We start from the raw sequence: 72,089 nt of genomic DNA on the forward strand, positions 1-72,089 counted from the left end.
CATCGTAAGATCTTTCATATTGGTTCCATCATTCTAATATATCTCCACTTGCACTAAAATCAGGAATCCCCATTAAAAATAGGGTTTTAAGGAAATATATTTCAATAGAACATGCTCTATCCATATTGTTGACACAAATTTGAGTCAATCATTTCATAAATTTTTCACCCTCAAATCCAAAAATATAAACTAGTGATAAATTTTTACAACCTTTCGAAAAATATAAAAATATAAGAAAATTATGTGCTAACTGACTGAGAAGAAAATTTATGAAAACCCCTAAAATTGTAATGAGTTACTCAAAATGAATTCAAATCTAGACTTTTGGTGGATCAATGTGCCCTTGTTTAACCACCTAGAATAAATAAAAACAACAATCACTGTTTTGCAACACTGAGAGTGAATTTGTGGAACCCCTAAGTTCACAATAGCTACCTCAAATATGCTAAAAATCAATATTGTAATAGACTGGACAAGTTCTTGATTGAAAGCCTCTATGAATTGTAATTTTCTTTTGTCAAATCGAGAGAGATATGAGCTTCACATGTTGACCTTCTTAATTGATATACAAAAATAGAATAATGCCTTGAGGTCCGATAACAGTTTATAATATTCCTTATGGAAGAATTCGCTACATACTATATCTCCAAGAGACTCCAAATGCAATGTCGTATTCAACACATGTCTTTGCAATGACAATCGTGTCCTATATCTAGAACTCCTAGCAATATAACTGAGGTGTAAACCACTAAATTCATCTAGGCCTCCTAATTATCTAATATAGCTTATGACCAATTATAACTAATTTAAGGTATGTGTACCACATGTTGGCATATGCATTGAATAATATACATTATAATATCATATCCTTGGCTACATAATATATTTCGTATACTCCAAACAATATGACTTGACAAGCACTTTATAATAGTAGAGGAAATGAGGATAAACAAGGATAATGAATGAAAACATATAAAGTTGCTATTATTAAGACCAATATTCTAAATCTTCATCATGCTTGACTAGTTCGCCTACATATGAACTTGATCTACAGAAGATGGGGATGTGTAAATAATTTTCTCTACAACTAGATGAGCCCCATACAAGACAAAAAGATGAACAGTCTGGAGAGATCTTAGATTGATATTACTTTAGTTATTGTGTGTTAGATGTGTTTTAATTCCTCTAGATGCAACTTAATCACGTACTTGTAATTATACATATACCTGTTCAGGTCATGTCCAAATAAATAATTTCATTGAAACATCTATTCTCATATTGGTGACATGTAGAAGATGATTGTTGCAATAGTCAAGCATGTGGATTAAGCGAGTCTTCCTTATAATGCAAGCTAGTGAATTGTGAGCGTTCTAGAAAAGGTCCAAAATGTATTTGAAAGGTCATTAAGCATTTGGCTTGTAAAACTTCTGAGATGATAATGGACTAAGCACCTCACCTTTTCAGCATTTTTTTGTTAGGATAAAACAAGTTTTGAAGGGGCCCCAAACCCCTTTACAAACAAAGGGTTTGCATTGAGAAATGGACCAGACTACCTGACAGTGGACAATAGGTTTTAAAAAGGACCTGAAACCTTCTGGACTTACGGGTATGCACCAATCAAAATATGAACATCACAAAACAGGATGGCACAACCATAAGCTCGAAAACAACAAACAAAAAATCTCAAAAAACAGAGAACGAGGGTTTTTTTGGCACCCTCGGCCAACTAGAAGCGTTTTCCTAGGCTCCCTCAACTTGTAATAGATTCGTAGGACCACATAAAGCCAAAAAGACCAATGCTAACCAAAAACCAACATTGGCCAAACTTGGCCCTTGAAAACTGCTAGCATCCAACCTGTCCCTACAAGAAATAAAAAACATGGGGTTTTTCTGAGCTCCCTCAACCACCGTGCGTTTTATCATGGCTCAAAAAACCATATGCTTTAAAATATGCCATACTGAGAGAAAATTGCCCAACAACCAACTCTCCACCTCTATAGGAGACACACAAGAGTCAGCAAGAAAATCGGCATCAACATCCTTACAGCCAAGAAGAGGGGCCCCATCAACACCCCAATGACACTTCCAGGAAACACCAGAAACATCATACTCCACCTCAAAAGGAGACAAGTCAACTCCAACGACATCCATCTCCCCCTCAATAGAAGGGAACCTTCCATAGAGAATCCTACGGACCCGAAAAAAACAGCACTCCAAAACAGCCCAACTCGCAAGAAACCAAACAAGCAGACCAAAAACATCATGTGTTTCAAGACCGATACACAGAGGGAACTGCCCGAAGCCCATTCGGAAGGTAAATAACACCTCAAGGACCACAAAATAGTTACATGAGCCACAAGAATCATTATACTCTTTGTGGCACTATTGGTCTTGTGGATTTAGAGGAATCACATTATTGTATGGATGCATGAATTAAAATTGGCATTGATGCATGAATTAATATCTGTTCATTTTGAGAATCTTTGTTACCAATTTACATAATCAAATAAAAGGAGTATAGCCATAATTTCCTTGTTTTGGCAAATGAGGCTCACACATTCATTTTCCTAATTGTTTGCAGCTCACAAGTATGCAAGCATCTCCCATGCTAGACTTATCAAATTCCTAAGACTTGGCTCAATTTTTGCAAAGCCAACTGAGAAAATTCAGATGAAAGTAGATATGAGAAGCATTATTTCAGTACAACCACTTCAACCTTTCTAATGTGACAAGATTTTGGAGTCCTATTTTTAGAGGACTTGCGAATTGCAACGAATGTTGATCTACCAGGTATGTCACTTTCAATAAGATATGTAAAGTAGGAGAGGATAAAGGAGATGGCTTTGGGATGGGAAACAACGTGCTAATAGTTACTAATAGTTAAAATTCCCATGTTTTCTCTAGGGTTCAAGTCAATTGGTTGGATTGATTCACAACAACAAGAACCTATGGGGCACACAAATGGAGCTAAAAAAATTTGGGGCTCTGTTAGAGGTAAACAAGCCTAGTTTCACACTTGTTGTACAATTGTATCATGTAGATTACAAAATTGGAATTCGCAAGGCTGATCTAGAGGCCTCGCATGACATATTTGTGTGGTGCATAATTGATATAGATAGCATTGAACAACTTGATTTTAAGGGAAAAATACTTATAGGTAAGAGGTAATTTGAAAGATTCATAGGAGAAAAAGAGAAATTTCTATAAGATCCATCATTGCTTGTATTTATTTTAAAAGAAATGGTGAAGCATGCTATAGAAACTAGGTTTTGTCTATTGTTAATAATAATTTGTATATGTATGCTTTATTGAAATCAAAAGGGGGAAAATTGTTTTTTTGTTAAAACTTATTTTTAATTATTGAATTATTTGATGTTAAGGAATAATTAAATTTTTAGGCTGTAATGTCGTAAATCACATACATTCGCAACTTCACCTACGTTTTGTGTGTACTTTGGTGTCCATTCACTTAATATTTTTTTAGGCTCATTTTAGTACTTACATAAGCCTTCTTCTTTACCAAGGTGCTCAGGCCGCATTTCTCATGGACATTGGTTTATGTCACCTTTGCATTAGTCCTATATTTTCTTTTCTCCCAAAATTTTTGAACGTATATTATCTAGATACGAGTTTTTCACACGGACATTTGCACATCATGATAGCATCCTACAAAAAAAAATATGCAAGCATTTCTAAACAAAATTCAACTTTTTAGCTTTATAGGGCAGTTGCAATGTTTCGAGATGAATCTAAATGACTCATCAGTATTTTTTCATTCCCCACTCTCTTTATGAACCTTTCTTTTATTTGGCCCGCTCTCTCTTGGCTCTCTCTTTCTCTCTCAATATCTCACACGCTACTCTTAATCTTTTCACGCTACTCTCACGATATTTAAAAAAAGTTGGATTGTGATGTCTCTAAGTAACTCCATTTAGTTTGATTGATTCGCATTAATCAAAATTTAAAGACCTCCCACCGAGGGAGCTAGAGGATGATGGCTCTTTTGGAGGTAGAAAAAAGTAGTTTCATAACTATCACAATCGCCTAATGCAGATTCTAAAATTGGGGAATTCAAATGGTGATTTAGAGGATTCACATGAGATAGTTGTGAGGTACATAATTTATTTGGATAGAGTTGAACAACCGAATTTTAGGGAAAAATAACTCATAGAGAAAAGGTAATTTGAGAGATTTCTTGGAGAAAAATAGAACTTTTTATAAGATGCATGTTTTTACCTTTTTCCAAAAGGAATGGAGAGGTAGTCTATATAAATTCGGTCTTGCCTATTGTCAAATAAGAATGAGTAGTTTCATCCTTTAAAAATTAATAAAACATATATTAAAATTTAGTTTTTTAGTTTGCTGATTAAACTTTCTTTAATTATTAAGTTATCTGATATTTACAAATATCAAAAAAAATATTTGAATTACATGAATTTAAGTAGTCGGCTATGACTAAATTCGGATCAAGAATCGAAACTACTAGTTGTGAGGCCCACCCTTTGGTGGCTTCGATATTGGCATTATTGGACCATGATTGAATTCTAGGGCTGTATAAGTTTTTGAAGTTATTAGTATTAACACATGATGTTATTAGAATATGTCAAATGTGGAGTGCATCTGTAGAGCAGTTTGATTTTAATATATGCATATGATGAGGACAAAATTTTTGATAGTTAATTAGGTATTTTGATTTCCATGTGATTATAGTGGGTTAATTGATGCTTTGACTTTATAAACATGAAATTCAACTATATCATGAATTATTAAATTATCAAATTTATTAGAAGTAGCACCCTATCGGGTTTATGCTTCTAGAAAGGAGCACTTGGTTTGGATTTTGATAGCAACCTTTGTTCATTTGAAATAAGATTAGAACTATTGTAAAATGAAGAATGATTAAAGTTGAATGTAAATCTTGACTGTGGATTCGCATGGTCATTGAAATATCCCAAATGTCTAGTTGGCATAAAAGTGCATGTAGCATATTTGAAGTTTTAAAATCTCTAATCATGGATGCTATCACTTTTTAATTCACAAAAAGGAATGGACTAAAGGGATGAGATTATTAAAGTTGTAAGATTGAAAATATTTATTACCTTATTGGGCTTAGTTTTCCTCCAATGATTATAATCCTACTAAAGATGGCAAAGCTCGAAATATGTTAATAGTAATCTAATCGTGTCGCTTCTTCCTTTTTTGAAAAAGTCCAACTTTTCCAAAAGATTTGTGGGTATAAAAAATTATGGAAATCGATATGAGAAAAGATTAGAGTTGATCAACCTATGAGCTTCTGAAGAAGAACAACATGCGAAGGATTTGTGAAGTTGGAGGGGTTTCAAATTAATTCATGGCCATGTAGAACGGCCACAATCTACTTCTTTCAAAGAAGTTCACATTCTCTAAGAACCTGAGGGAAGTGAAAATGGATGGGATGAGTTCTATTGTAACTTACAAGATGATAGAAAAGGATACTGTAATCAGTTGCTAGGGGTGAAAGGTTAAGAGAAACCATAAATATCAGGACATCCCTAGCCTACATCAAGGATTAATATACTACCTTCACCAAATCTATTTGCATACAACCTCTCCTATGCTCTAATCTGGCCTAATTTTGGTATCAAAGAGATCAAAGTGAAAGATGGCTTCAAGAGCCCTCAAAATTACCAAGAAACCCCTTAGAATTTCTAGTGGTTTTGGAATTGCTTCCACATAAGCATTCAATCTCCCTAAAAATTCCCAAAAGGGCAATTCCCATATCGAGAAAGATAAAAAAGGGAATGCCCTAGAGATAAAGAGCTAAAAATTGTGTCAAAAGAAGATAATGTTAACAGTAGACTGCATGTAGAATTACAATCTCTCTTGGGATACCAATTTGAAACTGAGGAAAGAAGTAAAGATAAAAATGAAAAACACGTTAAAAATCGAAAAAATAGAAAAGGCAAATCTAAAAAATGAAAGGGTAATGAAGGAGAGTAAGAAGAGGAGATTGACATTAATTGTGGTAATTAATATCCAAGACAAAGAAATTTGAAACTAAAACGATGACACATATATGATAACTAACACTTTGAAAGTGATATTGTACTCAGTTGAGGAAAGAAAAGGTCAAGTATTTTACCTACCTACAAAATATTTCACTTTTGACCTATCCCTTAAAGACGTCTCCAAATCATAGTATCTTATCATCGTGGAGGAGGAGGACTTGGAAATCAGCTTGGCTTCCATAGCACTAGATCCCACCCCGCTTATTTAAACTTCACAAAGAAACAAGAGTGTTAAGCATGGTGAAGAGGAGGATAACGATGACTATGAGATGGAGGTAAAACAAGGTAGACTGAAAGAGAAAACAAATTTATTGGGCAATAGAGATTCTCAATTTGGGGACTCAATTTTCCATTTTCTTGCTATCATTAAGGACCTAATGGATTTATTCTATGACTTCTCGACCTATTTGGCTGAGTATCACAATAGGCATAAGTCTAGGATGGAACAAAAAAGGCACAAAGAAAAAAGAAATTGAACCAAATCTGGAAGGTGAAAAGAGGCAAAGAGGGTGCTACTTGAGAGAACTAGAATTCAAGACTAAAATTGGTCATGAAACAGTTTGATGCTCTTATGAGCCTCCATAATATGAAGTCTACATAGTTTTTCGTGGTTTGTTATTTTGGTAGTGTTGGGGTTGTGTTGGTGCAATAACTTGTTTGTTATTGAGCTTCTCTGTTTTAATATTCTAACTTTGGGCATGGGACCCTCTTCCCACCTTATCTAATCAAAAACAAATTTTGTGTACACTTTTAATATTACAAATCAATGTTAGATGTGGTTAAAAAACATTAAAATATAGTCAGGTCATAGTATGATGTTGCATTGGACTATGTTGGTAGTGAAGAATTAAATTGTTTACGAGTTTATTTTTATCAAATGAATTATGGAAATCTCATATCTTTAATTAAATTGTTATCAAATGTATGATTATGTGTGTATCTTATTTCAATTTATATTGGAAATAATTTTTTTTTTTATTTGAGCGTGTAGGAAATTTTCATAGCTAATATAAATTGGAGCTCCCTAAGAGAATCCTAGTCATTTTCAATTCCTAGTGAAGCCTTGACCTTAGTTAATGATAGGGACTAAGGTCTTTGATTTTAGTAATTGTTGTAATGTGATGTATTTTGTGTTTTAAATATAGTTTTATTTTATTTTGATATTTGAGTAAGTTAGCATTTGCGTCCAGCGGCATCCTTATGGAAAGATAGATTTCACACTGAGTAGGTTTTTGAATGACTTTCAAGTGTTTGTTTCATCTATTTATAAGTGTACATAGACCCATACTGAAACACTTAGGAGATGGAGGTAAAACAAGGTAGACTGAAAGAGAAAATAAATTTATTAGGCGATAGAGTTTCTCAATTTGGGGACTCATTTTTTTCATTTTCTTACTATCATTAAGGACCTAATGGATTTTTTCTATGACTTCTCGATCTTTTTGACTGACTATCGCAATAGGCATAAGTCAAGGATGGAACAAAAAAGGCAAAAAGAAAAAAGAAATCAAACTAAATATGGAAGGTGAAAAGAAGCAACGAGGGTACTGCTTGAGAGAGCTATAATTAAAGACAAAAATTGGTCATGAAAGAGTCAAATGCTCTTATGAGCCTCCATAATATGAAGTCTAAATATTTTTTCGTGGTTTGTTATTTTGGTAGTTTTGCGGTTGTGTCGGCGCAGTAACTTGTTTGTTATTGAACTTCTTTATTCTAGTATTCTAACTTTGGTTGTGGGACCCTCTTCCCACCTTATCCAATCAAAAACAAATTTTATCTACACTTTTTATATTACAAATCAATGTCAGATTTCGTTAATAAACATTAAAATATAATCAAGTTATAGTACGATGTTGTATTGGACTATGTTGGTAGTGAAGAATTATTTTTTTATCAAATGTATGATTATGTGTGCATTTTATTTCAACCTATATTGGAAATTTATTTATTTTCTTTGAGTGTGTAGGAAATTTTCATAGCTAATAGAAATTGGAGTTTCCTAAGAAAATCCTATTCATTTTAAATTCTTAGTGAAGCCTTGACCTTAGTTAATGATAGGGACTAAGGTCTTTGATTTTAGCAATTGTTGTAATGTGATGTATTTTTTTTTTAAAATATATTTTTATTTTGTTTTTATATATGAGTAAGTTAGTATCTGCGCCCAGTGGCATCCTTATAGAAAAAATAGGTGTTATGTTGAGCATTTTTTTGAATGATTTTAATGTGTCAGTTTCATCTATTTTTGAGTGTATTTAGGCCCATAAAGAAACACTTATGAGTTGGGTACCTTTTTGGGAATTAGTCCATGGGATTTTGCCATCATTTGATCTTGTCCAAGTCTCTTAGAAAAAAGGTGTCGAAAGTCTAACTTGCGGGTGACAGTAAGTAAATTACCACTTTCAAATCCACTCCAACAATTTTATGAATGGTGCTTCCGCATGCCTCACACATATGAGTGGATCCAAAGGATCCTATTGGGGAAGAGTATAAAATATTATTCCTCTCATCCCAATGCTCTCACACGTAGGAGCATTTGTGATATCCACATACCCTTAGGTTTTGGTGAGAAGGGGTTAGAGGAGGTGAATGAGATCAATGTGGTACCTCCTGACCAGGGGAGGGGAGGTCATATGACACATATTGTATATACCATTCTAAGAGTCTTTGTATGGCTTATTATTTTATTTTTTGCATCTTTCTTTTTGGGATTGTTTGGGAGGCTTTGTGGAAGGACTCAAAAGAGTCTTTGAGAAATTTCTATCAAACCCTCCTCATCTATTAAGGAAATATTTTGATATGATTCAATCTTTAGAATGCTATATTCCATTTTGTTGTAAATATGTTAGTGGAGGCTTTTGATTTGATTTTTAAATTTCATCTTTCTATGTCTTTTCTTATGTATATGACACGTGTGTGAGGGTTTAGGCTCTCCCAAGTTGATCAGAGAAACTCATGTGTAGGGTGAGGGATATGTGGAACCTCCAAGGGAACGATTTTTTCTCGTTGAGAAGGAGATTTCGTGGGTATGAGTATCCTTGATTCTTTTGGAAAATCTGTGGAAAAATGGTTCGATATAATTTAGAAGGGATGTGAATTATATGGTGTTGGACTCCCTTAATGGATTTTACATCTGCGTGGAGTATTTATATTGGGAAATCAAGTTTCTCATGGGCCTCTTAGCTTGGGGGTTGGTTGTGAGAAAGCCCAAATGTTGGAAGGTGAGCTCTCCATTTGCTTGTTTAAAAATTGTGTTTTGTAAGATTTTTTGTGGAATCAAATGGGGTGCTACCTTGACATTGGAATGAAAATATTCATTCTCACGTTTGGGTTAGAATTTTTATTACATTTTTTAAATGGGTTGGAGTAAGTTGTTAAAAATTTTATCAAATGGGCCCCTTGTAATGTTGTGTATATCAAGTTGATAAATGATGATGTTGTTGTGTTTAGAAGCGATTATATTTTACTTTTCTAAAAAATATACATATTGTTTAAGGGCTGAGTTTGTTTAAGAAATAACTTAGCGCTTGTGATAATTTGCATTTCATACATTTAAAAGTTATTGATACTTAATGAACAAATTAAAGTTATTAGTAATAGTGGATTAAATTAGCTTTAAGAGTGTGAAATTTTCATGCACTTTTCTTAATATTTTTAGTTAATAAAGTGAAGGGGATGTTTATCACGCAAATATTGTTCTCTTTGTTATCCTACAAAATAAAAAAACTTGCTCTACTTAAACTTTGGTTTAAAATTAAAAATAGTTATTTGTAATTAGATGTGTATGTTCACCTATTTAAAAATATATATTTTATACAAAGTATATTTACCTTTGTAAACACACACACACAACAAACTTGAGTTTGGGTTTCTAGTGTTACCATAACGGTTAAGGCCCATTAAGCGGATTTAGCATGATAATTAATTCTTTTAAGAGAATTTAATTTAATATAACTTTAGGAAATGAAAACCCTTAGGTGGAGTTGGTGTGCTAGGTTTTAGGATTTAACATGTCTTGTAATCGTTTAAATGTGATGTGGCCTCTCAAATTAATTAGTCAAGTGAAATAATTTAATTTATCTAATTGATAGTGAATGGTAATTAATTAAATTAAATCTGAAATCAAAGTGTAGTATACTTTTATTTCAAAAATTTGGTTTTAAAAGAAAGTAAAATATTAGCTTAAGATTGAGAAAATTCACTCTTTATTTCATTTTAATTTAGTTGAGTTGGACTCTTCAGAAGAATAAACTATCGTTGTGGCTAATATTTAGTTAAAACAAACAGTATATTTACTTATTAAAAATATTTAATAGAAAATTATCATTTATTCGTTTGCCGCATTTAATCTCTTTATATATCATTGGTAATTAGTTAAAATTTGTTAAATTTATATATAATTTAGCTTAGTTAGGGTTTACTTAGCTATAGGTGTTAGGTCACGCCATAGAGGCCCGACCGGTTCACTACCAATTAGGAATTAGAGGGAATGTTGCCTTCAGGAGTTCCTCCCTTGAGACATGTTGCATAAGGGTTCCAAATCTCGATCACCTTATCATTCTTGTTTTACGTTGTGCGAAATGAGTGTCATAACACCCACTCGTCTTATTCCTTTTCTCACCTCATCTAGCATGAGTCCTATGACGTTGAGTATGTAACATATACATGCACATGCCACGATGAATTTGCCTTGTACACCAAGTTCATCCTTTCAATCACAAAACAACCCATTCTCTTATTTATTTATTTAAATTCTCGCAACCAAACTCTATAATTAACATGAATCCTTAATATTATAAACCAAAAATATTAATGATAATTTAGAACTATTCTTTGTTTCAAAGGCTCACGAATATAACACATATATTTTTATAATAAAACTGAGATTATCCTACCCGAGCGTAAAAAGGTTTTCAAGAAAGACGCAATATAAAGCATGCATGGACGGTGTTTGTGTCAACATCCAAGAAAATTTCCTCTTTTACCAATTCTGAGACGGCTGAGAAAAATGTATATATTAGTTCCTTTGAAGAAGGCCATCGCTCCAATAAAGTCTAATCGTTTCCACATTACTAAATTAATGGCGGTGGCGAGAATATGAGGAAGAATACGTCTAAGGCAGGAGGTAAGCTGATCTTCAGATAAGCATATGAAGCAGAAGATAGAAAATTTCAACGATAATGAAAGAATGGTGAGAATACATCTGCGGTAGCAGGTGAGATAGCCATATGCTGCAGCAAGACTTACTCTGACGTATCGAAAAGAGCAACAACTCTGGAAGTATATTATTATAATATTACAAGGATTGGTGATTTAATATACGGAGTGAAGATGAATTAGTCATAAGGTTTGGGCTATATAAAGCTTGTAATGGGCTTGTAACACACATTCATATCCTTCTGAGCTCTTGTACTATCTGCGTTTCTATTATAATGGCTAACCGAATGATTTACTTCACACTGGGACTTTTTCTGTTGATATGTTGTTACAGCGACAGGGTCATGGCAGGGGATTCCGATCCCTTGCAAGATTTCTGCGTTGCAGATGAGGAAAGCAAAGGTGAGTAAAAAACTTTATACATAAACAATGGTAATGATTTGCTTATTAGACGAGTCGAGTTAGTAATAGATTGATTTGATTTTGCTTTAAACAGTTTTGGTGAACGGGTTCGTTTGCAAAGACCCAATGCAAGTTTCAGCAGACGACTTCTTCTTCCGGGGACTTGGGCAGGCAGGGAACACCGACAATGATGTGGGCTCCAACGTAACGATGGCGAACGTTAAACAGATACCAGGCCTCAATACGTTGGGAATATCGTTGGTCCGCATCGACTACGCAGTGGGTGGAATAAATCCTCCTCACACACACCCAAGAGCCACCGAAGTTCTTGTTTTACTGGAAGGCCAGCTTCTTGTGGGTTTCATTGACACCAACAACAAGTTTTTCAGCAAAACGTTGGAGAAGGGAGATGTGTTTGTGTTTCCAAAGGCACTTGTGCATTTCCAGCAGAATGTGGGGCATGAAAACGCGGTGGCCATATCTGCATTGAGCAGCCAGCTTCCGGGAGTTCAGACAATCGCCAACTCTCTGTTTGCAGCGGATCCTCCTCTCCCAGATTCCGTATTGGCCAAGGCCTTCCGCATCACACAGGAAGTTGTGGATTACATTCAGAAGAAATTCGCATAAGAATTTGCTGTGTTCTATCAAACAAAACAATCAAGAGGGGACCAAGTCTTTCCCAAATTCTTTTTCCTTGCCGTTCAATAAAACAATCTTTCTAGAGTTATTGCCGTCCTCTTCTGCTATTCATAGCATCTGTTTTGAACATGACTATATCCTCCGCATATTCCAAAGATGAAGGATTAATTTGAAGCATCTGAAGGCATTTATGAATATTTTATACAAGAGCATCCTTGTATTAGGTATACATTCATTTGCAACATGTTAACAATATATTCTTTAACATAAATATTGCAGGAACAACAACAAACAAAGTGCTTGACTTGGATAGAATGAGTAACACTATAATTCTTGCATGCCAATCTGTCAAGGGTGTTCTTTAACATAGTCTTAACCTCATTTTAGCTCTGACATAAAAGGTGAATGGTTTGGAAGTAGGAAATAGTTATTGGGAAATATAATTAGTAGTTGTTCTTCAAATCACCCTCACAATCATCCAATGCTTCAAGACTCCCCATCAAAGAAGTCATTCCAGAAGGTTAGGGACTCTCCTCAAGATAAGAATGATTGCTCTAATAAATATAGTATACCTTCGATGGAATGCAATACGGTTTCATTATGTCTAAATTCCAAGAAAATCCATAGAACTAGAATATCCATTGCATCCAATATCGCAATATTTGATTGGGGATAATATGATAACCTTGACACATATTACACCTATTCTTACATCAATCTACCTACATAAGGGTTATGATTGAGGGGCCTCTTGTATTAAACATTTCTAATAAGTTGGAATGACATGGAAAATCTAAGACAGTGAAGATAGATTATTGATAATAACACAATTCATTTACATGGTGTTAATTATGAGGGTAATTAATTTATGGCTTCCCAAAATAAGCTTTTCTAAATCTCCCCTAATTCATTCCTACGTTATAATAAATATGTCAATGTGGATGTTATGTATGAAGATCTAAATACTAAAGGGAAAAAGGATAATGCTCATGTTGATTTTAAAAACTTTGTATGTAATATTAAAAATATGATTAGTTGAAAAATTTAGCAATATATTACCTTGTTCAATCATAAACTATCAGTTCGGTTACAAAAAAAATTCCTCAAACCATTTCCTCCTTGTATAAGCATTTCTATAGATCATCAAATATGATAACCAATAATTTAACCATAGGTTTCCTATCAAAGCAAATGCAAATCTGCATATGTGAATAAGCACAATAGGATAGGAAAATATTGTTGTCGTAGGCCATGTATGTTTCATGCTGGAAAAATATTATTGTTGCAAGCCTAAGAGGTGCATAAAGGAGCTCCTTGGATCCATGGATATGCAGGTGTAAGTTTGAGAAATATGTGAAGGTGGAGGATATTTTCATATTGAAGCCATTTGCTAATTGATATGAGGAAGATAAAAGTGTCGTCATATTGAGAAGTTGTCAATTACACTGTAATGAAGAATAAGATAATAGATATAACTGATACATTATCGGTGAGATATGTCAATTTTATAATCTTCTATTTTTCCTATGTATTTTTAGGGGTTCAAATGAATAAAGCTTCATATATAGCCCCTCTAGCGATCAGTTCATTGTGAAGCTTAAAAGCCTCTTCCGTCATGCCTTGGATGTCTATACCTCAAATAATCTAGTAATATGAGAAGTTTCATTGCGCTTGCATCCATCTCCAACTGTATCGATCAATATATTAATTATCAAGCCCATTCTACATTGTTCACATAGATAACAAATAAGGCTATTGTAAGATGACACATTGCTCTGATAGATTGTGCTTATGATCTTTTCTTTAGCATGTCTAATGCCACATATGTGATCCCTTGCCTACACAAATAGGGAGTCAATGAGGTATAAGTAATTACTTGATCATGTTCCACGAGGAATCTATTTATTCACCGGGTTTCTCGTCTCTCTATGAAAGATTCGCACGTCAATCATATGAGTCCTGCAAATAGTGGTGGTTCGGGAATCTAAATAGATTTAAACACTAGCACAAATAATTCATGACATTCACTAAACCTAGGGTTCTCTCTCAAGGTCATTGTGGTTAATGCTACACCAAAATAGAATAATGTGGCTTTGGTTATTTATGTACAAGATTCAAGTTGGGAAAATCCAAAATATTGGAAAATGTAGACAAAATGCATGACCCAATGGTGAGCAATATCTCCGATATTTTTTATGTTTTGCGAGAACTTGAGTTATTGTTCATTATTTGAGTAAGTGGTCTTAATAACATGCATCCAAATAAAAGAGAGTGATTGCAAATTCTAGAATTGAGGTAGATCTTCAAAGGAAAGGACAAAACAATAGTGGACATGTTGCATCGAGTTGAGCCATATGTGACCTTAGATATCCAAATTTAAAAAATGTAAAAGAGACAATTTACATTAAATGATATAGAACTCTAGATAACCAATAGATTTATTTGGCTCACAAATTTGTCATTGAAGAGGTTTTAGGTCAATACAATACAACTAATTCAGGTCAATAATCTATTGTTGCAAGTCTTTACAAATATGATGTCATTTCCTATCACCGAGTCATCCATAGGTGATCATTCCTTTGGTTTTAGCTTGACGATCTATCTAGATCACATCCCGGTTCCATAATTTGCATCGTAAGATCTTTTATATTGGTTCCATCATTCTAATATATCTCCACTTGCACTAAAATCAGGAATCCCCATTAAAAATAGGGTTTTAAGGAAATACATTTCAATAGAACATGCTCTATCCATATTGTTGACACAAATTTGAGTCAATCATTTCATAATTTTTTCACCCTCAAATCCAAAAATATAAACTAGTGATAAATTTTTACAACCTTTCGAAAAATATAAAAATATAAGAAAATCATGTGCTAACTGACTGAGGAGAAAATTTATGAAAACCCCTAAAATTGTAATGAGTTACTCAAAATGAATTCAAATCTAGACTTTTGGTGGATCAATGTGCCCTTGTTTAACCACCTAGAATAAATAAAAACAACAATCACTGTTTTGCAACACTAAGAGTGAATTTAGTGGAACCCCTAAGTTCACAATAGCTACCTCAAATATGCTAAAAATCAATATTGTAATAGACTGGACAAGTTCTTGATTGAAAGCCTCTATGAATTATAATTTTCTTTTGTCAAATCGAGAGAGATATGAGCTTCACATGTTGACCTTCTTAATTGATATACAAAAATAGAATAATGCCTTGAGGTCCGATAACAGTTTATAATATTCCTTATGGAAGAATTCGCTACATACTATATCTCCAAGAGACTCCAAATGCAATGTCGTATTCAACACATGTCTTTGCAATGACAATCGTGTCCTATATCTAGAACTCCTAGCAATATAACTGAGGTGTAAACCACTAAATTCATCTAGGCCTCCTAATTATCTAATATAGCTTATGACCAATTATAACTAATTTAAGGTATGTGTACCACATGTTGGCATATGCATTGAATAATATACATTATAATATCATATCCTTGGCTACATAATATATTTCGCATACTCCAAACAATATGATTTGACAAGCACTTTATAATAGTAGAGGAAATGAAGATAAACAAGGATAATGAATGAAAACATATAAAGTTGCTATTATTAAGACCAATATTCGAAATCTTCATCATGCTTGATTGGTTCGCCTACATATGAACTTGATCTACAGAAGATGGGGATGTGTAAATAATTTTCTCTACAACTAGATGAGCCCCATACAAGACAAAAAGATGAACAGTCTGGAGAGATCTTAGATTGATATTACTTTAGTTATTGTGTGTTAGATGTGTTTTAATTCCTCTAGATGCAACTTAATCACGCACTTGTAATTATACATATACCCGTTCAGGTCATGTCCAAATAAATAATTTCATTGAAACATCTATTCTCATATTGGTGACAAGTAGAAGATGATTGTTGCAATAGTCAAGCATGTGGATTAAGCGAGCCTTCCTTATAATGCAAGCTAGTGAATTGTGAGCGTTCTAGAAAAGGTCCAAAATGTATTTGAAAGGTCATTAAGCATTTGTCTTGTAAAACTTCTGAGATGATAATGGACTAAGCACCTCACCTTTTCAGCATTTTTTTATTAGGATAAAACAAGTTTTGAAGGAGCCCCAAACCCCTTTACAAACAGAGGGTTTGCATTAAGAAATGGACCAGACTACCTGATAGTGGACAACAGGTTTTAAAAAGGACCTGAAACCTTCTGGACTTACGGGCATCCACCAATCAAAATATGAACATCACAAAACAGGATGGCACAACCATAAGCTCGAAAACAACAAACAAAACATCTCAAAAAACAGAGAACGAGGGTTTTTCTAGCACCCTCGGCCAACTAGAAGCGTTTTCCTAGGCTCCCTCAACTTGTAATAGATTCGTAGGACCACATAAAGCCACAAAGACCAATGCTAACCAAAAACCAACATTGGCCAAACTTGGCCCTTGAAAACTGCTAGCATCCAACCTGTCCCTACAAGAAGCAAAAAACATGGGGTTTTTCTGAGCTCCCTCAACCATCGTGGGTTTTATCATGGCTCCAAAAACCATATGCTTTAAAATATACCATACTGAGAGAAACTTGCCCAACAACCAACTCTCCACCTCTATAGGAGACACACAAGAGTCAGCAAGAAGATCGGCATCAACATCCTTACAGCCAAGAAGAGGGGCCCCATCAACACCCCAACGACACTTCCAGGAAACACCAGAAACATCATACTCCACCTCAATAGGAGACAAGTCAACTCCAACTACATCCATCTCCCCCTCAATAGAAGGGAACCTTCCATAGAGAATCCCACGGACCCGAAAAAAACAGCACTCCAAAACATCCCAACTCGCAAGAAACCAAACAAGCAGACCAAAAACATCATGTGTTTCAAGACCGATACACAGAGGGAACTGCCCGAAGCCCATTCAGAAGGTAAATAACACCTCAAGGACCACCAAATAGTTACATGAGCCACAAGAATCATTATACTCTTTGTGGCACTATTGGTCTTGTGGATTTAGAGGAATCACATTATTGTATGGAACATAAAAGGGTGTGAGGATAGCATTGTTGGTATTTATGAGAGAATGTACACAATTTCAAGAGAAGTGAAATATGAAGATAGAACCAAAAAAAAATTCCTTCATATCAATGTTGGCTTCAGTAGTACCACATTTATATCAACGTAATATGCAATATTTTGTACTTAAATAAATATTGGTTTCCGTGGCATGTTGAATTATACCATCCCGTAAATTAAGTTAAATATCAAAATGGAGGAAACAAGATCATAACATTAACCAATGCCAATGACATTAGGAATAAGAAAAGGCCTAGTTGTTATCTTTAAGGAAGAGCTAGGAACTTAGGTTCCTTTTCCTTTTGTTGCGAGGGATTGAGATTTTTTCTAAATCATGAGAATGAATCTAAATGGCATTGATGCATGAATTAATATCTGTTCATTTTGAGAATCTTTGTTACCAATTTACATAATCAAATAAAAGGAGTATAGCCATAATTTCCCAGTTTTGGCAAATGAGGCTCACACATTCATTTTCCTAATTGTTTGCAGCTCACAAGTATGCAAGCATCTCCCATGCTAGACTTATCAAATTCCTAAGACTTGGCTCAATTTTTGCAAAGCCAACTGAGAAAATTCAGATGAAAGTAGATATGAGAAGCATTATTTCAGTACAGCCACTTCAACCTTTCTAATGTGACAAGATTTTGGAGTCCTATTTTTAGAGGACCTGCGAATTGCAACGAATGTGTATCTACCAGGTATGTCACTTTCAATAAGATATGTAAAGTAGGAAAAAAAAAAAAAAAAGGGAGTTAATTATATATTATTTTTAAAATATATTTTGGGGAAGAAATATATTGCAGTTAATGTCACCATGAAGCTTTATGCCTGTACTTTTTATTTGATACGTACAGAACAAATTCACTTTTTTAGGATTTGGTTTAAGTCTGGTCTAATATCAATTTTCTAAAATTTTATTAATCGCACATAGCAGTCCCGACATGCTTAGCGGTTACATGAACAATGGTTAAAAGTAAATGATATGTTGTAAATTGTGGTGTTTGCAACCTAGATATAGAGATTGGTAGTTAGAATGAAACTTTAACAATTTGCACATGATTGGAAATGGCATATTCTAATACCACAACGAAGATGTAATCTGTGAACCTTACCCTTCACAAATTGAAACTTGTAAATAAAGAAATGTGTAGTTGTACAGTGATAGATTAACAAAGAAAGACAAATCATAATTTCTAATCTATTTTTGAATTTGGCTCAAATGATCGAATCTGTGAATGCAAAATTTTTTATGTGAAGTAGATTGCTAGAATTTAATTGGAGATCTTTGGAAAAAAACAAATTCTTATTTTAACAGTTGAGTATAACTGATTACAACACAAATTACCAACCATGTTTTGCATTAAAGAGTAGGAGCTCTTTGGTAACACTTGCAATGAAATATTCAATTATTTCCAATTGATATTGCATGCAAGCAAGAGAAATTTGGTATACTTGGAATGAAAAGTTAATTATTTCGAATCCACATTGTATGTAATCAGTTCTATTCTCATTTTTTGATTACTACATATGCATTGTGCCTCATGTGTATGTTGGTATGTAATAGTAGGGGGATATGTGAATATCAACAAGGCAACAAACCCTTGATACAACAATGAATGGGAGGCCCTTCTGACCGTCATCTCCAATGTTGATTGTTTCTTTTTCTATCATTAGCCCATGAAATTTATATATTTCTAATGAATACACTTTAAGGGGAATTTGGTAGAACCCACCTTTATTTATTTGGATCTCAATGTGATACAATTATTTCGAGTGCAACTAGTCATCTCATTGATAAATTTTCTAGCATGAGGCATGCAGATGTTTGAATGTGTGGGTTGAACAATTGGACTCTATGAAATCAATAACAGATACCTATAAAAGTTGGTGGTAATACGAGCATACCAATTTTTTCTAGTATCAAATTCACAAAGAACAATCATGCCAAATCCATTCATTTGAACACCTATATTGAGGTAGACTTGATAGGATTTTACATTCTTCAAGATTGTGGTGTTGCATTCTATCTTGACCGTTGCAAGATATCTCATTACTATGTGAATGGTCTGCTAGAAAAATCATAGAGTCTTATATATCATTTCAATTGAACTGGTGGAGAACCAATTAAATATGTGTTTCTCTCAGATGTATTTATATTTCAACTATTCTTAATTCACATTCAATTCAATGATCAAAGATAAAGTTTTTAGCAATGAAGTTTTAAAATTACTACTAATTATATAAGAGTTTTATGGGAGCTCCTCAATCAACAATTTGAGTGGATGGCATACTGGGTTTAGGCAAAATCTAGTGATCACAAGTTACACATATTTCTAAAAATCTGATGTTATTTTAAACTCTTAATGTTATTTGAGTGTCTCACAATGGATGCACATATTAAGGTTATAGTTGACAGATATTTGTTAGGTTTCACAAATTATTACGTACTTTTCCACAAATAAAGTGTTGCAACATTTTCTTTCTAAATTCTTTGGATTAAGGTGGAACATTATCAACTAAATTTCACTATGAAAGAGTATTGTTATTGATTTGAGAATAATCTTGAACATCTTGATGTAGAGTAGATATATCCTAGACTATGAGAGGTGCATGGTTGACAAAGGAGTACATATTCATGTAGAATTTAATGAATGACAATATGGATTAGATGGGAGATATCGTAGAGGTGGACCTGGAAACCATGTGATTAGAAGGTAGCTTTCACACAAGGAGGTTCAAATTGACAACCATGCCATGTGTCAAGAGGAGAGGATAAAGGAGATGGCTTTGTGATGGGAAACAACGTGCTAATAGTTACTAATAGTTAAAATTCCCATGTTTTCTCTAGGGTTCAAGTCAATTGGTTGGATTGATTCACAACAACAAGAATCTATGGGGCACACAAATGGAGCTAAAAAAATTTGGGGCTCTGTTAGAGGTAAACAAGCCTAGTTTCACACTTGTTGTACAATTGTATCATGTAGATTACAAAATTGGAATTCGCAAGGCTGATCTAGAGGCCTCGCATGACATATTTGTGTGGTGCATAATTGATATAGATAGCATTGAACAACTTGATTTTAAGGGAAAAATACTTATAGGTAAGAGGTAATTTGAAAGATTCATAGGAGAAAAAGAGAAATTTCTATAAGATCCATCATTGCTTGTATTTATTTTAAAAGAAATGGTGAAGCATGCTATAGAAACTAGGTTTTGTCTATTGTTAATAATAATTTGTATATGTATGCTTTATTGAAATCAAAAGGGGGAAAATTGTTTTTTTGTTAAAACTTATTTTTAATTATTGAATTATTTGATGTTAAGGAATAATTAAATTTTTAGGCTGTAATGTCGTAAATCGCATACATTCGCAACTTCACCTACGTTTTGTGTGTACTTTGGTGTCCATTCGCTTAATATTTTTGTAGGCTCATTTTAGTACTTACATAAGCCTTCTTCTTTACCAAGGTGCTCAGGCCGCATTTCTCATGGACATTGGTTTATGTCACCTTTGCATTAGTCCTATATTTTCTTTTCTCCCAAAATTTTTGAACGTATATTATCTAGATACGAGTTTTTCACACGGACATTTGCACATCATGATAGCATCCTACAAAAACAAATATGCAAGCATTTCTAAACAAAATTCAACTTTTTAACTTTATAGGGCAGTTGCAATGTTTCGAGATGAATCTAAATGACTCATCAGTATTTTTTCATTCCCCACTCTCTTTATGAACCTTTCTTTTATTTGGCCTGCTCTCTCTTGGCTCTCTCTTTCTCTCTCAATATCTCACACGCTACTCTTAATCTTTTCACGCTACTCTCACGATATTTGTAAAAAGTTGGATTGTGATGTCTCTAAGTAACTCCATTTAGTTTGATTGATTCGCATTAATCAAAATTTAAAGACCTCCCACCGAGGGAGCTAGAGGATGATGGCTCTTTTGGAGGTAGAAAAAAGTAGTTTCATAACTATCACAGTCGCCTAATGCAGATTCTAAAATTGGGGAATTGGAATGGTGATTTAGAGGATTCACATGAGATAGTTGTGAGGTACATAATTTATTTGGATAGAGTTGAACAGCTGAATTTTAGGGAAAAATAACTCATAGAGAAAAGGTAATTCGAGAGATTTCTTGGAGAAAAATAGAACTTTTTATAAGATGCATGTTTTTACCTTTTTTCAAAAGGAATGGAGAGGTAGTCTATATAAATTCGGTCTTGCCTATTGTCAAATAAGAATGAGTAGTTTCATCCTTTAAAAATTAATAAAATATATATTAAAATTTAGTTTTTTAGTTTGCTGATTAAACTTTCTTTAATTATTAAGTTATCTGATATTTACGAATATCAAAAAAATTATTTGAATTACATGAATTTAAGTAGTTGGCTATGACTAAATTCGGATCAAGAATCGAAACTACTAGTTGTGAGGCCCACCCTTTGGTGGCTTCGATATTGGCATTATTGGACCATGATTGAATTCTAGGGCTGTATAAGTTTTTAAAGTTATTAGTATTAACACATGATGTTGTTATTAGAATATGTCAAATGTGGAGTGCATCTGTAGAGCAGTTTGATTTTAATATATGCATATGATGAGGACAAAAATTTTGATAGTTAATTAGGTATTTTGATTTCCATGTGATTATAGTGGGTTAATTGATGCTTTGACTTTATAAACATGAAATTCAACTATATCGTGAATTATTAAGTTATCAAATTTATTAGAAGTAGCACCCTGTCGGGTTTATGCTTCTAGAAAGGAGCACTTGGTTTGGATTTTGATAGCTACCTTTGTTCATTTGAAATAAGATTAGAACTGTTATAAAATGAAGAACGATTAAAGTTGAATGTAAATCTTGACTGTGGATTCGCATGGTCATTGAAATATCCCAAATGTCTAGTTGGCATAAAAGTGCATGTAGCATATTTGAAGTTTTAAAATCTCTGATCATGGATGCTATCAGTTTTTAATTCACAAAAAGGAATGGACTAAAGGGATGAGATTATTAAAGTTGTAAGATTGAAAATATTTATTACCTTATTGGGCTTAGTTTTCCTCCAATGATTATAATCCTACTAAAGATGGCAAAGCTCGAAATGTGTTAATAGTAATCTAATCGTGTCGCTTCTTCCTTTTTTGAGAAAGTCCAACTTTTCCAAAAGATTTGTGGGTATAAAAAATTACGGAAATCGATATGAGAAAAGATTAGAGTTGATCAACCTATGAGCTTCTGAAGAAGAACAACATGTGAAGGATTTGTGAAGTTGGAGGGGTTTCAAATTAATTCATGGCCATGTAGAACGGCCACAATCTACTTCTTTCAAAGAAGTTCACATTCTCTAAGAACCTGAGGGAAGTGAAAATGGATGGGATGAGTTCTATTGTAACTTACTAGATGATAGAAAAGGATACTGTAATTAGTTGCTAGGGGTGAAAGGTTAAGAGAAACCATAAATATCAGGACATCCCTAGCCTACACCAAGGCTTAACATACTACCTTCACCAAATCTATTTGCATACAACCTCTCCTATGCTCTAATCTGGCCTAATTTTGGTATCAAAGAGATCAAAGTGAAAGATGGCTTCAAGAGCCCTCAAAATTACCAAGAAACCCCTTAGAATTTCTAGTGGTTTTGGAATTGCTTCCACATAAGCATTCAATCTCCCTAAAAATTCCCAAAAGGGCAATTCCCATATCGAGAAAGATAAAAAAGGGAATGCCCTAGAGATAAAGAGCTAAAAATTGTGTCAAAAGAAGATAATGTTAACAGTAGACTGCATGTATAATTACAATCTCTCTTGGGATACCAATTTGAAACTGAGGAAAGAAGTAAAGATAAAAATGAAAAACACATTAAAAATTGAAAAAATAGAAAAGGCAAATCTAAAAAATGAAAGGGTAATGAAGGAGAGTAAGAAGAGGAGATTGACATTAATTGTGGTAATTAATATCCAAGACAAAGAAATTTGAAACTAAAATGATGACACATATATGATAACTAACACTTTGAAAGTGATATTGTACTCAGTTGAGGAAAGAAAAGGCCAAGTATTTGACCTACGTACAAAATATTTCACTTTGGACCTATCCCTTAAAGACGTCTCCAAATCATAGTATCTTATCATTGTGGAGGAGGAGGACTTGGAAACCAGCTTGGCTTCTATAGCACCAGATCCCACCCCGCTTATTTAAACTTCACAAAGCAACAAGAGTGTTAAGCATGGTGAAGAGGAGGATAACGATGACTATGAGATGGAGGTAAAACAAGGTAGACTGAAAGAGAAAACAAATTTATTGGGCAATAGAGATTCTCAATTTGGGGACTCAATTTTCCATTTTCTTGCTATCATTAAGGACCTAATGGATTTATTCTATGACTTCTCGACCTATTTGGTTGAGTATCGCAATAGGCATAAGTCTAGGATGGAACAAAAAAGGCACAAAGAAAAAAGAAATTGAACCAAATATGGAAGGTGAAAAGAGGCAAAGAGGGCGCTACTTGAGAGAACTAGAATTAAAGACTAAAATTGGTCATGAAAGAGTTTGATGCTCCTATGAGCCTCAATAATATGAAGTCTACATAGTTTTTCATGGTTTGTTATTTTGGTAGTGTTGGGGTTGTGTTGGTGCAATAACTTGTTTGTTATTGAGCTTCTCTGTTTTAATATTCTAACTTTGGGCATGGGACCCTCTTCCCACCTTATCTAATCAAAAACAAATTTTGTGTACACTTTTAATATTACAAATCAATGTTAGATGTGGTTAAAAAACATTAAAATATACTCAGGTCATAGTATGATGTTGCATTGGACTATGTTGGTAGTGAAGAATTAAATTGTTTACGAGTTTATTTTTATGAAATGAATTGTGGAAATCTCATATCTTTAATTAAATTGTTATCAAATGTATGATTATGTGTGTATCTTATTTCAAGTTATATTGGAAATAATTAATTTTTTTATTTGAGCAAATTTTATCTACACTTTTTATATTACAAATCAATGTCAGATTTCGTTAATAAACATTAAAATATAATCAAGTTATAGTACGATGTTGTATTGGACTATGTTGGTAGTGAAGAATTATTTTTTTATCAAATGTATGATTATGTGTGCATTTTATTTCAACCTATATTGGAAATTTATTTATTTTCTTTGAGTGTGTAGGAAATTTTCATAGCTAATAGAAATTGGAGTTTCCTAAGAAAATCCTATTCATTTTAAATTCTTAGTGAAGCCTTGACCTTAGTTAATGATAGGGACTAAGGTCTTTGATTTTAGCAATTGTTGTAATGTGATGTATTTTTTTTTTAAAATATATTTTTATTTTGTTTTTATATATGAGTAAGTTAGTATCTGCGCCCAATGGCATCCTTATAGAAAAAATAGGTGTTATGTTGAGCATTTTTTTGAATGATTTTAAAGTGTCGGTTTCATCTATTTTTGAGTGTATTTAGGCCCATAAAGAAACACTTATGAGTTGGGTACCTTTTTGGGAATTAGTCCATGGGATTTTGCCATCATTTGATCTTGTCCAAGTCTCTTAGAAAAAAGGTGTCGAAAGTCTAACTTGCGGGTGACAGTAAGTAAATTACCACTTTCAAATCCACTCCGACAATTTTATGAATGTTGCTTGCGCATGCCTCACACATATGAGTGGATCCAAAGGATCCTATTGGGGAAGAGTATACAATATTATTCCTCTCATCCCAATGCTCTCACATGTAGGAGCATTTGTGATATCCACATACCCTTAGGTTTTGGTGAGAAGGGGTTAGAGGAGGTGAATGAGATCAATGTGGTACCTCCTGACCAGGGGAGGGGAGGTCATATGACACATATTGTATATACCATTCTAAGAGTCTTTGTATGGCTTATTATTTTATTTTTTGCATCTTTCTTTTTGGGATTTTTTGGGAGGCTTTGTGGAAGGACTCAAAAGAGTCTTTGAGAAATTTCTATCAAACCCTCCTCATCTATTAAGGAAATATTTTGACATGATTCAATCTTTAGAATGCTATATTCCATTTTGTTGTAAATATGTTAGTGGAGGCTTTTGATTTGATTTTTAAATTTCATCTTTCTATGTCTTTTCTTATGTATATGACACGTGTGTGAGGGTTTAGGCTCTCCCAAGTTGATCAGAGAAACTCATGTGTAGGGTGAGGGATATGTGGAACCTCCAAGGGAACGATTTTTTCTCGTTGAGAAGGAGATTTCTTGGGTATGAGTATCCTTGATTCTTTTGGAAAATCTGTGGAAAAATGGTTCGATATAATTTAGAAGGGATGTGAATTATATGGTGTTGGACTCCCTTAATGGATTTTACATCTGCGTGGAGTATTTATATTGGGAAATCAAGTTTCTCATGGGCCTCTTAGCTTGGGGGTTGGTTGTGAGAAAGCCCAAATGTTGGAAGGTGAGCTCTCCATTGGCTTGTTTAAAAATTGTGTTTTGTAAGATTTTTTGTGGAATCAAATGGGGTGCTACCTTGACATTGGAATGAAAATATTCATTCTCATGTTTGGGTTAGAATTTTTATTACATTTTTTAAATGGGTTGGAGTAAGTTGTTAAAAATTTTATCAAATGGGTCCCTTGTAATGTTGTGTATATCAAGTTGATAAATGATGATGTTGTTGTGTTTAGAAGCGATTATATTTTACTTTTCTAAAAAATATACATATTGTTTAAGGGCTGAGTTTGTTTAAGAAATAACTTAGCGCTTGTGATAATTTGCATTTCATACATTTAAAAGTTATTGATACTTAATGAACAAATTAAAGTTATTAGTAATAGTGGATTAAATTAGCTTTAAGAGTGTGAAATTTTCATGCACTTTTCTTAATATTTTTAGTTAATAAAGTGAAGGGGATGTTTATCACGCAAATATTGTTCTCTTTGTTATCCTACAAAATAAAAAAACTTGCTCTACTTAAACTTTGGTTTAAAATTAAAAATAGTTATTTGTAATTAGATGTGTATGTTCACCTATTTAAAAATATATATTTTATACAAAGTATATTTACCTTTGTAAACACACACACACAGCAAACTTGAGTTTGGGTTTCTAGTGTTACCATATCGGTTAAGGCCCATTAAGCGGGTTTAGCATGATAATTAATTCTTTTAAGAGAATTTAATTTAATATAACTTTAGGAAATGAAAAACCTTAGGTGGAGTTGGTGTGCTAGGTTTTAGGATTTAACATGTCTTCTAATCGTTTAAATGTGATGTGGCCTCTCAAATTAATTAGTCAAGTGAAATAATTTAATTTATCTAATTGATAGTGAATGGTAATTAATTAAATTAAATCTGAAATCAAAGTGTAGTATACTTTTATTTCAAAAATTTGGTTTTAAAAGAAAGTAAAATATCAGCTTAGGATTGAGAAAATTCACTGTTTATTTCGTTTTAATTTAGTTGAGTTGGACTCTTCAGAAGAATAAACTATCGTTGTGGCTAATATTTAGTTAAAACAAACAGTATATTTACTTATTAAAAATATTTAATAGAAAATTATCATTTATTCGTTTGCCGCATTTAATCTCTTTATATATCATTGGTAATTAGTTAAAATTTGTTAAATTTATACTTAATTTAGCTTAATTAGGGTTTACTTAGCTATAGGTGTTAGGTCACGCCATAGAGGCCCGACCGGTTCACTACCAATTAGGAATTAGAGGGAATGTTGCCTTCAGGAGTTCCTCCCTTGAGACATGTTGCATAAGGGTTCCAAATCTCGATCACCTTATCATTCTTGTTTTACGTTGTGCGAAATGAGTGTCATAACGCCCACTCGTCTTATTCCTTTTCTCACCTCGTCTAGCATGAGTCCTATGACGTTGAGTATGTAACATATACATGCACATGCCACGATGAATTTGCCTTGTACACCAAGTTCATCCTTTCAATCACAAAACAACCCATTCTCTTATTTATTTATTTAAATTCTCGCAACCAAACTCTATAATTAACATGAATCCTTAATATTATAAACCAAAAATATTAATGATAATTTAGAACTATTCTTTGTTTTAAAGGCTCACGAATATAACACATATATTTTTATAATAAAACTGAGATTATCCTACCCGAGCGTAAAAAGGTTTTCAAGAAAGACGCAATATAAAGCATGCATGGACGGTGTTTGTGTCAACATCCAAGAAAATTTCCTCTTTTACCAATTCTGAGACGGCTGAGAAAAATGTATATATTAGTTCCTTTGAAGAAGGCCATCGCTCCAATAAAGTCTAATCGTTTCCACATTACTAAATTAATGGCGGTGGCGAGAATATGAGGAAGAATACGTCTAAGGCAGGAGGTAAGCTGATCTTCAGATAAGCATATGCAGCAGAAGATAGAAAATTTCAACGATAATGAAAGAATGGTGAGAATACATCTGCGGTAGCAGGTGAGATAGCCATATGCTGCAGCAAGACTTACTCTGACGTATCGAAAAGAGCAACAACTCTGGAAGTATATTATTATAATATTACAAGGATTGGTGATTTAATATACGGAGTGAAGATGAATTAGTCATAAGGTTTGGGCTATATAAAGCTTGTAATGGGCTTGTAACACACATTCATATCCTTCTGAGCTCTTGTACTATCTGCGTTTCTATTATAATGGCTAACCGAATGATTTACTTCACACTGGGACTTTTTCTGTTGATATGTTGTTACAGCGACAGGGTCATGGCAGGGGATTCCGATCCCTTGCAAGATTTCTGCGTTGCAGATGAGGAAAGCAAAGGTGAGTAAAAAACTTTATACATAAACAATGGTAATGATTTGCTTATTAGACGAGTCGAGTTAGTAATAGATTGATTTGATTTTGCTTTAAACAGTTTTGGTGAACGGGTTCGTTTGCAAAGACCCAATGCAAGTTTCAGCAGACGACTTCTTCTTCCGGGGACTTGGGCAGGCAGGGAACACCGACAATGATGTGGGCTCCAACGTAACGATGGCGAACGTTAAACAGATACCAGGCCTCAATACGTTGGGAATATCGTTGGTCCGCATCGACTACGCAGTGGGTGGAATAAATCCTCCTCACACACACCCAAGAGCCACCGAAGTTCTTGTTTTACTGGAAGGCCAGCTTCTTGTGGGTTTCATTGACACCAACAACAAGTTTTTCAGCAAAACGTTGGAGAAGGGAGATGTGTTTGTGTTTCCAAAGGCACTTGTGCATTTCCAGCAGAATGTGGGGCATGAAAATGCGGTGGCCATATCTGCATTGAGCAGCCAGCTTCCGGGAGTTCAGACAATCGCCAACTCTCTGTTTGCAGCGGATCCTCCTCTCCGAGATTCCGTATTGGCCAAGGCCTTCCGCATCACACAGGAAGTTGTGGATTACATTCAGAAGAAATTCGCATAAGAATTTGCTGTGTTCTATCAAACAAAACAATCAAGAGGGGACCAAGTCTTTCCCAAATTCTTTTTCCTTGCCGTTCAATAAAACAATCTTTCTAGAGTTATTGCCGTCCTCTTCTGCTATTCATAGCATCTGTTTTGAACATGACTATATCCTCCCCATATTCCAAAGATGAAGGATTAATTTGAAGCATCTGAAGGCATTTATGAATATTTTATACAAGAGCATCCTTGTATTAGGTATACATTCATTTGCAACATGTTAACAATATATTCTTTAAAGCTATGAGATTTCCACAATCCATTTTGCATTTCTAGTGTATTTTTTTCTGGATTTGATTGTGTGTATATTTTTCCATCAATGTTTCGAATCACACTCCGTGATTCATCATCAGGATGAAAAGAATTCCCAAGACATGAAAGATGTTGAGTTGCAGATTTGAGGTAAAATATAAAGAGGAGAGGGGTGGGGGAAGGCACGAGAAACAAGGAGAGAGGAAAGAGAAAAGGAAAAGACCACCTGAAGGATGAGAGACCTAAAACACTCCAAGGAATAAACCACCCACAAAAAAGAAAAAAGGAAAGCTCAGCACCATAATCAAAACCACTAAAAAACAAAAAAGAAGAAGAGAAAATGGGATAAAAATAAAAAACTAAAAGAATAAAAAAATGATTATAAATACATAACGGAATAAACACAAAGGCATAGACCAAAAGACAAAAACCAGAAACAAATAAGAAAAGAGAAAATTACAATTCCAAAAGAATGAGCATATAAAAATAAACACAAGAGGAGGTCTAAAATCAAATATAAACTAGAAAATAAACAAAAAGGAAAATAGACCAAAGGGGGAGAGGGCGATGCATAAATGAAGAAGAAAGAGGAGGAGAAGTCAGGGAGGGGGGCGGGGATGACGCTGGAGGGCAAGAAGAAGAGGGTGCCACGAGATGCTAAGGTTTAACCCATCGTCTCGATTAAGATTGGATGGGTGCTGAATGATAGCAATGGCCTCTTTAACTTTCCTCTTGAAAAAGTTGTTCTCCCTACACAATACCTGAGTGTCCTCCAAACAATATATTCTTTAACATAAATATTGCAGGAACAACAACAAACAAAGTGCTTGACTTGGATAGAATGAGTAACACTATAATTCTTGCATGCCAATCTGTCAAGGGTGTTCTTTAACATAGTCTTAACCTCATTTTAGCTCTGACATAAAAGGTGAATGGTTTGGAAGTAGGAAATAGTTATTGGGAAATATAATTAGTAGTTGTTCTTCAAATCACCCTCACAATCATCCAATGCTTCAAGACACCCCATCAAAGAAGTCATTCCAGAAGGTTAGGGACTCTCCTCAAGATAAGAATGATTGCTCTAATAAATATAGTATACCTTCGATGGAATGCAATACGGTTTCATTATGTCTAAATTCCAAGAAAATCCATAGAACTAGAATATCCGTTGCATCCAATATCGCAATATTTGATCGGGGATAATATGATAACCTTGACACATATTACACCTATTCTTACATCAATCTACCTACATAAGGGTTATGATTGAGGGGCCTCTTGCATTAAACATTTCTAATAAGTTGGAATGACATGGAAAATCTAAGACAGTGAAGATAGATTATTGATAATAACACAATTCATTTACATGGTGTTAATTATGAGGGTAATTAATTTATGGCTTCCCAAAATAAGCTTTTCTAAATCTCCCCTAATTCATTCCTACGTTATAATAAATATGTCAATGTGGATGTTATGTATGAAGATCTAAATACTAAAGGGAAAAAGGATAATGCTCATGTTGATTTTAAAAACTTTGTATGTAATATTAAAAATATGATTAGCTGAAAAATTTAGCAATATATTACCTTGTTCAATCATAAACTCCCAGTTCGGTTACAAAAAAAATTCCTCAAACCATTTCCTCCTTGTATAAGCATTTCTATAGATCATCAAATATGATAACCAATAATTTAACCATAGGTTTCCTATCAAAGCGAATGCAAATCTGCATATGTGAATAAGCACAATAGGATAGGAAAATATTGTTGTCGTAGGCCATGTATGTTTCATGCTGGAAAAATATTATTGTTGCAAGCCTGAGAGGTGCATAAAGGAGCTCCTTGGATCCATGGATATGCAGGTGTAAGTTTGAGAAATATGTGAAGGCGGAAGGATATTTTCATATTGAAGCCATTTGCTAATTGATATGAGGAAGATAAAAGTGTTGTCATATTGAGAAGTTGTCAATTACACTGTAATGAAGAATAAGATAATAGATATAGCTGATACATTCTCGGTGAGATATGTCAATTTTATAATCTTCTATTTTTCCTATGGATTTTTAGGGGTTCAAATGAATAAAGCTTCATATATAGCCCCTCTAGCGATCAATCATTGTGAAGCTTAAAAGCCTCTTCCGTCATGCCTTGGATGTCTATACCTCAAATAATCTAGTAATATGAGAAGTTTCATTGCGCTTGCATCCATCTCCAACTGTATCGATCAATATATTAATTATCAAGCCCATTCTACATTGTTCACATAGATAACAAATAAGGCTATTGTAAGATGACACATTGCTCTGATAGATTGTGCTTATGATCTTTTCTTTAGCATGTCTAATGTCACATATGTGATCCCTTGCCTACGCAAATAGGGAGTCAATGAGGTATAAGTAATTACTTGATCATGTTCCATGAGGATTCTATTTATTCACCGGGTTTCTTGTCTCTCTATGAAAGATTCGCATGTAAATCATATGAGTCCTGCAAATAGTGGTGGTTCGGGAATCTAAATAGATTTAAACACTAGCACAAATAATTCATGACATTCACTAAACCTAGGGTTCTCTCTCAAGGTCATTGTGGTTAATGCTACACCAAAATAGAATAATGTGGCTTTGGTTATTTATGTACAAGATTCAAGTTGGGAAAATCCAAAATATTGGAAAATGTAGACAAAATGCATGACCCAATGGTGAGCAATATCTCCGATATTTTTTATGTTTTGCAAGAACTTGAGTTATTGTTCATTATTTGAGTAAGTGGTCTTAATAACATGCATCCAAATAAAAGAGAGTGATTGCAAATTCTAGAATTGAGGTAGATCTTCAAAGGAAAGGACAAAACAATAGTGGAAATGTTGCATCGAGTTGAGCCATTTGTGACCTTAGATATCCAAATTTAAAAAATGTAAAAGAGACAATTTACATTAAAAGATATAGAACTCTAGATAACCAATAGATTTATTTGACTCACAAATTTGTCATTGAAGAGGTTTTAGGTCAAAACAATACAACTAATTCAGGTCAATAATCTATTGTTGCAAGTCTTTACAAATATGATGTCATTTCCTATCACCGAATCATCCATAGGTGATCATTCCTTTGGTTTTAGCTTGACGATCTAGCTAGATCACATACCGGATCCATAATTTGCATCGTAAGATCTTTTATATTGGTTCCATCATTCTAATATATCTCCACTTGCACTAAAATTAGGAATCCCCATTAAAAATAGGGTTTTAAGGAAATATATTTCAATAGAACATTCTCTATCCATATTGTTGACACAAATTTGAGTCAATCATTTCATAATTTTTTCACCCTCAAATCCAAAAATATAAACTAGTGATAAATTTTTACAACCTTTCGAAAAATATAAAAATATAAGAAAATCATGTGCTAACTGACTGAGGAGAAAATTTATGAAAACCCCTAAAATTGTAATGAGTTACTCAAAATGAATTCAAATCTAGACTTTTGGTGGATCAATGTGCCCTTGTTTAACCACCTAGAATAAATAAAAACAACAATCACTGTTTTGCAACACTAAGAGTGAATTTTGTGGAACCCCTAAGTTCACAATAGCTACCTCAAATATGCTAAAAATAAATATTGTAATAGACTGGACAAGTTCTTGATTGAAAGCCCCTATGAATTATAATTTTGTTTTGTCAAATCGAGAGAGATATGAGCTTCACATGTTGACCTTCTTAATTGATATACAAAAATAGAATAATGCCTTGAGGTCCGATAACAGTTTATAATATTCCTTATGGAAGGATTCGCTACATACTATATCTCCAAGAGACTCCAAATGCAATGTCGTATTCAACACATGTCTTTGCAATGACAATCGTGTCCTATATCTAGAACTCCTAGCAATATAACTGAGGTGTAAACCACTAAATTCATCTAGGCCTCCTAATTATCTAATATAGCTTATGACCAATTATAACTAATTTAAGGTATGTGTACCACATGTTGGCATATGCGTTGAATAATATACATTATAATATCATATCCTTGGCTACATAATATATTTCGCATACTCCAAACAATATGATTTGACAAGCACTTTATAATAGTAGAGGAAATGAAGATAAACAAGGATAATGAATGAAAACATATAAAGTTGCTATTATTAAGACCAATATTCGAAATCTTCATCATGCTTGACTGGTTCGCCTACATATGAACTTGATCTACAGAAGATGGGGATGTGTAAATAATTTTATCTAGAACTAGATGAGCCCCATACAAGACAAAAAGATGAACAGTCTGGAGAGATCTTAGATTGATATTAATTTAGTTATTGTGTGTTAGATGTGTTTTAATTCCTCTAGATGCAACATAATCACGCACTTGTAATTATACATATACCCGTTTAGGTCATGTCCAAATAAATAATTTCATTGAAACATCTATTCTCATATTGGTGACATGTAGAAGATGATTGTTGCAATAGTCAAGGATGTGGATTAAGCGAGTCTTCCTTATAATGCAAGCTAGTGAATTGTGAGCGTTCTAGAAAAGGTCCAAAATGTATTTGAAAGGTCATTAAGCATTTGGCTTGTAAAACTTCTGAGATGATAATGGACTAAGCACCTCACCTTTTCAGCATTTTTTTATTAGGATAAAACAAGTTTTGAAGGGGCCCCAAACCCCTTTACAAACAGAGGGTTTGCATTGAGAAATGGACCAGACTACCTGACAGTGGACAATAGGTTTTAAAAAGGACCTGAAACCTTCTGGACTTACGGGCATCCACCAATAAAAATATGAACATCACAAAACAGGATGGCACAACCATAAGCTCGAAAACAACACACAAAACATCTCAAAAAACAGAGAACGAGGGTTTTTCTGCCACCCTCGGCCAGCTAGAAGTGTTTTCCTAGGCTCCCTCAACTTGTAATAGATTCGTAGGACCACATAAAGCGACAAAGACCAATGCTAACCAAAAACCAACATTGGCCAAACTTGGCCCTTGAAAATTGCTAGCATCCAACCTGTCCCTACAAGAAACAAAAAACATGGGGTTTTTCTGAGCTCCCTCAACCACCATGGGTTTTATCATGGCTCCAAAAACCATATGCTTTAAAATATGCCATACTGAGAGAAACTTTCCCAACAACCAACTCTCCACCTCTATAGGAGACACACAAGAGTCAGCAAGAAGATCGACATCAACATCCTTATAGCCAAGAAGAGGGGCCCCATCAACACCCCAACGAGACTTCCAGGAAACACCAGAAAAATCATACTCCACCTCAATAGGAGACAAGTCAACTCCAACTACATCCATCTCCCCCTCAATAGAAGGGAACCTTCCACAGAGAATCCCACGGACCCGAAAAAAACAACACTCCAAAACAGCCCAACTCGCAAGAAACCAAACAAGCAGACCAAAAACATCATGTGTTTCAAGACCGATACATAGAGGGAACTGCCCGAATCCCATTTGGAAGGTAAATAACACCTCAAGGACCACCAAAAAGTTACATGAGCCACAAGAATCATTATACTCTTTGTGGCACTATTGGTCTTGTCGATTTAGAGGAATCACATTATTGTATGGAACATAAAAGGGTGCGAGGATAGCATTGTTGGTATTTATGAGAGAATGTACACAATTTCAAGAGAAGTGAAATATGAAGATAGAACCACGTAGATAAAAAAAAATAAAAAAATCCTTCATATCAATGTTGGCTTCAGTAGTACCACATTTATATCAACGTAATATGCAATATTTTGTACTTAAATAAATATTGGTTTCCGTCGCATGTTGAATTATACCATCCCGTAAATTAAGTTAATTATCAAAATGGAGGAAACAAGATCATAACATTAACCAATGCCAATGACATTAGGAATAAGAAAAGGCCTAGTTGTTATCTTTAAGGAAGAGCTAGGAACTTAGGTTCCTTTTCCTTTTGTTGCGAGGGATTGAGATTTTTTCTAAATCATGAGAATGAATCTAAATGGCATTGATGCATGAATTAATATCTGTTCATTCTGAGAATCTTTGTTACCAATTTACATAATCAAATAAAAGGAGTATAGCCATAATTTCCCAGTTTTGGCAAATGAGGCTCAAACATTCATTTTCCTAATTGTTTGCAGCTCACAAGTATGCAAGCATCTCCCATGCTAGACTTATCAAATTCCTAAGACTTGGCTCAATTTTTGCAAAGCCAACTGAGAAAATTCAGATGAAAGTAGATATGAGAAGCATTATTTCAGTACAGCCACTTCAACCTTTCTAATGTGACAAGATTTTGGAGTACTATTTTTAGAGGACCTGCGAATTGCAACGAATGTTGATGTACCAGGTATGTCACTTTCAATAATATATGTAAAGTAGGAAAAAAAAAAAGGGAGTTAATTATATATTATTTTTAAAATATATTTTGGGGAAGAAATATATTGCAGTTAATGTCACCATGAAGCTTTATGCCTCTACTTTTTATTTGATACGTACAGAACAAATTCAGTTTTTAAGGATTTGGTTTAAGTCTGGTCTAATATCAATTTTCTAAAATTTTATTAATCGCACATAGCAGCCCCGACATGCTTAGCAGTTACATGAACAATGGTTAAAAGTAAATGATATGTTTTAAATTGTGGTGTTTGCAACCTAGATATAGAGATTGGTAGTTAGAATGAAACTTTAACAATTTGCACATGATTGGAAATGGCATATTCTAATACCACAACGAAGATGTAATCTTTGAACCTTACCCTTCACAAATTGAAACTTGTAAATAAAGAAATGTGTAGCTGTACAGTGATAGATTAACAAAGAAAGACAAATCATAATTTCTAATCTATTTTTGAATTTGGCTCAAATGATCGAATCTGTGAATGCAAAAATTTTTATGTGAAGTAGATTGCTAGAATTTAATTGGAGATCTTTGGAAAAAAACAAATTCTTATTTTAACAGTTGAGTATAACTGATTACAACGCAAATTACCAACCATGTCTTGCATTGAAGAGTAGGAGCTCTTTGGTAACACTTGCAATGAAATATTCAATTATTTCCAATTGATATTGCATGCAAGCAAGAGAAATTTGGTATACTTGGAATGAAAAGTTCATTATTTTGAATCCACATTGTATGTAATCAGTTCTATTCTCATTTTTTGATTACTACATATGCATTGTGCCTCATGTGTATGTTGGTATGTAATAGTAGGGGGATATGTGAATATCGACAAGGCAACAAACCCTTGATACAACAATGAATGGGAGGCCCTTCTTACCATCATCTCCAGTGTTGATTGTTTCTTTTTCTATCATTAGTCCATGAAATTTATATATTTCTAATGAATACACTTTAAGGGGAAGTTGGTAGAACCCACCTTTATTTATTTGGATCTCAATGTGATACAATTATTTCGAGTGCAACTAGTCATCTCATTGATAAATTTTCTAGCATGAGGCATGCAGATGTTTGAATGTGTGGGTTGAACAATTGGACTCTATGAAATCAATAACAGATACCTATAAAAGTTGGTGGTAATACGAGCATACCAATTTTTTCTAGTATCAAATTCACAAAGAACAATCATGCAAAATCCATTCATTTGAACACCTATATTGAGGTAGACTTGATAGGATTTTACATTCTTCAAGATTGTGGTGTTGCATTCTATCTTGACCGTTGCAAGATATCTCATTACTATGTGAATGGTCTGCTAGAAAAATCATAGAGTCTTATATATCATTTCAATTGAACTGGTGGAGAACCAATTAAATATGTGTTTCTCTCAGATGTATTTATATTTCAACTATTCTTAATTCACATTCAATTCAATGATCAAAGATAAAGTTTTTAGCAATGAAGTTTTAAAATTACTACTAATTATATAAGAGTTTTATGGGAGCTCCTCAATCAACAATTTGAGTGGATGGCATACTGGGTTTAGGCAAAATCTAGTGATCACAAGTTACACATATTTTTAAAAATGTGATGTGATTTTAAACTCTTAATGTTATTTGAGTGTCTCACAATGGATGCACATGTTAAGGTTATAGTTGACAGATATTTCTTAGGTTTCACAAATTATTACGTACTTTTCCACAAATAAAGTGTTGCAACATTTTCTTTCTAAATTCTTTGGATTAAGGTGGAACATTATCAACTAAATTTCACTATGAAAGAGTATTGTTATTGATTTGAGAATAATCTTGAACATCTTGATGTAGAGTAGATATATCCTAGACTATGAGAGGTGCATGGTTGCCAAAGGAGTACATACTCATGTAGAATTCAATGAATGACAATATGGATTAGATGGGAGATATCGTAGAGGTGGACCTGGAAACCATGCGATTAGAAGGTAGCTTTCACACAAGGAGGTTTAAATTGACAACCATGCCATGTGTCAAGAGGAGAGGATAAAGGAGATGGCTTTGGGATGGGAAACAACGTGCTAGTAGTTACTAATAGTTAAAATTCCCATGTTTTCTCTAGGGTTCAAGTCAATTGGTTGGATTGATTCACAACAACAAGAACCTATGGGGCACACAAATGGAGCTAAAAAAATTTTGGGCTCTGTTAGAGGTAAACAAGCCTAGTTTCACACTTGTTGTACAATTGTATCATGTAGATTACAAAATTGGAATTCGCAAGGCTGATCTAGAGGCCTCGCATGACATATTTGTGTGGTGCATAATTGATATAGATAGCATTGAACAACTTGATTTTAAGGGAAAAATACTTATAGGTAAGAGGTAATTTGAAAGATTCATAGGAGAAAAAGAGAACTTTCTATAAGATCCATCATTGCTTGTATTTATTTTAAAAGAAATGGTGAAGCATGCTATAGAAACTAGGTTTTGTCTATTGTTAATAATAATTTGTATATGTATGCTTTATTGAAATCAAAAGGGGGAAAATTGTTTTTTTGTTAAAACTTATTTTTAATTATTGAATTATTTGATGTTAAGGAATAATTAAATTTTTAGGCTGTAATGTCGTAAATCGCATACATTCGCAACTTCACCTACGTTTTGTGTGTACTTTGGTGTCCATTCGCTTAATATTTTTGTAGGCTCATTTTAGTACTTACATAAGCCTTCTTCTTTACCAAGGTGCTCAGGCCGCATTTCTCATGGACATTGGTTTATGTCACCTTTGCATTAGTCCTATATTTTCTTTTCTCCCAAAATTTTGATAGTTAATTAGGTATTTTGATTTCCATGTGATTATAGTGGGTTAATTGATGCTTTGACATTATAAACATGAAATTCAACTATATCGTGAATTATTAAATTATCAAATTTATTAGAAGTAGCACCCTGTCGGGTTTATGCTTCTAGAAAGGAGCACTTGGTTTGGATTTTGATAGCTACCTTTGTTCATTTGAAATAATATTAGAACTGTTATAAAATGAAGAACGATTAAAGTTGAATGTAAATCTTGACTGTGGATTCGCATGGTCATTGAAATATCCCAAATGTCTAGTTGGCATAAAAGTGCATGTAGCATATTTGAAGTTTTAAAATCTCTGATCATGGATGCTATCACTTTTTAATTCACAAAAAGGAATGGACTAAAGGGATGAGATTATTAAAGTTGTAAGATTGAAAATATTTATTACCTTATTGGGCTTAGTTTTCCTCGAATGATTATAATCCTACTAAAGATGGCAAAGCTCGAAATATGTTAATAGTAATCTAATCGTGTCGCTTCTTCCTTTTTTGAGAAAGTCCAACTATTCCAAAAGATTTGTGGGTATAAAAAATTACGGAAATCGATATGAGAAAAGATTAGAGTTGATCAACCTATGAGCTTCTGAAGAAGAACAACATGCGAAGGATTTGTGAAGTTGGAGGGGTTTCAAATTAATTCATGGCCATGTAGAACGGCCACAATCTACTTCTTTCAAAGAAGTTCACATTCTCTAAGAACCTGAGGGAAGTGAAAATGGATGGGATGAGTTCTATTGTAACTTACAAGATGATAGAAAAGGATACTGTAATCAGTTACTAGGGGTGAAAGGTTAAGAGAAACCATAAATATCAGGACATCCCTAGCCTACATCAAGGCTTAATATACTACCTTCACCAAATCTATTTGCATAGAACCTCTCCTATGCTCTAATCTAGCCTAATTTTGGAAGTGAAAGATGGCTTCAAGAGCCCTCAAAATTACCAAGAAACCCCTTAGAATTTCTAGTGGTTTTGGAATTGCTTCCACATAAGCATTCAATCTCCCTAAAAATTCCCAAAAGAGCAATTCCCATATCGAGAAAGATAAAAAAGGGAATGCCCTAGAGATAAAGAGCTAAAAATTGTGTGAAAAGAAGATAATGTTAACAGTAGACTGCATGTAGAATTACAATCTCTCTTGGGATACCAATTTGAAACTGAGGAAAGAAGTAAAGATTAAAATGAAAAACACATTAAAAATCGAAAAAATAGAAAAGGCAAATCTAAAAAATGAAAGGGTAATGAAGGAGAGTAAGAAGAGGAGATCGACATTAATTGTGGTAATTAATATCCAAGACAAAGAAATTTGAAACTAAAACGATGACACATATATGATAACTAACACTTTGAAAGTGATATTGTACTCAGATGAGGAAAGAAAAGGGCAAGTATTTGACCTACCTACAAAATATTTCACTTTGGACCTATCCCTTAAAAACGTCTCCAAACCATAGTATCTTATCATTGTGGAGGAGGAGGACTTGGAAACCAACTTGGCTTCCATAGCACCAGATCCCACCCCGCTTATTTAAATGTCACAAAGAAACAAGAGTGTTAAGCATGGTGAAGAGGAGGATAACGATGACTATGAGATGGAGGAAAAACAAGGTAGACTGAAAGAGAAAACAAATTTATTGGGCAATAGAGATTCTCAATTTGGGGACTCAATTTTCCATTTTCTTGCTATCATTAAGGACCTAATGGATTTATTCTATGACTTCTCGACCTATTTGGCTGAGTATTGCAATAGGCATAAGTCTAGGATGGAACAAAAAGGGCACAAAGAAAAAAGAAATTGAACCAAATATGGAAGGTGAAAAGAGGCAAAGAGGGTGCTACTTGAGAGAACAAGAATTAAAGACTAAAATTGGTCATGAAAGAGTTTGATGCTCTTATGAGCCTCCATAATATGAAGTCTACATAGTTTTTCGTGCTTTGTTATTTTGGTAGTGTTGGGGTTGTGTTGGTGTAATAACTTGTTTGTTATTGAGCTTCTCTGTTTTAATATTCTAACTTTGGGCATGGGACCCTCTTCCCACCTTATCTAATCATAAACAAATTTTCTGTACATTTTTAATATTACAAATCAATGTTAGATGTGGTTAAAAAACATTAAAATATACTCAGGTCATAGTATGCTGTTGCATTGGACTATGTTGGTAGTGAAGAATTAAATTGTTTATAAGTTTATTTTTATCAAATGAATTGTGGAAATCTCATATCTTTAATTAAATTGTTATCAAATGTATGATTATGTGTGTATCTTATTTCAAGTTATATTGGAAATAATTAATTTTTTTATTTGAGCATGTAGGAAATTTTCATAGCTAATATAAATTGGAGTTCCCTAAGAGAATCCTAGTCATTTTCAATTCCTAGTGAAGCCTTGACCTTAGTTAATGATAGGGACTAAGGTCTCTGATTTTAGTAATTGTTGTAATGTGATGTATTTTGTGTTTTAAATATAGTTTTATTTTATTTTGATATTTGAGTAAGTTAGCATTTGCGTCCAGCGACATCCTTATGGAAAGATAGATTTCACGCTGAGTAGGTTTTTGAACAACTTTCAAGTGTTTGTTTCATCTATTTATAAGTGTACATAGACCCATACTGAAACACTTAGGAGATGGAGGTAAAACAAGGTAGACTGAAAGAGAAAATAAATTTATTAGGCGATAGAGTTTCTCAATTTGGGGACTCATTTTTTTCATTTTCTTACTATCATTAAGGACCTAATGGATTTTTTCTATGACTTCTCGATCTTTTTGACTGACTATCGCAATAGGCATAAGTCAAGGATGGAACCAAAAAGGCAAAAAGAAAAAAGAAATCAAACTAAATATGGAAGGGGAAAAGAAGCAACGAGGGTACTGCTTGAGAGAGCTATAATTAAAGACAAAAATTGGTCATGAAAGAGTCAAATGCTCTTATGAACCTCCATAATATGAAGTCTAAATATTTTTTCGTGGTTTGTTATTTTGGTAGTTTTGCGGTTGTGTCGACGCAGTAACTTGTTTGTTATTGAACTTCTTTATTCTAGTATTCTAACTTTGGTTTTGGGACCCTCTTCCCACCTTATCCAATCAAAAACAAATTTTATCTACACTTTTTATATTACAAATCAATGTCAGATTTGGTTAATAAACATTAAAATATAATCAAGTTATAGTATATGTTGTATTGGACTATGTTGGTAGTGAAGAATTATTTTTTTATCAAATGTATGATTATGTGTGAATTTTATTTCAACCTATATTGGAAATTTATTTATTTTCTTTGAGTGTGTAGGAAATTTTCATAGCTAATAGAAATTGGAGTTTCCTAAGAAAATCCTATTCATTTTAAATTCTTAGTGAAGCCTTGACCTTAGTTAAAGATAGGGACTAAGGTCTTTGATTTTAGCAATTGTTGTAATGTGATGTATTTTTTTTTTTAAATATATTTTTATTTTGTTTTTATATATGAGTAAGTTAGTATCTGCGCCCAGTGGCATCCTTATAGAAAAAATAGGTGTTATGTTGAGCATTTTATTGAATGATTTTAAAGTGTCAGTTTCATCTATTTTTGAGTGTATTTAGGCCCATAAAGAAACACTTTATGAGTTGGGTACCTTTTTGGGAATTAGTCCATGGGATTTTGCCATCATTTGATCTTGTCCAAGTCTCTTAGAAAAAAGGTGTCGAAACTCTAACTTGCGGGTGATAGTAAGTAAATTACCACTTTCAAATCCACTCCAACAAGTTTATGAATGGTGCTTCCGCATGCCTCACACATATGAGTGGATCCAAAGGATCCTATTGGGGAAGAGTATACAATATTATTCCTCTCATCCCAATGCTCTCACACGTAGGAGCATTTGTGATATCCGCATACCCTTAGGTTTTGGTGAGAAGGGGTTAGAGGAGGTGAATGAGATCAATGTGGTACCTCCTGACCAGGGGAGGGGAGGTCATATGACACATATTGTATATACCATTCTAAGAGTCTTTGTATGGCTTATTATTTTATTTTTTTCATCTTTCTTTTTGGGATTTTTTGGGAGGCTTTGTGGAAGGACTCAAAAGAGTCTTTGAGAAATTTCTATCAAACCCTCCTCATCTATTAAGGAAATATTTTGATATGATTCAATCTTTAGAATGCTATATTCCATTTTGTTGTAAATATTTTAGTGGAGGCTTTTGATTTGATTTTTAAATTTCATCTTTCTATGTCTTTTCTTATGTATATGACACGTGTGTGACAGTTTAGGCTCTCCCAAGTTGATCAAAGAAACTCATGTGTACGGTGAGGGGTATGTGGAACCTCCAAGGGAACGTTTTTTTCTCGTTGAGAAGGAGATTTCTTGGGTATGAGTATCCTTGATTCTTTTGGAAAATCTGTGGAAAAATGCTTCGATATAATTTAGAAGGGATGTGAATTATATGGTGTTGGACTCCCTTAATGGATTTTACATCTGCGTGGAGTATTTATATTGGGAAATCAAGTTTCTCATGGGCCTCTTAGCTTGGGGGTTGGTTGTGAGAAAGCCCAAATGTTGGAAGGTGAGCTCTCCATTGGCTTGTTTAAAAATTGTGTTTTGTAAGATTTTTTGTGGAATCAAATGGGGTGCTACCTTGACATTGGAATGAAAATATTCGTTCTCACGTTTGGGTTAGAATTTTTATTACATTTTTTAAATGGGTTGGAGTAAGTTGTTAAAAATTTTATCAAATGGATCCCTTGTAATGTTGTGTATATCAAGTTGATAAATGATGATGTTGTTGTGTTTAGAATGGATTATATTTTACTTTTCTAAAAACTATACATATTGTTTAAGGGCTGAGTTTGTTTAAGAAATAACTTAGCGCTTGTGATAATTTACATTTCATACATTTAAAAGTTATTGATACTTAATGAACAAATTAAAGTTATTAGATTGTGCTTATGATCTTTTCTTTAGCATGTCTAATGCCACATATGTGATCCCTTGCCTATGCAAATAGGGAGTCAATGAGGTATAAGTAATTACTTGATCATGTTCCACGAGGATTCTATTTATTCACCGGGTTTCTCGTCTCTCTATGAAAGATTCGCACGTCAATCATATGAGTCCAGCAAATAGTGGTGGTTTAGGAATCTAAATAGATTTAAACACTAGCACAAATAATTCATGACATTCACTAAACCTAGGGTTCTCTCTCAAGGTCATTGTGGTTAATGCTACACCAAAATAGAATAATGTGGCTTTGGTTATTTATGTACAAGATTCAAGTTGGGAAAATCCAAAATATTGGAAAATGTAGACAAAATGCATGACCCAATGGTGAGCAATATCTCCAATATTTTTTATGTTTTGCAAGAACTTCAGTTATTGTTCATTATTTGAGTAAGTGGTCTTAATAACATGCATCCAAATAAAAGAGAGTGATTGCAAATTCTAGAATTGAGGTAGATCTTCAAAGGAAAGGACAAAACAATAGTGGACATGTTGCATCGAGTTGAGCCATATGTGACCTTAGATATCCAAATTTAAAAAATGTAAAAGAGACAATTTACATTAAATAATATAGAACTCTAGATAACCAATAGATTTATTTGACTGACAAATTTGTCATTGAAGAGGCTTTAGTTCAATACAATACAACTAATTCAGGTCAATAATCTATTGTTGCAAGTCTTTACAAATATGATGTCATTTCCTATCACCAAATCATCCATAGGTGATCATTCCTTTGGTTTTAGCTTGACGATCTATCTAGATCACATACCGGTTCCATAATTTGCATCGTAAGATCTTTTATATTGGTTCCATCATTCTAATATATCTCCACTTGCACTAAAATCAGGAATCCCCATTAAAAATAGGGTTTTAAGGAAATATATTTCAATAGAACATGCTCTATCCATATTGTTGACTCAAATTTGAGTCAATCATTTCATAATTTTTTCACCCTCAAATCCAAAAATATAAACTAGTGATATATTTTTACAACCTTTCGAAAAATATAAAAATATAAGAAAATCATGTGCTAACTGACTGAGGAGAAAATTTATGAAAACCCCTAAAATTGTAATGAGTTACTCAAAATGAATTCAAATCTAGGCTTTTGGTGGATCAATGTGCCCTTGTTTAACCACCTAGAATAAATAAAAACAACAATCACTGTTTTGCAACACTAAGAGTGAATTTTGTGGAACCCCTAAGTTCACAAAAGTTACCTCAAATATGCTAAAAATCAATATTGTAATAGACTGGACAAGTTCTTGATTGAAAGCCCCTATGAATTATAATTTTCTTTTGTCAAATCGAGAGAGATATGAGCTTCACATGTTGACCTTCTTAATTGATATACAAAAATAGAATAATGCCTTGAGGTCCGATAACAGTTTATAATATTCCTTATGGAAGAATTTGCTACATACTATATCTCCAAGAGACTCCAAGTGCAATGTCGTATTCAACACATGTCTTTGCAATGACAATCGTGTCCTATATCTAGAACTCCTAGCAATATAACTGAGGTGTAAACCACTAAATTCATCTAGGCCTCCTAATTATCTAATATAGCTTATGACCAATTATAACTAATTTAAGGTATGTGTACCACATGTTGGCATATGCATTGAATAATATACATTATAATATCATATCCTTGGCTACATAATATATTTCGCATACTCCAAACAATATGATTTGACAAGCACTTTATAATAGTAGAGGAAATGAAGATAAACAAGGATAATGAATGAAAACATATAAAGTTGCTATTATAAAGACCAATATTCGAAATCTTCATCATGCTTGACTGGTTCGCCTACATATGAACTTGATCTACAGAAGATGGGGATGTGTAAATAATTTTCTCTACAACTAGATGAGCCCCATAAAAGACAAAAAGATGAACAGTCTGGAGAGATCTTAGATTGATATTACTTTAGTTATTGTGTGTTAGATGTGTTTTAATTCCTCTAGATGCAACTTAATCACGCACTTGTAATTATACATATACCCGTTCAGGTCATGTCCAAATAAATAATTTCATTGAAACATCTATTCTCATATTGGCGACATGTAAAAGATGATTGTTGCAATAGTCAAGCATGTGGATTAAGCGAGTCTTCCTTATAATGCAAGCTAGTGAATTGTGAGCGTTCTAGAAAAGGTCCAAAATGTATTTGAAAGGTCATTAAGCATTTGGCTTGTAAAACTTCTCAGATGATAATGGACTAAGCACCTCACCTTTTCAGCATTTTTTTATTAGGATAAAACAAGTTTTGAAGGGGCCCCAAACCCCTTTACAAACAGAGGGTTTGCATTGAGAAATGGACCAGACTACGTGACAGTGGACAACAGGTTTTAAAAAGGACCTGAAAACTTCTGGACTTACGGGCATCCACCAATCAAAATATGAACATCAAAAAACAGGATGGCACAACCATAAGCTCGAAAACAACAAACAAAACATCTCAAAAAATAGAGAACGAGGGTTTTTCTGGCACCCTCAGCCAACTAGAAGCGTTTTCCTAGGCTCCCTCAACTTGTAAAAGATTCGTAGGACCACATAAAGCCACAAAGACCAATGCTAACCAAAAACCAACATTGGCCAAACTTGGCCCTTGAAAACTGCTAGCATCCAACCTGTCCCTACAAGAAACAAAAAACATGGGGTTTTTCTGAGCTCCCTCAACCACCGTGGGTTTTATCATGGCTCCAAAAACCATATGCTTTAAAATATGCCATACTGAGAGAAACTTGCCCAACAACCAACTCTCCACCTCTATAGGAGACACACAAGAGTCAGCAAGAAGATCGGCATCAACATCCTTACAGCCAAGAAGAGGGGCCCCATCAACACCCCAACGACACTTCCAGGAAACACCAGAAACATCATACTCCACCTCAATAGGAGACAAGTCAACTCCAACTACATCCATCTCCCCCTCAATAGAAGGGAACCTTCCACAGAGAATCCCACGGACCCGAAAAAAATAGCACTCCAAAACAGCCCAACTCGCAAGAAACCAAACAAGCAGATTAAAAACATCATGTCTTTCGAGACCGATACACAGAGGGAACTGCCCGAAGCCCATTCGGAAGGTAAATAACACCTCAAGGACCACCAAATAGTTACATGAGCCACAAGAATCATTATACTCTTTGTGGCACTATTGGTCTTGTGGATTTAGAGGAATCACATTATTGTATGGAACATAAAAGGGTGCGAGGATAGCATTGTTGGTATTTATGAGAGAATGTACACAATTTCAAGAGAAGTGAAATATGAAGATAGAACCACGGAGATAAAAAAAAAAAAAAAAAATTCCTTCATATCAATGTTGGCTTCAGTAGTACCACATTTATATCAACGTAATATGCAATATTTTGTACTTAAATAAATATTGGTTTCCATGGCATGTTGAATTATACCATCCCATAAATTAAGTTAAATATCAAAATGGAGGAAACAAGATCATAACATTAACCAATGGCAATGACATTAGGAATAAGAAAAGGCCTGGTTGTTATCTTTAAGGAAGAGCTAGGAACTTAGGTTCCTTTTCCTTTTGTTGCGAGGGATTGAGATTTTTTCTAAATCATGAGAATGAATCTAAATGGCATTGATGTATGAATTAATATCTCTTCATTTTGAGAATCTTTGTTACCAATTTACATAATCAAGTAAAAGGAGTATAGCCATAATTTCCTAGTTTCGGCAAATGAGGCTCACACATTCATTTTCCTAATTGTTTGCAGCTCACAAGTATGCAAGCATCTCCCATGCTAGACTTATCAAATTCCTAAGACTTGGCTCAATTTTTGCAAAGCCAACTGAGAAAATTCAAATGAAAGTAGATATGAGAAGCATTATTTCAGTACAGCCACTTCAACCTTTCTAATGTGACAAGATTTTGGAGTCCTATTTTTAGAGGACCTGCGAATTGCAACGAATGTTGATCTTCCAGGTATGTCACTTTCAATAAGATATGTAAAGTAGGAAAAACAAAAAAAAGGGAGTTAATTATATATTATTTTTAAAATATATTTTGGGGAAGAAATATATTGCAGTTAATGTCACCATGAAGCTTTATGCCTGTACTTTTTATTTGATACATACAGAACAAATTCACTTTTTTAGGATTTGGTTTAAGTCTGGTCTAATATCAATTTTCTCAAATTTTATTAATCGCACATAGCAGCCCCGACATGCTTAGCGGTTACACAAACAATGGTTAAAAGTAAATGATATGTTGTAAATTGTGGTGTTTGCAACCTAGATATAGAGATTGGTAGTTAGAATGAAACTTTAACAATTTGCACATGATTGGAAATGGCATATTCTAATACCATAATGAAGATGTAATCTGTGAACCTTACCCTTCACAAATTGAAACTTGTAAATAAAGAAATGTGTAGCTGTACAGTGATAGATTGCTAGAATTTAATTGGAGATCTTTGGAAAAAAACAAATTCTTATTTTAACAGTTGAGTATAACTGATTACAACACAAATTACAAAACATGTTTTGCATTGAAGAGTAGGAGATCTTTGGTAACACTTGCAATGAAATATTCAATTATTTCCAATTTATATTGCTTGCAAGCAAGAGAAATTTGGTATACTTGTAATGAAAAGTTAATTATTTTGAATCCACATTGTATGTAATCAGTTCTATTCTCATTTTTTGATTACTACATATGCATTGTGCCTCATGTGTATGTTGGTATGTAATAGTAGGGGGATATGTGAATATCAACAAGGAAACAAACCCTTGATACAACAATGAATGGGAGGCCCTTCTGACCGTCATCTCCAGTGTTGATTGTTTCTTTTTCTATCATTAGCCCATGAAATTTATATATTTCTAATGAATACACTTTAAGGGGAAGTTGGTAGAACCCACCTTTATTTATTTGGATCTCAATGTGATACAATTATTCCAAGTGCAACTAGTCATCTCATTGATAAATTTTCTAGCATGAGGCATGCAGATGTTTGAATGTGTGGGTTGAACAATTGGACTCTATGAAATCAATAACAGATACCTATAAAAGTTGGTGGTAATACGAGCATACCAATTTTTTCTAGTATCAAATTCACAAAGAACAATCATGCCAAATCCATTCATTTGAACAACTATGTTGAGGTAGACTTGATAGGATTTTACATTCTTCAAGATTGTGGTGTTGCATTCTATCTTGACCATTGCAAGATATCTCATTTCTATGTGAATGGTTTGCTAGAAAAATCATAGAGTCTTATATATCATTTCAATTGAACTGGTGGAGAACCAATTAAATATGTGTTTCTCTCAGTTGTATTTATATTTCAACTATTCTTAATTCACATTCAATTCAATGATCAAAGATAAAGTTTTTAGCAATGAAGTTTTAAAATTACTACTAATTATATAAGAGTTTTATGGGAGCTCCTCAATCAACAATTTGAGTGGATGGCATACTGGGTTTAGGCAAAATCTAGTGATCACAAGTTACACATATTTCTAATAATTTGATGTGATTTTAAACTCTTAATGTTATTTGAGTGTCTCACAATGGATGCACATGTTAAGGTTATAGTTGACAGATATTTGTTAGGTTTCACAAATTATTACGTACTTTTCCACAAATAAAGTGTTGCAACATTTTCTTTCTAAATTCTTTGGATTAAGGTGGAACATTATCAACTAAATTTCACTATGAAAGAGTATTGTTATTGATTTGAGAATAATCTTGAACATCTTGATGTAGAGTAGATATATCCTAGACTATGAGAGGTGCATGGTTGACAAAGGAGTACATATTCATGTAGAATTTAATGAATGACAATATGGATTAGATGGGAGATATCGTAGAGGTGGACCTGGAAACCATGCGATTAGAAGGTAGCTTTCACACAAGGAGGTTTAAATTGACAACCATGCCATGTGTCAAGAGGAGAGGATAAAGGAGATGGCTTTGGGATGGGAAACAACGTGCTAATAGTTACTAATAGTTAAAATTCCCATGTTTTCTCTAGGGTTCAAGTCAATTGGTTGGATTGATTCACAACAACAAGAACCTATGGCGCACACAAATGGAGCTAAAAAAATTTGGGGCTCTGTTAGAGGTAAACAAGCCTAGTTTCACACTTGTTGTACAATTGTATCATGTAGATTACAAAATTGGAATTCGCAAGGCTGATCTAGAGGCCTCGCATGACATATTTGTGTCGTGCATAATTGATATAGATAGCATTGAACAACTTGATTTTAAGGGAAAAATACTTATAGGTAAGTGGTAATTTGAAAGATTCATAGGAGAAAAAGAGAAATTTCTATAAGATCCATCATTGCTTGCAATTATTTTAAAAGAAATGGCGAAGCATGCTATAGAAACTAGGTTTTGTCTATTGTTAATAATAATTTGTATATGTATGCTTTATTGAAATCAAAAGGGGGAAAATTGTTTTTTTGTTAAAACTTATTTTTAATTATTGAATTATTTGATGTTAAGGAATAATTAAATTTTTAGGATGTAATGTCGTAAATCACATACATTCGCAACTTCACCTACGTTTTGTGTGTACTTTGGTGTCCATTCGCTTAATATTTTTGTAGGGTCATTTTAGTACTTACATAAGCCTTCTTCTTTACCAAGGTGCTCAGGCCGCATTTCTCATCGACATTGGTTTATGTCACCTTTGCATTAGTCCTATATTTTCTTTTCTCCCAAAATTTTTGAACGTATATTATCTAGATACGAGTTTTTCACACGGATATTTGCACATCATGATAGCATCCTACAAAAAAAAATATGCAAGCATTTCTAAACAAAATCCAACTTCTTAGCTTTATAGGGCAGTTGCAATGTTTCGAGATGAATCTAAATGACTCATCAATATTTTATCATTCCCCACTCTCTTTATGAACCTTTCTTTTATTTGGCCTGCTATCTCTTGGCTCTCTCTTTCTCTCTCAATATCTCACACGCTACTCTTAATCTTTTCACGCTACTCTCACGATATTTGTAAAAAGTTGGATTGTGATGTCTCTAAGTAACTCCATTTAGTTTGATTGATTCGCATTAATCAAAATTTAAAGACCTCCCACCGAGGGAGCTAGAGGATGATGGCTCTTTTGGATTTAGAAAAAAGTAGTTTCATAACTATCACAATCGCCTAATGCAGATTCTAAAATTGGGGAATTGGAATGGTGATTTAGAGGATTCACATGAGATAGTTGTGAGGTACATAATTTATTTGGATAGATTTGAACAACCGAATTTTAGGGAAAAATAACTCATAGAGAAAAGGTAATTTGAGAGATTTCTAGGAGAAAAATAGAACTTTTTATAAGATGCATGTTTTTACCTTTTTTCAAAAGGAATGGAGAGGTAGTCTATATAAATTCGGTCTTGCCTATTGTCAAATAAGAATGAGTAGTTTCATCCTTTACAAATTAATAAAATATATATTAAAATTTAGTTTTTTAGTTTGCTGATTAAACTTTCTTTAATTATTAAGTTATCTGATATTTACGAATATCAAAACAATTATTTGAATTACATGAATTTAAGTAGTCGGCTATGACTAAATTCGGATCAAGAATCGAAACTACTAGTTGTGAGGCCCACCCTTTGGTGGCTTTGATATTGGCATTATTGGACCATGATTGAATTCTAGGGCTGTATAAGTTTTTTAAGTTATTAGTATTAACACATGATGATGTTATTAGAATATGTCAAATGTGGAGTGCATCTGTAGAGCAGTTTGATTTTAATATATGCATATGATGAGGACAAAAATTTTGATAGTTAATTAGGTATTTTGATTTCCATGTGATTATAGTGGGTTAATTGATGCTTTGACTTTATAAACATGAAATTCAACTCTATCGTGAATTATTAAATTATCAAATTTATTAGAAGTAGCACCCTGTCGGGTTTATGCTTCTAGAAAGGAGCACTTGGTTTGGATTTTGATAGCTACCTTTGTTCATTTGAAATAAGATTAGAACTGTTATAAAATGAAGAACGATTAAAGTTGAATGTAAATCTTGACTGTGGATTCGCATGGTCATTGAAATATCCCAAATGACTAGTTGGCATAAAAGTGCATGTAGCATATTTGAAGTTTTAAAATCTCTGATCATGGATGCTATCACTTTTTAATTCACAAAAAGGAATGGACTAAAGGGATGAGATTATTAAAGTTGTAAGATTGAAAATATTTATTACCTTATTGGGCTTAGTTTTCCTCCAATGATTATAATCCTACTAAAGATGGCAAAGCTCGAAATATGTTAATAGTAATCTAATCATGTCGCTTCTTCCTTTTTTGAGAAAGTCCAACTTTTCCAAAAGATTTGTGGGTATAAAAAATTACGGAAATTGATATGAGAAAAGATTAGAGTTGATCAACCTATGAGCTTCTGAAGAAGAACAACATGCGAAGGATTTGTGAAGTTGGAGGGGTTTCAAATTAATTCATGGCCATGTAGAACGGCCACAATCTACTTCTTTCAAAGAAGTTCACATTCTCTAAGAACCTGAGGGAAGTGAAAATGGATGGGATGCGTTCTATTGTAACTTACAAGATGATAGAAAAGGATACTGTAATCAATTGCTAGGGGTGAAAGGTTAAGAGAAACCATAAATATCAGGACATCCCTAGCCTACACCAAGGCTTAATATACTACCTTCACCAAATCTATTTGCATAGAACCTCTCCTATGCTCTAATCTGGCCTAATTTTGGTATCAAAGAGATCAAAGTGAAAGATGGTTTCAAGAGCCCTCAAAATTACCAAGAAACCCCTTAGAATTTCTAGTGGTTTTGGAATTGCTTCCACATAAGCATTCAATCTCCCTAAAAATTCCCAAAAGGGCAATTCCCATATCGAGAAAGATAAAAAAGGGAATACCCTAGAGATAAAGAGCTAAAAATTGTGTCAAAAGAAGATAATGTTAATAGTAGACTGCATGTAGAATTACAATCTCTCTTGAGATACCAATTTGAAACTGAGGAAAGAAGTAAAGATAAAAATGAAAAACACATTAAAAATCAAAAAAATAGAAAAGGTAAATCTAAAAAATGAAAGGGTAATGAAGGAGAGTAAGAAGAGGAGATCGACATTAATTGTGGTAATTAATATCCAAGACAAAGAAATTTGAAACTAAAACGATGACACATATATGATAACTAACACTTTGAAAGTGATATTGTACTCAGTTGAGGAAAGAAAAGGGCAAGTATTTGACCTACCTACAAAATATTTCACTTTGGACCTATCCCTTAAAGACGTCTCCAAATCATAGTATTTTGTCATTGTGGAGGAGGAGGACTTGGAAACCAGCTTGGCTTCCATAGCACCAGATCCCACCCCGCTTATTTAAACTTCACAAAGAAACAAGAGTGTTAAGCATGGCGAAGAGGAGGATAACGATGACTATGAGATGGAGGTAAAACAAGGTAGACTGAAAGAGAAAACAAATTTATTGGGCAATAGAGATTCTCAATTTGGGGACTCAATTTTCCATTTTCTTGCTATCATTAAGGACCTAATGGATTTATTCTATGACTTCTTGACCTATTTGGCTGAGTATCGCAATAGGCATAAGTCTAGGATGGAACAAAAAAGGCACAAAGAAAAAAGAAATTGAACCAAATATGGAAGGTGAAAAGAGGCAAAGAGGGTGCTACTTGAGAGAACTAGAATTAAAGACTAAAATTGGTCATGAAAGAGTTTGATGCTCTTATGAGCCTCCATAATATGAAGTCTACATAGTTTTTTGTGGTTTGTTATTTTGGTAGTGTTGGGGTTGTGTTGGTGCAATAACTTGTTTGTTATTGAGCTTCTCTGTTTTAATATTCTAACTTTGGGCATGGGACCCTCTTCCCACCTTATCTAATCAAAAACAAATTTTGTGTACATTTTTAATATTACAAATCAATGTTAGATGTGGTTAAAAAACATTAAAATATACTCAGGTCATAGTATGATGTTGCATTGGACTATGTTGGTAGTGAAGAATTAAATTGTTTACGAGTTTATTTTTATCAAATGAATTGTGGAAATCTCATATCTTTAATTAAATTGTTATCAAATGTATGATTATGTGTGTATCTTATTTCAAGTTATATTGGAAATAATTAATTTTTTTATTTGAGCGTGTAGGAAATTTTCATACCTAATATAAATTGGAGTTCCCTAAGAGAAACCTAGTCATTTTCAATTCCTAGTGAAGCCTTGACCTTAGTTAATGATAGGGACTAAGGTCTCTGATTTTAGTAATTGTTGTAATGTGATGTATTTTGTGTTTTAAATATAGTTTTATTTTATTTTGATATTTGAGTAAGTTAGCATTTGCGTCCAGCGGCATCCTTATGGAAAGATAGATTTTACACTGAGTAGGTTTTTGAATGACTTTCAAGTGTTTGTTTCATCTATTTATAAGTGTACATAGACCCATACTGAAACACTTAGGAGATGGAGGTAAAACAAGGTAGACTGAAAGAGAAAATAAATTTATTAGGCGATAGAGTTTCTCAATTTGGGGACTCATTTTTTTCATTTTCTTACTATCATTAAGGACCTAATGAATTTTTTCTATGACTTCTCGATCTATTTGACTGACTATCGCAATAGGCATAAGTCAAGGATGGAACAAAAAAGGCAAAAAGAAAAAAGAAATCAAACTAAATATGGAAGGTGAAAAGAAGCAACGAGGGTACTGCTTGAGAGAGCTATAATTAAAGACAAAAATTGGTCATGAAAGAGTCAAACTCTCTTATGAGCCTCCATAATATGAAGTCTAAATATTTTTTCGTGGTTTGTTATTTTGGTAGTTTTGCGGTTGTGTCGGCGCAGTAACTTGTTTGTTATTGAACTTCTTTATTCTAGTATTCTAACTTTGGTTGTGGGACCCTCTTCCCACCTTATCCAATCAAAAACAAATTTTATCTACACTTTTTATATTACAAATCAATTTCAGATTTGGTTAATAAACATTAAAATATAATCAAGTTATAGTACGATGTTGTATTGGACTATGTTGATAGTGAAGAATTATTTTTTTATCAAATGTATGATTATGTGTGCATTTTATTTCAACCTATATTCGAAATTTATTTATTTTCTTTGAGTGTGTAGGAAATTTTCATAGCTAATAGAAATTGGAGTTTCCTAAGAAAATCCTATTCATTTTAAATTCTTAGTGAAGCCTTGACCTTAGTTAATGATAGGGACTAAGGTCTTTGATTTTAGCAATTGTTGTAATGTGATGTATTTTTTTTTTTAAATATATTTTTATTTTGTTTTCATATATGAGTAAGTTAGTATATGCGCCCAGTGGCATCCTTACAGAAAAAATAGGTGTTATGTTGAGCATTTTTTTGAATGATTTTAAAGTGCCGGTTTCATCTATTTTTGAGTGTATTTAGGCCCATAAAGAAACACTTATGAGTTGGGTACCTTTTTGGGAATTAGTCCATGGGAATTTGCCATCATTTGATCTTGTCCAAGTCTCTTAGAAAAAAGGTGTCGAAAGTCTAACTTGTGGGTGACAGTAAGTAAATTACCACTTTCAAATCCACTCCAACAAGTTTATGAATGGTGCTTCCGCATGCCTCACACATATGAGTGGATCCAAAGGATCCTTTTGGGCAAGAGTATACAATATTATTCCTCTCATCCCAATGCTCTCACACGTAGGAGCATTTGTGATATCCACATACCCTTAGGTTTTGGTGAGAAGGGATTAGAGGAGGTGAATGAGATCAATGTGGTACCTCCTAACCAGGGGAGGGGAGGTCATATGACACATATTGTATATACCATTCTAAGAGTCTTTGTATGGCTTATTATTTTATTTTTTGCATCTTTCTTTTTGGGATTTTTTGGGAGGCTTTGTCGAAGGACTCAAAAGAGTCTTTGAGAAATTTCTATCAAACCCTCCTCATCTATTAAGGAAATATTTTGATATGATTCAATCTTTAGAATGCTATATTCCATTTTGTTGTAAATATGTTAGTGGAGGCTTTTGATTTGATTTTTAAATTTCATCTTTCTATGTCTTTTCTTATGTATATGACACGTGTGTGAGGGTTTAGGCTCTCCCAAGTTGATCAGAGAAACTCATGTGTAGGGTGAGGGATATGTGGAACCTCCAAGGGAACGATTTTTTCTCGTTGAGAAGGAGATTTCTTGGGTATGAGTATCCTTGATTCTTTTGGAAAATCTATGGAAAAATGGTTCGATATAATTTAGAAGGGATGTGAATTATATGGTGTTGGACTCCCTTAATGGATTTTACATCTACGTGGAGTATTTATATTGGGAAATCAAGTTTCTCATGGGCCTCTTAGCTTGGGGGTTGGTTGTGAGAAAGCCCAAATGTTGGAAGGTGAGCTCTCCATTGGCTTGTTTAAAAACTGTGTTTTGTAAGATTTTTTGTGGAATCAAATGGGGTGCTACCTTGACATTGGAATGAAAATATTCATTCTCACTTTTGGGTTAGAATTTTTATTACATTTTTTAAATGGGTTGGAGTAAGTTGTTAAAAATTTTATCAAATGGGTCCCTTGTAATGTTGTGTATATCAAGTTGATAAATGATGATGTTGTTGTGTTTAGAAGCGATTATATTTTACTTTTCTAAAAAATATACATATTGTTTAAGGGCTGAGTTTGTTTAAGAAATAACTTAGTGCTTGTGATAATTTGCATTTCATACATTTAAAAGTTATTGATACTTAATGAACAAATTGAAGTTATTAGTAATAGTGGATTAAATTAGCTTTAAGAGTGTGAAATTTTCATGCACTTTTCTTAATATTTTTAGTTAATAAAGTGAAGGGGATGTTTATCACACAAATATTGTTCTCTTTGTTATCCTACAAAATAAAAAAACTTGCTCTACTTAAACTTTGGTTTAAAATTAAAAATGGTTATTTGTAATTAGATGTGTATGTTCACCTATTTAAAAATATATATTTTATACAAAGTATATTTACCTTTGTAAACACACACACACAGCAAACTTGAGTTTGGGTTTCTAGTGTTACCATATCGGTTAAGGCCCATTAAGCGGGTTTAGCATGATGATTAAATCTTTTAAGAGAATTTAATTTAATATAACTTTAGGAAATGAAAAACCTTAGGTGGAGTTGGTGTGCTAGGTTTTAGGATTTAACATGTCTTGTAATCGTTTAAATGTGATGTGGCCTCTCAAATTAATTAGTCAAGTGAAATAATTTAATTTATCTAATTGATAGTGAATGGTAATTAATTAAATTAAATATGAAATCAAAGTGTAGTATACTTTTATTTCAAAAATTTGGTTTTAAAAGAAAGTAAAATATCAGCTTAGGATTGAGAAAATTCACTCTTTATTTCGTTTTAATTTAGTTGAGTTGGACTCTTCAGAAGAATAAACTATCGTTGTGGCTAATATTTAGTTAAAACAAACAGTATATTTACCTATTAAAAATATTTAATAGAAAATTATCATTTATTCGTTTGCCACATTTAATCTCTTTATATATCATTGGTAATTAGTTAAAATTTGTTAAATTTATATATAATTTAGCTTAGTTAGGGTTTACTTAGCTATAGGTGTTAGGTCACGCCATAGAGGCCCGACCGGTTCACTACCAATTAGGAATTAGAGGGAATGTTGCCTTCAGGAGTTCCTCCCTTGAGACATGTTGCATAAGGGTTCCAAATCTCGATCACCTTATCATTCTTGTTTTACGTTGTGCGAAATGAGTGTCATAACGCCCACTCATCTTATTCCTTTTCTCACCTCGTCTAGCATGAGTCCTATGACGTTGAGTATGTAACATATACATGCACATGCCACGATGAATTTGCCTTGTACACCAAGTTCATCCTTTCAATCACAAAACAACCCATTCTCTTATTTATTTATTTAAATTCTCGCAACCAAACTCTATAGTTAACATGAATCCTTAATATTATAAACCAAAAATATTAATGATAATTTAGAACTATTCTTTGTCTTAAAGGCTCACGAATATAACACATATATTTTTATAATAAAACTGAGATTATCCTACCCGAGCGTAAAAAGGTTTTCAAGAAAGACGCAATATAAAGCATGCATGGACGGTGTTTGTGTCAACATCCAAGAAAATTTCCTCTTTTACCAATTCTGAGACGGCTGAGAAAAATGTATATATTAGTTCCTTTGAAGAAGGCCATCGATCCAATAAAGTCTAATCGTTTCCACATTACTAAATTAATGGCGGTGGCGAGAATATGAGGAAGAATACGTCTAAGGCAGGAGGTAAGCTGATCTTCAGATAAGCATATGCAGCAGAAGATAGAAAATTTCAACGATAACGAAAGAATGGTGAGAATACACCTGCGGTAGCAGGTGAGATAGCCATATGCTGCAGCAAGACTTACTCTGACGTATCGAAAAGAGCAACAACTCTGGAAGTATATTATTATAATATTACAAGGATTGGTGATTTAATATACGGAGTGAAGATGAATTAGTCATAAGGTTTGGGCTATATAAAGCTTGTAATGGGCTTGTAACACACATTCATATCCTTCTGAGCTCTTGTACTATCTGCGTTTCTATTATAATGGCTCACCGAATGATTTACTTCACACTGGGACTTTTTCTGTTGATATGTTGTTACAGCGACAGGGTCATGGCAGGGGATTCCGATCCCTTGCAAGATTTCTGCGTTGCAGATGAGGAAAGCAAAGGTGAGTAAAAAACTTTATACATAAACAATGGTAATGATTTGCTTATTAGACGAGTCGAGTTAGTAATAGATTGATTTGATTTTGTTTTAAACAGTTTTGGTGAACGGGTTCGTTTGCAAAGACCCAATGCAAGTTTCAGCAGACGACTTCTTCTTCCGGGGACTTGGGCAGGCAGGGAACACCGACAATGATGTGGGCTCCAACGTAACGATGGCGAACGTTAAACAGATACCAGGCCTCAATACGTTGGGAATATCGTTGGTCCGCATCGACTACGCAGTGGGTGGAATAAATCCTCCTCACACACACCCAAGAGCCACCGAAGTTCTTGTTTTACTGGAAGGCCAGCTTCTTGTGGGTTTCATTGACACCAACAACAAGTTTTTCAGCAAAACGTTGGAGAAGGGAGATGTGTTTGTGTTTCCAAAGGCACTTGTGCATTTCCAGCAGAATGTGGGGCATGAAAATGCGGTGGCCATATCTGCATTGAGCAGCCAGCTTCCGGGAGTTCAGACAATCGCCAACTCTCTGTTTGCAGCGGATCCTCCTCTCCCATATTCCGTATTGGCCAAGGCCTTCCGCATCACACAGGAAGTTGTGGATTACATTCAGAAGAAATTCGCATAAGAATTTGCTGTGTTCTATCAAACAAAACAATCAAGAGGGGACCAAGTCTTTCAAAAATTCTTTTTCCTTGCCGTTCAATAAAACAATCTTTCTAGAGTTATTGCCGTCCTCTTCTGCTATTAATAGCATCTGTTTTGAACATGACTATATCCTCCGCATATTCCAAAGATGAAGGATTAATTTGAAGCATCTGAAGGCATTTATGAATATTTTATACAAGAGCATCCTTGTATTAGGTATACATTCATTTGCAACATGTTAACAATATATTCTTTAACATAAATATTGCAGGAACAACAACAAACAAAGTGCTTGACTTGGATAGAATGAGTAACACTATAATTCTTGCATGCCAATCTGTCAAGGGTGTTCTTGAACATAGTCTTAACCTCATTTTAGCTCTGACATAAAAGGTGAATGGTTTGGAAGTAGGAAATAGTTATTGGGAAATATAATTAGTAGTTGTTCTTCAAATCACCCTCACAATCATCCAATGCTTCAAGACTCCCCATCAAAGAAGTCATTCCAGAAGGTTAGGGACTCTCCTCAAGATAAGAATGATTGCTCTAATAAATATAGTATACCTTCGATAAATTCCAAGAAAATCCATAGAACTAGAATATCCATTGCATCCAATATCGCAATATTTGATCGGGGATAATATGATAACCTTGACACATATTACACCTATTCTTACATCAATCTACCTACATAAGGGTTATGATTGAGGGGCCTCTTGTATTAAACATTTCTAATAAGTTGGAATGACATGGAAAATCTAAGACAGTGAAGATAGATTATTGATAATAACACAATTCATTTACATGGTGTTAATTATGAGGGTAATTAATTTATGGCTTCCCAAAATAAGCTTTTCTAAATCTCCCCTAATTCATTCCTACGTTATAATAAATATGTCAATGTGGATGTTATGTATGAAGATCTAAATACTAAAGGGAAAAAGGATAATGCTCATGTTGATTTTAAAAACTTTGTATGTAATATTAAAAATATGATTAGTTGAAAAATTTAGCAATATATTACCTTGTTCAATCATAAACTATCAATTCGGTTACAAAAAAAATTCCTCAAACCATTTCCTCCTTGTATAAGCATTTCTATAGATCATCAAATATGATAACCAATAATTTAACCATAGGTTTCCTATCAAAGAAAATGCAAATCTGCATATGTGAATAAGCACAATAGGATAGGAAAATATTGTTGTCGTAGGCCATGTATGTTTCATGCTGGAAAAATATTATTGTTGCAAGCCTAAGAGGTGCATAAAGGAGCTCCTTGGATCCATGGATATGCAGGTGTAAGTTTGAGAAATATGTGAAGGCGGAAGGATATTTTCATATTGAAGCCATTTGCTAATTGATATGAGGAAGGTAAAAGTGTCGTCATATTGAGAAGTTGTCAATTACACTGTAATGAAGAATAAGATAATAGATATAACTGATACATTATCGGTGAGATATGTCAATTTTATAATCTTCTATTTTTCCTATGTATTTTTAGGGGTTCAAATGAATAAAGCTTCATATATAGCCCCTCTAGCAATCAGTTCATTGTGAAGCTTAAAAGCCTCTTCCGTCATGCCTTGGATGTCTATACCTCAAATAATCTAGTAATATGAGAAGTTTCATTGCGCTTGCATCCATCTCCAACTATATCGATCAATATATTAATTATCAAGCCCATTCTACATTGTTCACATAGATAACAAATAAGGCTATTGTAAGATGACACATTGCTCTGATAGATTGTGCTTATGATCTTTTCTTTAGCATGTCTAATGCCACATATGTGATCCCTTGCCTACGTAAATAGGGAGTCAATGAGGTATAAGTAATTACTTGATCATGTTCCACGAGGATTCTATTTATTCACCGGGTTTCTCGTCTCTTTATGAAAGATTCGCACGTCAATCATATGAGTCCTGCAAATAGTGGTGGTTCGGGAATCTAAATATATTTAAACACTAGCACAAATAATTCATGACATTCACTAAACCTAGGGTCCTCTCTCAAGGTCATTGTGGTTAATGCTACACCAAAATAGAATAATGTGGCTTTGGTTATTTATGTACAAGATTCAAGTTGGGAAAATCCAAAATATTGGAAAATGTAGACAAAATGCATGACCCAATGTTGAGCAATATCTCCGATATTTTTTATGTTTTGCAAGAACTTGAGTTATTGTTCATTATTTGAGTAAGTGGTCTTAATAACATGCATCCAAATAAAAGAGAGTGATTGCAAATTCTAGAATTGAGGTAGATCTTCAAAGGAAAGGACAAAAAATTAGTGGACTTGTTTCATCGAGTTGAGCCATATGTGACCTTAGATATCCAAATTTAAAAAATGTAAAAGAGATAATTTACATTAAACGATATAGAACTCTAGATAACCAATAGATTTATTTGACTCACAAATTTGTCATTGAAGAGGTTTTAGGTCAATACAATACAACTAATTCAGGTCAATAATCTACTGTTGCAAGTCTTTACAAATATGATGTCATTTCCTATCACCGAGTCATCCATAGGTGATCATTCCTTTGGTTTTAGCTTGACGATCTATCTAGATCACATACCGGTTCCATAATTTGCATCGTAAGATCTTTTATATTGGTTCCATCATTCTAATATATCTCCACTTGCACTAAAATCAGGAATCCCCATTAAAAATAGGGTTTTAAGGAAATATATTTCAATAGAACATGCTCTATCCATATTGTTGATACAAATTTGAGTCAATTATTTCATAATTTTTTCATCCTCAAATCCAAAAATATAAACTACTGATAAATTTTTAGAACCTGTCAAAAAATATAAAAATATAAGAAAATCATGTGCTAACTGACTGAGGAGAAAATTTATGAAAACCCCTAAAATTGTAATGAGTTACTCAAAATGAATTCAAATCTAGACTTTTGGTGGATCAATGTGTCCTTGTTTAACCACCTAGAATAAATAAAAACAACAATCACTGTTTTGCAACACTAAGAGTGAATTTTGTGGAACCCCTAAGTTCACAATAGCTACCTCAAATATGCTAAAAATCAATATTGTAATAGACTGGACAAGTTCTTGATTGAAAGCCTCTATGACTTATAATTTTCTTTTGTCAAATCGAGAGAGATATGAGCTTCACATGTTGACCTTCTTAATTGATATACAAAAATAGAATAATGCCTTGAGGTCCGATTACAGTTTATAATAATCCTTATGGAAGAATTCACTACATACTATATCTCCAAGAGACTCCAAATGCAATGTCGTATTCAACACATGTCTTTGCAATGACAATCGTGTCCTATATCTAGAACTCCTAGCAATATAACTGAGGTGTAAACCACTAAATTCATCTAGGCCTCCTAATTATCTAATATAGCTTATGACCAATTATAACTAATTTAAGGTATGTCTACCACATGTTGGCATATGCATTGAATAATATACATTATAATATCATATCCTTGGCTACATAATATATTTTGCATACTCCAAACAATATGATTTGACAAGCACTTTATAATAGTAGAGGAAATGAAGATAAACAAGGATAATGAATGAAAACATATAAAGTTGCTATTATTAAGACCAATATTCGAAATCTTCATCATGCTTGACTGGTTCGCCTACATATGAACTTGATCTATAGAAGATGGGGATGTGTAAATAATTTTCTCTACAACTAGATGAGCCCCATACAAGACAAAAAGATGAACAGTCTGGAGAGATCTTAGATTGATATTACTATAGTTATTGTGTGTTAGATGTGTTTTAATTCCTCTAGATGCAACATAATCACGCACTTGTAATTATACATATACCCGTTCAGGTCATGTCCAAATAAATAATTTCATTGAAACATCTATTCTCATATTGGTGACATGTAGAAGATGATTGTTGCAATAGTCAAGCATGTGGATTAAGCGAGTCTTCCTTATAATGCAAGCTAGTGAATTGTGAGCGTTCTAGAAAAGGTCCAAAATGTATTTGAAAGGTCATTAAGCATTTGGCTTGTAAAACTTCCTAGATGATAATGGCCTAAGAACCACACCTTTTCAGCATTTTTTTATTAGGATAAAACAAGTTTTGAAGGGGCCCCAAACCACTTTACAAACAGAGGGTTTGCATTGAGAAATGGACCAGACTACCTGACAGTGGACAACAGGTTTTAAAAAGGACCTGAAACCTTCTGGACTTATGGGCATCCACCAATCAAAATATGAACATCACAAAATAGGATGGCACAACCATAAGCTCAAAAACAACAAACAAAACATCTCAAAAAATAGAGAACCAGGGTTTTTCTGGCACCCTCGGCCAACTAGAAGCGTTTTCCTAGGCTCCCTCAACTTGTAATAGATTCGTAGGACCACATAAAGCCACAAAGACCAATGCTAACAAAAAACCAACATTGGCCAAACTTGGCCCTTGAAAACTGCTAGCATCCAACCTGTCCCTACAATAAACAAAAAACATGGGGTTTTTCTGAGCTCCCTCAACCACCGTGGGTTTTATCATGGCTCCAAAAACCATATGCTTTAAAATATGCCATACTAAGAGAAACTTGCCCAACAACCAACTCTCCACCTCTATAGGAGACACACAAGAGTCAGCAAGAAGATCGGCATCAACATCCCTACAGCCAAGAAGAGGGGCCCCATCAACACCCCAACAACACTTCCAGGAAACACCAGAAACATCATACTCCACCTCAATAGGAGACACGTCAACTCCAACTACATCCATCTCCCCCTCAATAGAAGGGAACCTTCCACAGAGAATCCCACGGACCCGAAAAAAATAGCACTCCAAAACAGCCCAACTCGCAAGAAACCAAACAAGCAGACCAAAAACATCATGTGTTTAAAGACCGATACATAGAGGGAACTGCCCGAAGCCCTTTCGGAAGGTAAATAACACCTCGAGGAACACCAAATAGTTACATGAGCCACAAGAATCATTATACTCTTTGTGGCACTATTGGTCTTGTGGATTTAGAGGAATCACATTATTGTATGGAACATAAAAGGGTGCGAGGATAGCATTGTTGGTATTTATGAGAGAATGTACACAATTTCAAGAGAAGTGAAATATGAAGATAGAACCAAAAAAAATTCCTTCATATCAATGTTGGCTTCAGTAGTACCACATTTATATCAACGTAATATGCAATATTTTGTACTTAAATAAATATTGGTTTCCGTTGCATGTTGAATTATACCATCCCGTAAATTAAGTTAATTATCAAAATGGAGGAAACAAGATCATAACATTAACCAATGCCAATGACATTAAGAATAAGAAAAGGCCTAGTTGTTATCTTTAAGGAAGAGCTAGGAACTTAGGTTCCTTTTCCTTTTGTTGCGAGGGATTGAGATTTTTTCTAAATCATGAGAATGAATCTAAATGGCATTGATGCATGAATTAATATCTGTTCATTTTGAGAATCTTTGTTACCAATTTACATAATCAAATAAAAGGAATATAACCATAATTTCCGAGTTTTGGCAAATGAGGCTCACACATTCATTTTCCTAATTGTTTGCAGCTCACAAGTATGCAAGCATCTCCCATGCTAGACTTATCAAATTCCTAAGACTTGGCTCAATTTTTGCAAAGCCAACTGAGAAAATTCAGATGAAAGTAGATATGAGAAGCATTATTTCAGTACAGCCACTTCAACCTTTCTAATGTGAAAAGATTTTGGAGTACTATTTTTAGAGGACCTGCGAATTGCAACGAATGTTGATGTACCAGGCATGTCACTTTCAATAATATATGTAAAGTAGGAAAAAAAAAAAAGGGAGTTAATTATATATTATTTTTAAAATATATTTTGGGGAAGAAATATATTGCAGTTAATGTTACCATGAAGCTTTATGCCTGTACTTTTTATTTGATACGTACAGAACAAAATCACTTTTTTAGGATTTGGTTTAAGTCTGGTCTAATATCAATTTTCTAAAATTTTATTAATCGCACATAGCAGCCCCGACATGCTTAGCAGTTACATGAACAATGGTTAAAAGTAAATGATATGTTGTAAATTGTGGTGTTTGCAACCTAGATATAGAGATTGGTAGTTAGAATGAAACTTTAACAATTTGCACATGATTGGAAATGGCATATTCTAATACCACAACGAAGATGTAATCTGTGAACCTTACCCTTCACAAATTGAAACTTGTAAATAAAGAAATGTGTAGCTGTACAGTGATAGATTAACAAAGAAAGACAAATCATAATTTCTAATCTATTTTTGAATTTGGCTCAAATGATCGAATCTGTGAAAGCAAAATTTTTTATGTGAAGTAGATTGCTAGAATTTAATTGGAGATCTTTGGAAAAAAACAAATTCTTGTTTTAACAGTTGAGTATAACTGATTACAACACAAATTACCAACCATGTTTTGCATTGAAGAGTAGGAGCTCTTTGGTAACACTTGCAATGAAATATTCAATTATTTCCAATTGATATTGCACGCAAGCAAGAGAAATTTGGTATACTTGGAATGAAAAGTTAATTATTTTGAATCCACATTGTATGTAATCAGTTCTATTCTCATTTTTTGATTACTACATATGCATTGTGCCTCATGTGTATGTTGGTATGTAATAGTAGGGGGATATGTTTATATCAACAAGGCAACAAACCCTTGATACAACAATGAATGGGAGGCCCTTCTGACCGTCATCTCCAGTGTTGATTGTTTCTTTTTCTATCATTAGCCCATGAAATTTATATATTTCTAATGAATACACTTTAAGGGGAAGTTGGTAGAACCCACCTTTATTTATTTGGATCTCAATGTGATACAATTATTTCGAGTGCAACTAGTCATCTCATTGATAAATTTTCTAGCATGAGGCATGCAGATGTTTGAATGTGTGGGTTGAACAATTGGACTCTATGAAATCAATAACAGATACCTATAAAAGTTGGTGGTAATACGAGCATACCAATTTTTTCTAGTATCAAATTCACAAAGAACAATCATGCCAAATCCATTTATTTGAACACCTATATTGAGGTAGACTTGATAGGATTTTACATTCTTCAAGATTGTGGTGTTGCATTCTATCTTGACCATTGCAAGATATCTCATTACTATGTGAATGGTCTACTAGAAAAATCATAGAGTCTTATATATCATTTCAATTGAACTGGTGGAGAACCAATTAAATATGTGTTTCTCTCAGATGTATTTATATTTCAACTATTCTTAATTCACATTCAATTCAATGATCAAAGATAAAGTTTTTAGCAATGAAGTTTTAAAATTACTACTAATTATATAAGAGTTTTATGGGAGCTCCTCAATCAACAATTTGAGTGGATGGCATACTGGGTTTAGGCAAAATCTAGTGATCACAAGTTACACATATTTCTAAAAATCTGATGTGATTTTAAACTCTTAATGTTATTTGAGTGTCTCACAATGGATGCACATGTTAAGGTTATAGTTGACAGATATTTGTTAGGTTTCACAAATTATTACGTACTTTTCCACAAATAAAGTGTTGCAACATTTTCTTTCTAAATTCTTTGGATTAAGGTGGAACATTATCAACTAAATTTCACTATGAAAGAGTATTGTTATTGATTTGAGAATAATCTTGAACATCTTGATGTAGAGTAGATATATCCTAGACTATGAGAGGTGCATGGTTGACAAAGGAGTACATATTCATGTAGAATTTAATGAATGACAATATGGATTAGATGGGAGATATCGTAGAGGTGGACCTGGAAACCATGCAATTAGAAGGTAGCTTTCACACAAGGAGGTTTAAATTGACAACCATGCCATGTGTCAAGAGGAGAGGATAAAGGAGATGGCTTTGGGATGGGAAACAACGTACTAATAGTTACTAATAGTTAAAATTCCCATGTTTTCTCTAGGGTTCAAGTCAATTGGTTGGATTGATTCACAACAACAAGAACCTATGGGGCACACAAATGGAGCTAAAAAAATTTGGGGCTCTGTTAGAGGTAAACAAGCCTAGTTTCACACTTGTTGTACAATTGTATCATTTAGATTACAAAATTCGAATTTGCAAGGCTGATCTAGAGGCCTCTCATGACATATTTGTGTGGTGCATAATTGATATACATAGCATTGAACAACTTGATTTTAAGGGAAAAATACTTATAGGTAAGAGGTAATTTGAAAGATTCATAGGAGAAAAAGAGAAATTTCTATAAGATCCATCATTGCTTGTATTTATTTTAAAAGAAATGGTGAAGCATGCTATAGAAACTAGGTTTTGTCTATTGTTAATAATAATTTGTATATGTATGCTTTATTGAAATCAAAAGGGGGAAAATTGTTTTTTTGTTAAAACTTATTTTTAATTATTGAATTATTTGATGTTAAGGAATAATTAAATTTTTAGGCTGTAATGTCGTAAATCGCATACATTCGCAACTTCACCTACGTTTTGTGTGTACTTTGGTGTCCATTCGCTTAATATTTTTGTGGCTCATTTTAGTACTTACATAAGCCTTCTTCTTTACCAAGGTGCTCAGGCCGCATTTCTCATGGACATTGGTTTATGTCACCTTTGCATTAGTCCTATATTTTCTTTTCTCCCAAAATTTTTGAACGTATATTATCTAGATATGAGTTTTTCACACGGACATTTGCACATCATGATAGCATCCTACAAAAAAAAATATGCAAGCATTTCTAAACAAAATTCAACTTTTTAGCTTTATAGGGTAGTTGCAATGTTTCGAGATGAATCTAAATGACTCATCAGTATTTTTTCATTCCCCACTGTCTTTATGAACCTTTCTTTTATTTGGCCTGCTCTCTCTTGGCTCTCTCTTTCTCTCTCAATATCTCACACGCTACTCTTAATATTTTCACGCTACTCTCACAATATTTGTAAAAAGTTGGATTGTGATGTCTCTAAGTAACTCCATTTAGTTTGATTGATTCGCATTAATCAAAATTTAAAGACCTCCCACCGAGGGAGCTAGAGGATGATGGCTCTTTTGGAGGTAGAAAAAAGTAGTTTCATAACTATCACAATCGCCTAATGCAGATTCTAAAATTGGGGAATTGGAATGGTGATTTAGAGGATTCACATGAGATAGTTGTGAGGTACATAATTTATTTGGATAGAGTTGAACAACCGAATTTTAGGGAAAAATAACTCATAGAGAAAAGGTAATTTGAGAGATTTCTAGGAGAAAAATAGAACTTTTTATAAGATGCATGTTTTTACCTTTTTTCAAAAGAAATGGAGAGGTAGTCTATATAAATTCGGTCTTGCCTATTGTCAAATAAGAATGAGTAGTTTCATCCTTTAAAAATTAATAAAATATATATTAAAATTTAGTTTTTTAGTTTGCTGATTAAACTTTCTTTAATTATTAAGTTATCTGATATTTACGAATATCAAAAAAATTATTTGAATTACACGAATTTAAGTAGTCGGCTATGACTAAATTCGGATCAAGAATCGAAACTACTAGTTGTGAGGCCCACCCTTTGGTGGCTTTGATATTGGCATTATTGGACCATGATTGAATTCTAGGGCTGTATAAGTTTTTAAAGTTATTAGTATTAACACATGATGATGTTATTAGAATATGTCAAATGTGGAGTGCATCTGTAGAGCAGTTTGATTTTAATATATGCATATGATGAGGACAAAAATTTTGATAGTTAATTAGGTATTTTCATTTCCATGTGATTATAGTGGGTTAATTGATGCTTTGACTTTATAAACATGAAATTCAACTATATCGTGAATTATTAAATTATCAAATTTATTAGAAGTAGCACCCTGTCGGGTTTATGCTTCTAGAAAGGAGCACTTGGTTTGGATTTTGATAGCTACCTTTGTTCATTTGAAATAATATTAGAACTGTTATAAAATGAAGAACGATTAAAGTTGAATGTAAATCTTGACTGTGGATTCGCATGGTCATTGAAATATCCCAAATGTCTAGTTTGCATAAAAGTGCATGTAGCATATTTGAAGTTTTAAAATCTCTGATCATGGATGCTATCACTTTTTAATTCACAAAAAGGAATGGACTAAAGGGATGAGATTATTAAAGTTGTAAGATTGAAAATATTTATTACCTTATTGGGCTTAGTTTTCCTCCAATGATTATAATCCTACTAAAGATGGAAAAGCTCGAAATATGTTAATAGTAATCTAATCGTGTCGCTTCTTCCTTTTTTGAGAAAGTCCAACTTTTCCAAAAGATTTGTGGGAATAAAAAATTACGGAAATCAATATGAGAAAAGATTAGAGTTGATCAACCTATGAGCTTCTGAAGAAGAACAACATGCGAAGGATTTGTGAAGTTGGAGGGGTTTCAAATTAATTCATGGCCATGTAGAATGGCCACAATCTACTTCTTTCAAAGAAGTTCACATTCTCTAAGAACCTGAGGGAAGTGAAAATGGATGGGATGAGTTCTATTGTAACTTACAAGATGATAGAAAAGGATACTGTAATCAGTTACTAGGGGTGAAAGGTTAAGAGAAACCATAAATATCAGGACATCCCTAGCCTACATCAAGGCTTAATATACTACCTTCACCAAATCTATTTGCATAGAACCTCTCCTATGCTCTAATCTGGCCTAATTTTGGTATCAAAGAGATCAAAGTGAAAGATGGCTTCAAGATCCCTCAAAATTACCAAGAAACCCCTTAGAATTTCGAGTGGTTTTGGAATTGCTTCCACATAAGCATTCAATCTCCATAAAAATTCCCAAAAGGGCAATTCCCATATCGAGAAAGATAAAAAAGGGAATGCCCTAGAGATAAAGAGCTAAAAATTGTGTCAAAAGAAGATAATGTTAACAGTAGACTGCATGTAGAATTACAATCTCTCTTGGGATACCAATTTGAAACTGAGGAAAGAAGTAAAGATAAAAATGAAAAACACATTAAAAATCGAAAAAATAGAAAAGGCAAATCTAAAAAATGAAAGGGTAATGAAGGAGAGTAAGAAGAGGAGATCGACATTAATTGTGGTAATTAATATCCAAGACAAAGAAATTTGAAACTAAAACGATGACACATATATGATAACTAACACTTTGAAAGTGATATTGTACTCAGTTGAGGAAAGAAAAGGGCAAGTATTTGACCTACCTACAAAATATTTCACTTTGGACCTATCCCTTAAAGACGTCTCCAAATCATAGTATCTTATCATTGTGGAGGAGGAGGACTTGGAAACCAGCTTGGCTTCCATAGCACCAGATCCCACCCCGCTTATTTAAACTTCACAAAGAAACAAGAGTGTTAAGCATGGTGAAGAGGAGGATAACGATGACTATGAGATGGAGGTAAAACAAGGTAGACTGAAAGAGAAAACTAATTTATTGGGCAATAGAGATTCTCAATTTGGGGACTCAATTTTCCATTTTCTTGCTATCATTAAGGACCTAATGGATTTATTCTATGACTTCTCAACCTATTTGGCTGAGTATCGCAATAGGCATAAGTCTAGGATGGAACAAAAAAGGCACAAAGAAAAAAGAAATTGAACCAAATATGGAAGGAGAAAAGAGGCAAAGAGGGTGCTACTTGAGAGAACTAGAATTCAAGACTAAAATTGGTCATGAAAGAGTTTGATGCTCTTATGAGCCTCCATAATATGAAGTCTACATAGTTTTTCGTGGTTTGTTATTTTGGTAGTGTTGGGGTTGTGTTGGTGCAATAACTTGTTTGTTATTCAGCTTCTCTGTTTTAATATTCTAACTTTGGGCATGGGACCCTCTTCCCACCTTATCTAATCAAAAACAAATTTTGTGTACACTTTTAATATTACAAATCAATGTTAGATGTGGTTAAAAAACATTAAAATATAGTCAGGTCATAGTATGATGTTGCATTGGACTATGTTGGTAGTGAAGAATTAAATTGTTTACGAGTTTATTTTTATCAAATGAATTGTGGAAATCTCATATCTTTAATTAAATTGTTATCAAATGTATGATTATGTGTGTATCTTATTTCAAGTTATATTGGAAATAATTAATTTTTTTATTTGAGCGTGTAGGAAATTTTCATAGCTAATATAAATTGGAGTTCCCTAAGAGAATCCTAGTCATTTTCAATTCCTAGTGAAGCCTTGACCTTAGTTAATGATAGGGACTAAGGTCTCTGATTTTAGTAATTGTTGTAATGTGATGTATTTTGTGTTTTAAATATAGTTTTATTTTATTTTGATATTTGAGTAAGTTAGCATTTGCGTCCAGCGGCATCCTTATGGAAAGATAGATTTCACACTGAGTAGGTTTTTGAATGACTTTCAAGTGTTTGTTTCATCTATTTATAAGTGTACATAGACCCATACTGAAACACTTAGGAGATGGAGGTAAAACAAGGTAGACTGAAAGAGAAAATAAATTTATTAGGCGATAGAGTTTCTCAATTTTGGGACTCATTTTTTTCATTTTCTTACTATCATTAAGGACCTAATGGACTTTTTCTATGACTTCTCGATCTTTTTGACTGACTATCGCAATAGGCATAAGTCAAGGATGGAACAAAAAAGGCAAAAAGAAAAAAGAAATCAAACTAAATATGGAAGGTGAAAAGAAGCAACGAGGGTACTGCTTGAGAGAGCTATAATTAAAGACAAAAATTGGTCATGAAAGAGTCAAATGCTCTTATGAGCCTCCATAATATGAAGTCTAAATATTTTTTCGTGGTTTGTTATTTTGGTAGTTTTGCGGATGTGTCGGTGCAGTAACTTGTTTGTTATTGAACTTCTTTATTCTAGTATTCTAACTTTAGTTGTGGGACCCTCTTCCCACCTTATCCAATCAAAAACAAATTTTATCTACACTTTTTATATTACAAATCAATGTCAGATTTGGTTAATAAATATTAAAATATAATCAAGTTATAGTACGATGTTGTATTGGACTATGTTGGTAGTGAAGAATTATTTTTTTATCAAATGTATGATTATGTGTGCATTTTATTTCAACCTATATTGGAAATTTATTTATTTTCTTTGAGTGTGTAGGAAATTTTCATAGCTAATAGAAATTGGAGTTTCCTAAGAAAATCCTATTCATTTTAAATTCTTAGTGAAGCCTTGACCTTAGTTAATGATAGGGACTAAGGTCTTTGATTTTAGCAATTGTTGTAATGTGATGTATTTTTTTTTTAAAAATATTTTTATTTTGTTTTTATATATGAGTAAGTTAGTATCTGCGCCCAGTGGCATCCTTATAGAGAAAATAGGTGTTATGTTGAGCATTTTTTTGAATGATTTTAAAGTGTCGGTTTCATCTATTTTTGAGTGTATTTAGGCCCATAAAGAAACACTTATGAGTTGGGTACCTTTTTGGGAATTAGTCCATGGGATTTTGCCATCATTTGATCTTGTCCAAGCCTCTTAGAAAAAAGGTGTCGAAAGTCTAATTTGCGGGTGACAGTAAGTAAATTACCACTTTCAAATCCACTCCAACAAGTTTATGAATGGTGCTTCTGCATGCCTCACACATA

The 72,089-nt window shown here is 33.5% G+C and overlaps 3 protein-coding genes across 3 annotated transcripts; all 3 read left to right on the plus strand.

Moving 5' to 3' along the window:
• Nucleotides 1-11,545: 11,545 nt before the first annotated feature.
• Nucleotides 11,546-12,230, plus strand: LOC131865855 (putative germin-like protein 2-3). Its single transcript, XM_059215405.1, has 2 exons — nucleotides 11,546-11,603; nucleotides 11,698-12,230. The coding sequence occupies exons 1-2, from the start codon at nucleotides 11,546-11,548 to the stop codon at nucleotides 12,228-12,230; spliced, it is 591 nt and encodes a 196-aa protein (XP_059071388.1).
• Nucleotides 12,231-28,047: 15,817 nt separating this feature from the next.
• On the plus strand, nucleotides 28,048-28,732 carry LOC131059492 (putative germin-like protein 2-3). The gene is made up of 2 exons (XM_057992642.2): nucleotides 28,048-28,105; nucleotides 28,200-28,732. The coding sequence occupies exons 1-2, from the start codon at nucleotides 28,048-28,050 to the stop codon at nucleotides 28,730-28,732; spliced, it is 591 nt and encodes a 196-aa protein (XP_057848625.2).
• A 29,082-nt stretch (nucleotides 28,733-57,814) lies between these two features.
• LOC131865836 (putative germin-like protein 2-1) lies at nucleotides 57,815-58,568 on the plus strand. Its single transcript, XM_059215386.1, has 2 exons — nucleotides 57,815-57,941; nucleotides 58,036-58,568. Exons 1-2 carry the CDS (start codon nucleotides 57,815-57,817, stop codon nucleotides 58,566-58,568), a joined length of 660 nt encoding a protein of 219 aa, XP_059071369.1.
• Nucleotides 58,569-72,089: the final 13,521 nt, after the last annotated feature.

Source organism: Cryptomeria japonica, unplaced genomic scaffold, assembly GCF_030272615.1.
Source record: "Cryptomeria japonica unplaced genomic scaffold, Sugi_1.0 HiC_scaffold_123, whole genome shotgun sequence".
Taxonomy (NCBI): Eukaryota; Viridiplantae; Streptophyta; class Pinopsida; order Cupressales; family Cupressaceae; genus Cryptomeria; species Cryptomeria japonica.

Bases quoted from the DNA above. Each gene is read 5' to 3' on its own strand.
- LOC131865855 (XM_059215405.1), top strand. From the start codon at position 11,546: ATGGCAGGGGATTCCGATCCCTTGCAAGATTTCTGCGTTGCAGATGAG. The intron at 11,604-11,697 runs GTGAGTAAAAAA...TGCTTTAAACAG, and splicing joins TGCAGATGAGGAAAGCAAAG to TTTTGGTGAACGGGTTCGTT.
- LOC131059492 (XM_057992642.2), top strand. From the start codon at position 28,048: ATGGCAGGGGATTCCGATCCCTTGCAAGATTTCTGCGTTGCAGATGAG. The intron at 28,106-28,199 runs GTGAGTAAAAAA...TGCTTTAAACAG, and splicing joins TGCAGATGAGGAAAGCAAAG to TTTTGGTGAACGGGTTCGTT.
- LOC131865836 (XM_059215386.1), top strand. From the start codon at position 57,815: ATGGCTCACCGAATGATTTACTTCACACTGGGACTTTTTCTGTTGATA. The intron at 57,942-58,035 runs GTGAGTAAAAAA...TGTTTTAAACAG, and splicing joins TGCAGATGAGGAAAGCAAAG to TTTTGGTGAACGGGTTCGTT.